The sequence below is a fragment of the Oncorhynchus mykiss genome, chromosome 18 (assembly GCF_013265735.2).
Source record: "Oncorhynchus mykiss isolate Arlee chromosome 18, USDA_OmykA_1.1, whole genome shotgun sequence".
In the NCBI taxonomy this organism is placed as follows: Eukaryota; Metazoa; Chordata; class Actinopteri; order Salmoniformes; family Salmonidae; genus Oncorhynchus; species Oncorhynchus mykiss.
The window spans coordinates 48072794-48144882 of record NC_048582.1 but is presented as its reverse complement, the minus strand read 5'-3'; the positions used below and the strand labels follow the sequence as shown (position 1 = coordinate 48144882).

Here is a 72089-nt window from a genome sequence, read left to right as displayed (position 1 = left end):
CCCACATAGCCTGGTTCCTCTCTAGGTTTCTTCCTAGGTTTTGGCCTTTCTAGGGAGTTTTTCCTAGCCACCGTGCTTCTACACCTGCATTGCTTGCTGTTTGGGGTTTTAGGCTGGGTTTCTGTACAGCACTTTGAGATATCAGCTGATGTACGAAGGGCTATATAAATAAATTTGATTTGATTTGATTCTTGTTTTTCTCTGACTAGTAAACCTCTACCCTTACCCAACAGCACCTCCAATCCTACTTAATGATATTCTATCTATAGTGTATGCACATACCTCTCCCAACCCTTTTTTTACCTTCTTTTTCCTCCACCCACAGGGTGTTATCTGAATTTAGCTCCGTGCCTTACATAAAGATGTCTCCACAGCACCAGCACCTGACCTATGGAATCAATATTACAGCTTTTTCTACATGATCTGAGTGACGTTTCAGGCACAGCTTTAAATACATGAATTCTCCACCTGGGTGTGCACCTGCTGCATACGGCCAACTAACCTCTGGACCAGGTGACCTTTGCTTTGAGTTAACAACCGCAGTGGTCGAATGGAACATGCACTTCTTGGAACTTATTGGAAACACCAACACATCGGACCACCAGGTTCACATAGCCCATAGCTATTAGATTAATATTGCCTACAATCTTCCAGTTTACCATGGGGTTGAAACGAAAAAGCATGGGTGGAATAAATTCCTATAGAAACACCTACACATAAGGCCTTATCAAGTCATATTATTGATATTAGATCAATATTAGCTAGAATCTTGTCAGCCATCCAGGGATTAATTATATTTTCCATTTCACTTCATGAAAGTTCTCATAAAAAGTGGGTAACCGTTTTATCCAACAGTGCTATCAGAAAGTATTCATACCCCTCGATTTAGTCCACATATTGCTGTCTTACAGCCTGCATTCAAAATTGATTAAATCGTTTTTTTTCTCGCCCACCTACACACAATATTCCATGAAGTGAAAACAGGTTTTTTGAAATTTATGCAAATCTTTGAAAATGAAATACACAAATATCGAATTTACATAAATATTCAAACCCCTGAGTCAATACTTTGTAGAAGTACCTTTAGCAGTGATTACAGCTGTAAGTACACAAAAGTTTTAGAACACCTACTCATTCAAGTGTTTTTATTTTTTACTATTTTCTACATTGTAGAATAATAGTGAAGACATCAAAACTATGAAATAACACATATGGAATTTTGTAGTAACCAAAAAAGTGTTAAACAAATCAAAATATATTTTACATTTGAGGTTCTTCAAATAGCCACCCTTTGCCTTGATGACAGCTTTGCACACTCAAATCAAATCGTATTTGTCACATACACATGGTTAGCAGATGTTAATGCGAGAGTAGCGAAATGATTGTGCTTCTAGTTCCGACAATGCAATGCTGTAAAAACCAATGAATAATCTAACCTAACAATTTCACAACAACTACCTTATACACACAAGTGTAAAGGGATAAAGAATATGTACATAAAAAATATATGAATGAGTGATGGTACAGAACGGAATAGGCAAGATGCAGCAGATAGTATCAAGTACAGTATATACATATGAGATGAGTAATGTAGGGTATGTAAACATTATATTAAGTGGCATTGTTTAAAGTTTTCCATTATTAAAGTGGCTGGAGTTACAGTAACAGTCTGATGGCCTTGAGATAGAAGCTGTTTTTCAGTCTCTCAGTCCCTGCTTTGATGTACCTGTACTGACCTCTTGGCATTCTCTCAACCAGCTTCATCTGGAATGCTTTTCCAACAGTCTTAAAGGAGTTCCCATATATGCTGAGCACTTGTTGGCTGCTTTTCCTTCACTCTGCGGTCCAACTCATCCCAAACCATCTCAATTCGGTTGAGGTCGGGGGATTGTGGAGGCCATGTCATCTGATGCAGCACTCCATCACTCTCCTTCTTGGTAAAATAGCCCTTACACAGCCTGGAGGTGTGTTGGGTCATTGTCCTGTTGAAAAACAAATGATAGTCCCACTAAGCCCAAACTAGATGAGATGGCATATTGCTGCAGAATGCTGTGGTAGCCATGCTGGTAAAGTGTGCCTTGAATTCTAAGTAAATCACAGTGTCACAAGCAAAGCACCCCCACACCATTACAACTCCTCCTCCATGCTTTACGGTGTGAAATACACATGTGGAGATCATCCGTTCACTCACACCGCGTCTCACAATGACATGGCGTTTGGAACCAAAAATATCCAATTTGGTCCAGTCTAATGTCCATTACTTGTGTTTCGGCCCAAACAAGTCTCTTCTTCCTGGCTTCTTTTAGTAGTGGTTTCTTTGCAGCAATTTGACCATGAAGGCCTGATTCACACAGTCTCCTCTGAACTGTTGATATTGAGAAGTGTCTGTTACTTGAACTCTGTGACGCATTTATTGGGCTGCAATTTCTGAGGCTGGTAACTAATGAGGCTGGCAACTCTGGGTCTTCCATTCCTTTGGCGGTCCTCATGAGAGCCAGTTTCATCAGCCCTTCATGGTTTTTGCGACTGCACTTGAAGAATATAATTTTCCAGATTGACTGACCAGGTCTTAAAGTAATGATGGACTGTCATTTCTCTTTGCTTATTTGAGCTGTTCTTGCCTTAATATGGACTTTCACCAAATAGGACTTAAACGCATTAAAGAAATTCCACAAATTAACTTTTAATAAGGCAAACCTGTTAATTGAAATGCATTCCAGGTGACTACCTCATGAAGTTGATTGAGAGAATGCCAAGAGTGTGCAAAGCTGTCTTTATAATGACTGGGTGTATTGATACACCATCCAAAGCTTGATAGTATGGGGTATTGTCTATAGGCCACTGACAACAAATCTCAATTTAATACATTTTAAATTCAGGCTGTAACACAAATAAGGGGAGATGGATGTCTAAAGAAAAAATGGATTAATATGAAAGGTGAATATTTTAGATATCCTGACAGAATGGAGTGAGAAAAAGATGACTAACCATTGCTGTTTCTTGAATTAAAGTGCAACATTGCCACCTAGTGGTCTTACTATGCTAATTCCATGCTCAATATTCAAATAAAATTGTCTTTGTCACATACGCCGAATACACCAGGTGTACACCTTACAGTGAAATGCTTACGTACAAGCCCTTAACCAACAATGCAGTTTAGAAAAATAAGTGTTAAGAAAAAATAGATAAGGAAAAAGTGTAAGAGCAGCAGTAAAATAACAGCGAGGGATACTGGTACAGAGTCAATGTGTGGGTGCACAGATTAGTCAAGGTAATTGAGGTAGTAAGTACATGTAGGTAGAGTTAAAGTGGCTAAGCGTAGATAGAGTAGCAGCAGTGTAACGGGTGGGTGGGGGGGGGGGGGGGGGGGGGGGTGCGACCACTTGCAGTGCAGTAGCAGAGAACAGTCTGACTAAGGTGGCTGGAGTCTGACAATTTTTAGGGCCTTCCTTGGACACCGCCTGGTATACAGGTCCTAGATAGCAGGAAGCTTGGCCAGTGATGTACTGAGCTGTACACACTACCCTCTTGTGCCATGCGGTTGCCATACCAGGCAGTGATGCAACCAGGATGCCATCGATAGTACAGCTGTAGAACTTGTGGATCCATGCCAAATCATTTGTATTTTGCAGCTCACTGTTTTTAGTCTGCCCTCTCACCATGACAGCCTCCAGACAATTTGTGTGACTTGATGCATGCTTATGTCTGCCATCCTAGCACCCTTGCAGGTGAAAAATGACTGAAGGGGACAGATAAGGGAACAAAGACAGTCAAATGAAGCCAGGGCAGTATGCATTTCAGCTTGATCCCATTCACAGCAAATGTTTCCCCCCCCCTCCCGTCTGAACCAGACTAAACACAGTAGTTTGAATACTGTCCCTGATCAGCACTTCGGTCCCAAACCCCACTAGATGGCACCAGGAGTTGAAAACCCTAACCCATTGGAAAGCTTGTGACGTCTTCCCAAGCTTAATGCTAGGCTCATTGGTTAGTCCCAGTGTAACATTATGTTCATTTACAATGTGCAAGATTAAGCCCAACATACTCACAACCTTTGGGGGATGGGAAAATACTGGCTGCTAAATCTTAGAATGGAATCCAGAACAAAACTGAGCATCAGTTTGGATTTCAGGCTAACTCATCCTCACATCTTTAACCTGTTCTAGCTAGGTGTTAAAGGATAGTCTTCAAAGAGTTGCAGAAAACTGAAGCGTCAAAGGAATCAATAAAGCATGAATGAATGGCGTTAAACAATTTTATTTTTTAGTACAACAGTTAAGTCAACTAGTAACATCTATTAAGAATCCAAAGTGTGTTCCTCTTTTGCATTCCATGTGTAGACCCACTTCCAGTAACATCCTAGATGATTCAAAAGTCTGGCAAAGTTACTTCATTGCCCTACAAAAGCACTAAGTCATGTGCTTTGAGACAAAACTCCACTTTACAAATGCATAAAATCTGCAGTGGCACAAAGATTAGATTTAGGGTGTCTGAAATGGCACCCTATTCCATATAGTGCACTACTTTTGGGTAGTGTAATAGGATCAGGATGCCATATCAGCCCTAGCTCTTTAAAGAACAAGACTAGCAGATCTCTGAACAGCAAAAGCTGCACTACGACACCTGATGCTGTGAAAAAAGGTGAAACCAATCAATATGTTAACAAACAGTGATCAATAAGTGCTATGAACAGTCAGGTGTGAGATACACGGGGACACTGTTCCAAGGCGGCACTATGGAATAGAGAGATCATGTCGAGGGCCTATGCACAGCACATGCTTCCTTAAAGGACAACTACATACACTGCTATTTTTCATTAGGTCAGAAGCTGCAATGACAAAAGCTACATATCCAAATAAATGGGCTGTGTATGAAACAGTTACTAGAGGTCAAATCCTTGCTTCCTCTTTTCATTAATCTCTCAAAGCGTCATTGGGGGTATAAGGATATTACCTTGGATCCTATCCTCCAATGCCATTTGAAAGGAATTGAGGATTTGAAGGCTAGTAACATTTAGACAGCCGTGGAATAGAAGCAACAAGGAGACTAATATCCACATGTAAAACTATAGCAAGTACACTTATAGCAAAGAAGCTAAATTCACAAACGGGGAGAACTTAATTTCCTTCATAAAGTGGGTGGCAGTGAACAAAAATACTGGCCATCAACTAAATATAAATCAATCTTTGGATACGTAAAAAACCCTATAGTATACAATTCCCCCATAGACTGAACTTTTCAGTTTTCTGATGTCTCGGCACCGCCCTCTTTGGTTTCCTTCTTAGCACGCACCTCTTCCAGTTTCTTGTCCTGGGAAGAAAGAGAAGTGACATCTTTCAAAAGTGAACAGACAACACATGCATACATTCCTTTGCCAATTTGTCACAAGCTTGACCAGAGATGTGAAGTCAATTAAAAACAATGATCATAAAACACTTAACTTCTTCCTGCAAGTCTCCCAAATTCATGTACAAATTACCTCAAACTACTGTAATTTCCGGACTATAAGCCGCTACTTTTTAACCCACGCTTTGAACCTTGCTGTTTATACAATGACGCGGCTAATTTATGGATTTTTCCTAACGAACGTGCTTCTGCATCTGAGGTGCTTGCAGTTTGGGGTTTTAGGCTGGGATTCTGAATAAGCACTGACTAGAGGTCGACCGATTAAATCGGAATGGCCGATTAATTAGGGCCGATTTCAAGTTTTCATAACAATCGGATATCAACATTTTTGGGCGCCATTTTTTTTATACCTTCATTTTACTGGGCAAGTCAGATAAGAACACATTCTTATTTTCAATGACGGCCTAGGGTTGGGTTAACTGCCTTGATCAGTGGCAGAACGACAGATGTTCACCTTGTCAGCTGGGGGGGGGGGGGGGGGGGAATCTAATCTTGCACCCTTACAGTTAACTAGTCCAACTCAATAACGACCTGCCTCTCTCATTGCACTTCACAAGGAGACTGCCTGTTACGTGAATGCAGTAAGCCAAGGTAATTTGCTAGCTAGCATTAAACTTATAAATAACAAAATCATAATCACTAGTTAACTACACATGGTTGATGATATTACTAGATATTATCTAGCGTGTCCTGCGTTGCATATCTGACTGAGCATACAAGCATTTAAGTATCTGACTGAGCGGTGGTAGGCAGAAGCAGGCGCATAAACAATCATTCAAACAGCACATTCATGCGTTTGCCAGCAGTTCTTCGTTGTGCATCAAGCACTGCGCTGACTTCAAGCCTATCAACTCCCGAGATGAGGCTGGTGTAACCGATGTGAAATGGCTAGCTAGTTAGCGGGGTGCACACTAATAGCGTTTCAAACGTCACTCGCTCTGAGACTTGGAGTAGTTGTTCCACTTGCTCTGCATGGGTAACGCTGCGTCAAGGGTGGCTGTTGTCGTTGTGTTCCTGGTTCGAGCCCAGGTAGGAGCGAGGAGAGGGACGGAAGCTATACTGTTACACTGGCAATACTAAAGTGCCTATAAGAACAGGGAAAGGAAATAGTCCTATAATAACTACCTAAAACTTTTAACCTGGGAATATTGAAGACTCATGTTGAAAGGAACCACCAACTTTCATATGTTCTCATGTTCTGAGCAAGGAACTGAAACGTTAGCTTTCTTACATAGCACATATTGCACTTTTACTTTCTTCTCCAACACTTTGTTTTTGCATTATTTAAACCAAATTGAACAAGTTTCATTATTTATTTGAGGCTAAATTGATTTTATTGATGTATTAAGTTAAGTGTTCATTCAGTATTGTCATCATTACAAATAAATAGGCCGATTAATCTGCCATTTTGGTCCTCTAATAATCGGCATTGGCATTAAAATCATAATCGGTCGACCTCCAACTATGACATCTGCCAATGTAAAAAGGGCTTTATAAATACATTTGATAACCTATGGCAGCAATAAGTTTAACTAGCACAAAAATATTATTCTAATAACAAAATCCCTAATGTCCTACAAACAGCATGAATAACAGCAGTTGTTTTTAGCCAAGTTCAAAAGCTCGCTAGCAAGAACCGCACCCTCCTGAATGGGTGTCGGCCGTGTCAAAATTTGTACAAACTTTGGAAACATTACTGTGGTCGCTATCTAGGCGCAGGCCATTAAGTCACTGATCACGTTCCAGAGCGTCAACACCATGATGCATCATGGGTAAATTGTGACTGATCTACAAATAGTCATTATTTATGATGCAAGGTGATTTGGAGTCAGCAGTCACCTGCAATATTGAACAACCCCACAGTCTTGTCCTTCATTGAAAATGACTGGTAGCCAAGTCAGATCTGCAGGTAAAAAAATGTTAGTCCAACATACCTTCTCCTTGAACTTCTCACTCATGGCTGCCTGAAGGGCCTCCTTGTTTTCTTTGTTAGCCTCCATCTTCTGGTTAAGCTTCTCCTCCGCTATCTTGCTGAAGTTGTTGTTCTCCTCCATGGCTTTCCTTTGCACCTCCTTCTCATGCTCCCGCTTCTCAGCGAGGTGTTTCAGAACCTCCGCTTCATGGGACTGGAGGATGGCACAAGAGAGGAGTGTGATTCAGACATCCAACTACAAAACATTTTAATAATACAGAGCAGGGTTCCCCAACTGGCTGCAGCCACAGGTGATTTGCCCACACCAAGTTCTGGAGGGCAGGACATAAGACCATCAGCGCCAAAGAGTTTAAACATTTGGCAAATCTGTCCCGAAGTTTTCCCCACACAGAGATACACAAATGTAAGCAATGAATGAAAGGATTAGGTTTCAGTCGATCACAGCCATTTGAGCTTCTATCAATTTCCAGCCTATCAAAACAAAAACACTGAATCTAGTTGATCACTATCATAGAAGCTTGTCAGGGCAACAAGGCAAAATATTTGAATGAATACTAGTGATGGTGGGAATATATATATATATTTTTTTAATCTAGTTACGTCAGGATATTGTAGTCGTATATGTGATCCTGCATCTTTGTGGGTCCAAAAAGGATCAAATTGATAAAGCAATTAATAAAGTAACACTACTCATAATTTGACGATAAAGCATATCGTAGACAATACAATATTTTTGCACTAGCTGGCTGTACCAAAACGCCAGTATTTTTTATTCATAGTGTCCTCTCTTTAAAATAGGGAGGCATTTGTTGCACTTTTAGTTCCCTGGCTGATCAAAACCCATTATCAAAGCTTGGTCTTGTCCCTCTGCAGAAATGTTTAGATCAAATCTCATTAAAATTGGTATCAAATCATAAGAGTGGCAATAAATATTGTATCAGCATCTAAGCAGGGTGGGAAATTAACTTTAGTCCACCTGCCAGTGGCAGGTAGATGGAAAAACAGTCAATCATAAATGTTTCACCCAAGTTCTGTGATAACCTTTTGTTTTTACCTAACAATATACACTACTATTCATGGGTGAGGATAGATGACCCTTTGTCAAAAAATGTCATTTCTGGACAATATATTTCCCTTTAGGGGACCCCTTTTGGCTCAAGGGCATCTCCATAAGCATAGAGTTCAGTGTAGCATCTAACTGGAGCACAATCTACCTTCCTCCTCTCCTCTGCAGCCTCTAGTTTCCTCTGGATCTCCTCCAGGGACAGGTCCTTCTTCTTGGGGGGAGAAAGGGGGAACTCTCCCTTGGCGTCTGGAGCTGGAGCTCCTAGGATCACCTCGAACGCCTGGCCAGACGCACGTTTGTCAATCTCCTTAACCAGAATATCTGGATGGGACAAATGATGCATTTCAGTTACTGAAACAAGTACACCAACATGGCGGTTTCTATGGTAATGGGGAACTTGTCTGTGTGCAAACAGAAATACTAAGCCTTCCAAACAAGGGAAGAGGACTCAGGACAGGGATACAAACAATTCAGAGAAGGGGGGGTACAGACTAGAGGTCGACCGATTAATCGGAATGGCCGATTACAAGTTCATAACAATCGGAAATCGGTATTTTTGGACACCGATTTTTTAAATATATATATTTTTTTACACCTTTATTGTAACTAGGCAAGTCAGTTAACACATTCTTATTTTCAATGATGGCCTAGGAACGGTGGGTTAACTGCCTCGTTCAGGTGCAGAACGACAGATTTTTACCTTGTCAGCTCGGGGATCCAATCTTGCAACATTACAGTTAACTAGTCCAACGCAATAACAACCTGCCTCTCTCATTGCACTCCACAAGGAGCCTGTTACGTGAATGCAGTAAGCCAAGGTAAGTTGCTAGCTAGTTAAACTTATATTATAAAAACCAAATCAATCATAATCACTAGTTAACTACACGTGGTTGATGATATTACCTAGTGTCCTGCGTTGCATATAATCTGACTGAGCATACATACTGAGCATCTGACTGAGCGGTGGTAGGCAGAAGCTGGCACGTAAATATTCATTCAAACAGCACATTTATGCATTTTGCCAGCAGCTCTTCGTTGTGCGTCAGAGCATTGCGCTGTATATGACTTCAAGCCTATCAACTCCCGAGATGAGGATGGTGTAACCGAAGTGAAATTGCTAGCTAATTAGCGCGCGCTAATAGCGTTTCAAACGTCACTCGCGCTGAGCCTTCTAGTAGTTGTTCCCCTTGCTCTGCATGGGTAACGCGGCTGCGATGGTGGCTGTTGTCGTTGTGTTCCTGGTTCGAGCCCAGGGAGGAGCGAGGAGAGGGACAGAAGCTATACTGTTACACTGGCAAAACTAGAGTGCCTATAAGAAAAGTCAATAGTCAAAGGTTAATGAAATACAAATGGTAGAGGGAAATAGTCCTATAATAACTACATAAAACTTTACCTGGGAATATTGAAGACTCATGTGAAAAGGAACCACCAGCTTTCATATGTTCTCATGTTCTGAGCAAGGAACTGAAACGTTAGCTTTCTTACATAGCACATATTGCAGGGCCAAAACTTTTTTGCATTATTTAAACTAAATTGAAAACGTTTCATTTATTGGAGGCTAAATTGATTTTATTGATGTATTATATTAAGTTAAAATAAGTGTTCATTCAGTATAGTTGTAATTGTCATTATTACAAATAAATAATTTTACAAAAATGTGCCAATTAATCAGTATCTGCTTTTTTGCTCCTCCAATAATTGTTGAAAAATCATAATCGGTTGACCTCTAGTACAGACAGAATTGGGCCACTAGACATTTAATTAAGGCTCCCTGTAAATATAAATATATATTTATCTCTCTCTCTCTCTCATATCTGGACTGATGGGACGACATGACTGGTGAAAACCATATGTTAGAAGCTCATTAGACCGGCTTCCACCTGGTCCCTTTAAGATAAGAGTGGACCGATTATTTTCAGCTTTTAAAACAATCACAACTTACCTCCGCAGGAAGAGGCCATTTCAGCAGTGGACAGAGTCAATGTACCTGTAAGGAAGAAAATGTATTTAATAAAGCCCTTTTGAAATCAGTTGTCAGAGTGCTTTTACAGTAACCCGGCCTAGACACCAACAAGTACACGTAATAAACCTTTAAAAATGCATTAGTATGTCCTTGAACATGAAGAACCAGCTACACCCACTCCCTGCAGACTGAAGATTGAGATTTCATCCAAGGTGCCTAAATCAACAGAGCACTAGCACCCTCTAGTGTGATAGAGACCGCTGTGTTCAGGTGGAACACCAACTAAACAGAGCTGCGAAAAGCAAAACAAGACCCACTCAGTGGGGACATCCTTCGGTCATGTTCAACACTGCAACCAACCACCGCCCTATTAAAAAAAAACCTGTGTGGCATTCATTCACAGCTAACTAACTATATGGCACATTGAAACAGTAGTAGGGCCAGGACGATACCAGTATCAATATTCATTAGTATCGTGGCAAGGAAACGAAACAATGAATCAAACATTATGTTGTCATCCAGACATTTTTCCAACTGAAGCACAATATTTTACATATGTTTTTTTTAAAAGACCAAATAGTTCGATTTCGCGTTCTTATTTTTGCCATGAAAATATAGCAATATGGGTATTTTGCCGACACTACCGTCTAGCATGTACACTAGATTTAACGAAATCAAGAATACCCTACTGTAGATGGGCGAGGCCCTTTCAATGCCAGGCTACAGCCTCAGTTGCAGGGATACATGTTGATGAATAAACAGGCTGTGTCTTAGAACAAAAGGCTAAAGCGTATCAACATTTCAGGGGGTTGAAAATGTCATTGGGGAGCTACAAGAGATATTTGGCAGCTATAATATACAACGGAAGCCAACAAGACTAATCTCTGAATATAGACGCAGTCAGAACACAAGCTGCAAAAACGGTGCACCTGTTTGTGCGTGTAGGGGGGGGGCAAAAGTTCGAGAGCACGTAGTTATAATAATACTTGAACCATTCAAAAGCAAAAATAATCCTAATCACCGTTATCCGCTAAATACATGAGCATGTACTGGAATTTGACTGGTAAAGTGGTGCTGCCAAAGTCAGACAAAGATGCGGAGGTTTGTCAAGAGCTCAATGATAAATATCAATTTACGTATTATATTGGTTTTAAAAAAGGGGGGGACACCTGGAGCAATCAAAAAATGACAAATTCTAAATACAGACTAGATAACGTTTCAGGGTCACAAAACTTGTTTTGGTTCCAAAATATTAGGACACGGCACAAGAAAGCCGCTTTTGTTTGGTTGCAATGAACGTCAACGTGAGCAGCTGCAAACAAAGAGGGGCGCGTGCTCCAACAGCTCAGCCCGCTTTGCGACTTGCACGATGCCCCTCTATCAAGTTCAACGTGTTTGAATGACTGGTAAACTGATTTAACCTGAACGTTCAGCGAACAATCATTGAAACGTCAATTACCTTAAATTGTTAGTGGCGACGGAAAACTTCAAATATGGATGGCAACAGCGTTTGTTTTTCAAAATACCCTGCAAACAAAATACTTACATCGAAATGCATCAATGAATGGCTCAAAGTAAGCCAAATTAGCTCGTTTAAAATTCCAATGACCTGTGCATATTATAGTAAATGCAGAATGACTTGTTACTAGCTAGTTACGTCGTGTAATCAATATAAAGTAATTTGCCCCACGCACTATCAAGTGTGCATCCCTACCCAATAAGTAATGTCAAGAAAAAACAACTTGTCACTGGCTGAAGGAAACAGAACAATCAAAAGATGACTAACGTTGCAGTACCACGGCACTATAGCAGCTAACCAGCCATCCATCCACTTGTTACAATTACATTCCATTTTCACTAGAGCAGTCAAACCATTTTGAAAGACATGAAATTAGCTAGGTTGGTTGATATAACGAACAACAAAAAAAAGACAACCGTGGCGTTTAGCCAATATTGAAGCTGAGGTAACCCATTTTATCACCACTCGACCAACTCGTTTTTAAAAAATACATATCAGGCAAGATTAGCTAGAACATTCCAATCTTTAAATCATATATTTTGTACGGATAACGTTAACTACGCAACAGAGTAACGTGCCACCCACCTTCACAAACAGTGAAACCAACTCCTCCTCAGCAGCCAGACTTTAGCCGCGAATTTTCTGCTCGAGCATGGCCAGTTCGCGCATAAAAAGCCCCAGATGTGTCGTCAATGCCAATTCTGCAATTCTATTGGCTGTTTACTACTCTCTCCGCACTCTTGGTAGTTGTAGTTTTTGGGATTTCTAGACATCAGCACAGACAAGACGAGCGTCTCCATAACATTTAATTACTTTGGTAATGAATAATGAACGTTGAATGTATTTAGTGGAATATATACATTTATTGTTTTCATTTTATTCATCGAAAATATGTGTATTTTGGGGATCAAATGTCAAACGTGTGTCCTTGACCTGCATTTAAGGGCTTACATTCCTTGAATAAAGTGTGTGATGATTACATAAGTCTTCAATGTATCGCTCCAACTAACCAGATGCACGTTCTTGACCGTGAACTATCGAGGACTGCCTTTGCCTTCATCTGTGTATTGGCCATAGTAGACTGACTGAAGGGTAGCTACGATTTATTGGATGAAATAGCGTTTTTATCACGTTGTCTGTGCTATTTGGGCTCCCGAGTGGCACAGGAGTCTAAGGCACTGCATCTCAATGCTAGAGGCGGCACTACAGACCTGGTTAGATTCCAGGCTGTATCACAACCGGCCGTGATTGGGAGTCACATAGGGCGACGCACAATTGGCCCAGGGTTGTCCGGGTTAGGGTTTGGCTGGGGTATTTGTTCTTAACTGACTTGCCTAGTTAAATAAAGGATACATAAATACATTTTTAATATATATATATATTGTTTTTAATCACACAGAGAGCCATGACTGCAGAGGATCCATGGAATGACCCATGTTTCCTCCAGAGCCAGAAAGCTGCAGTTATACATCATTTATCAACATAATTGATTGTGTTGTTATTAGAGGAATTGAGAGGGCTACATCCCCAATCCTGAAGGAAGTCAGCTTCTGCCTGTCTATTTGTTAGGTAATGTCACACCCCAGGACTCCAACACTGAGACTATAAGAAATCTCTAAAGGCTTTATGTTTGTTCTCTATAACTAGGCTAGCACACCATAGACTTCACAGTCTACAAACTCTTATTTCTTAAGAAAAGTGTTTTTTCAGGAAGAGAGAAAGGGAAGATAAAGAGAGGAAGAAAATAGCTGTCACATGATAAGTCCCGTGCTGAAAAAAGACTGAAAATAAATAAAAGGTAGCACACTCGAGCTGCATAGCCTATAACCTACATTGTAGGTTTTCTTTCTTTACTGTCACATACGTCTCTTACTTATCCCATATTCTGTAGTTGGAGGATTTACTACAGTCTCATTTCTGCTTGGCACCATGTTTGCCATCCTTTCATGTCACCATATGGTGGTCCACTTCAGGCAAGATGAGTTACATCCCCCTTCCTCATTGTCTACCCACAGCTACCATCATCCATCATCAAACCAAATCACATTTTATTGGTCACATACAAATATTTAGCAGATGTTCTTGAGGGTGTAGGAAAATGCTTGTGTTCCTAACTCCAGCAGTGCAGTAGTAACTAACAATTCACAACAATACACACAAATCTAAAAGTAAAATAATGGAATTAAGAAATACATAAATATTAGGACGAGCGATGTCTGAGTGGCATTGACTAAAATACAGTAGAATACAGTACTGTATATACATATGAAATGAGGACACCAGTATGTAAACATTATTAAAAGTGACAAGTGTTCCATGTAAAGTGACTAGTGATTCCATGTCTATGTACATAGGGCAGCAGCCTCGAAGGTGCAGGGTTCAGTAACCCTGTGGTAGACGGCTATTGATGGCTATTTAACATTCTGATGGCCTTGAGATAGAAGCTGTTTTTCAGTCTCTCGGTCCCAGCTTTGATGCAACTCGGGTGGTTGATATCCTTGATGATTTGGCCTTCCTGTGACATCGGATGTTGTAGGTGTCCTGGAGGGCAGGCAGTGTGCCCCCGGTGATGTGTTGGGCAGACCGCACCATCCTCTGGAGAGCTGTGTGGTTGCGGGCGGTGCAGTTGCCATACCAGGCGGTGATACAGCCCGACAGGATACTTTCAATTGTACATCTGTAAAAGTTTGTGAGGGTCTTAGGGGCCCAGCCAAATTTCTTCAGCCTCCTGAGGTTGAAGAGGCGCAGTTGCGCCTTCTTAACCACACTGGCTGTGTGGGTGGACCATTTCAAATTGTCAGTGATGTGTACACAGAGGAACTTGAAGCTTTTCACCTTCTCCACTGTGGTCCCGTAGATGTGAATAGGGACGTGCTCTCTCTGCCTCTTGAATTCCACGATCAGCTCCTTCGTTTAAACCTGATGATTGATTTGGAGGCGTGCTTGGTCACACAGTCGTGGGTGAACAGGGAGTACAGGAGGGGGCAAAGCATGCACCCTTGTGAGGCCCCTGTGTTGAGGATCAGTGTAGTGGAGGTGTTGTTTCCTACCGTCAACACCTGGGGGAGGGGGGTGGGGCCCATCAGGAAGTCCAGGACCCAGTTGCACAGGGCGGGGTTCAGATCCAGGGCCCCAAGCTTAATGATGAGCTTGAAGGGTGCGATGCTGTTGAAGGCTGAGCTATAGTCAATGAACATAATTCTTACATAGGTATTCCTCTTGTCCAGATGCGATAGGGCAGTGTGGAGTGCAATGGCGATTGCATCATCTGTGGATCTACTGGGGCGGTATGCAAATTGAAGTGGGTCTGGGGTGTCAGGTAAGGTAGAAGTGATATGATCCTTAACTAGCCTCTCAAAACCCTTCATGATGACAGAAGTGAGTGCTACGGGGCGATAGTAATTTAGTTCAGTTACCTTTGCTTTCTTGGGTATAGGAACAATGATGGACATCTTGAAGCACTTGGGGACAGCAGATTGGGATAGGGACAGATTGAATTTTTCCGTAAACACTCCAGCCAGCTGGTCTGCGCATGTTCTGAGGACGCTGCTACATATGTGCCCTGTGGACGCGGCTAGGTGCAAACATGCTTGAGTTCATTAGGATTGAACGATGGGGACTAATTCTTAATAATGGTGGTCAGTGGAACAATGTCTTCTGTCTCCCATTATGTCAGTTGTCCGTTTAGTATGTATCTGACCTCTGCAGAAATTGAACCTATGACCTTGCCATTGCCAGCACCATGCATGCTCTTACTAACTAAGCCACATACAGTATCAGTCTTTGGACAGTCCTTCCTACATGCACCAGTAGCTAGCTATACAATTCATGGGAAAGATCCACTCAATTCCCCTGTATTTGACATACAGAAGGGGGTTATGTAAACGCTAGTGTTGGGATTGAGGAAAAATGTAACTTCAATCAATGTGAAATGACAAACCATGTCATTTCATGGTATTTTTAGCTTGATTCTCTCCTGATGGCAAAGAAAAACAATAGCACAGACATTAAAGAGGCATTGCTTTTGTTCAGGCTGTGTGATATCGAGCTCTCTGAATATTTTAAACTTTCCTTGGTTTATATTTAGTTTGCTTTTTCTTCGTTTGTGTCACTTCGGTTCTAGCTCACAATTTAACCAATTAAGTTCTATATCAGTTTTACATACTTTAGTTGAATGCACTGATTGTAATTTGGTCAGGATAAAATGAACTATAGATATATAACAACAAAAAATAACTAAAACATACATCAATTAGGCATTTTTAACACAAAGCTTTTGGTATTGTCGTAGCACTGTGTGAAATGTTTCCAGAGTTTGTGGGACTGTACAGAGATTATGGATCCTGCTCTCCCTTTCCAGGCCAGTGAAGTCAGTGTTCATTGATTGCTGTAGTTCAGCCTGCTACCCATTTATATTGTCTATCTATAATCGCTGAGTCACCTAAACCTCTCTGATATGCCCTCATCATTTGAACTGGATATACCCATGGATAATGTATATTTGTCCCCTGTCTGTGACAAAGCAAGAGCTTACATTATCAGGCACAATCTGTTGATCGATTTCACATTGCCATCCATCAAAACAAATCACCATGCCATGTTATTTGTAAAATTAACAAGCATAGAATGAGAATAGATGAGTCTATTTTGCACCTCAATCAACAAGAGATTTCAATCACAATGTGAGTTCCCTGGTTTAATAAAGCATACATAAAATAATTAAGGACCTGCTGCATTGTGCTCCTGTTGATATGGTTTAGGATTGGGGTGCCACGTCTGTGCCCTGGAGAACAGAATGAGCAGATGGTGCAGACCGCCTGCCTGCCTGCCATTCTCCCCCTCCCAACCTGCCAGCTCTGGTCTCCCCCACTGATTGGTCTGGTCCTCTATTCCGCCACAGGACAAAGACAGACCAAGTCACATCAGTGTCTAGCTGACATCAGTATGTGCAGATGTGACAGGGGATTTGGGGACTGGATGAGGCAGTGAGTCTATCTCTCTCCATAAAGCCCCATGTGTTTTTTTTGAGGGGTCAAGTGTTTACCAGATTAAAGCAGTTTATGGTTGTTGCTCATCTACGTACCAAAACAACAAAAATGTAACTTTGTGGGTCAACCAAAAATATCAGATTAATCCATGTTTCAAATAATCCCAATAATCTATGTTAGAGGCCCAATTCTTTTTACAAATACGATAAAAACATTATGCTTACCATGGAAATTCTTTAACCAGGTTAGGTCCACTATGCAGACGGTAATTTGCAAAACAAATTCTGTACAACAGGACTTTGTTGCTGTCTGGCAACATAAGGGTTCCTCTAGTCTCCTCGACAGTGTGAGTGCTGGTAATTTTTCATGAGCTGAAATTAAAGTTCCCATGAATGTTCCATGCGCACAAAAAGCTTATTTCTCAAAAATGTTGTGCACAAATTTGTTCACATCCCTGTTAGTGAGAATTTCTCCTTTTCCAAGATAATAGCAACTGCTCAGCCTCCGACCGCAAGGCACTACAGAGGGTAGTGCAGACGGCCCAGTACATCACTGGGGCCAAGCTTCCTGCCATCCAGGACCTCTATACCAGGCGGTGTCAGAGGAAGGCCCTAAAAATTGTCAAAGACTCCAGCCACGCTAGCCATGGACTGTTCTCACTGCCACCACACGGTAAGCGGTACCGGAGCGCCAAGTCTAGGTCCAAGAGGCTTCTACCCCCAAGCCATAAGGCTCTTGAACATCCAATCAAATGGCTACCCAGACAATTTGCATTGCCCCCCCCTTCCCCCTCTTCACATCACTGCTACTCTCTGTTGTCATTTATGCATAGTCACTTCAATAACTCTACCTACATGTACATACTTCCTCAACTAACCATGCCCCCGCATTGACTCTGTATCGGTACCCCCCTGTATATAGTCTCGCTATTGTTATTTTACTGCTGCTCTTGAATTACTTGTTACTTTTATCTCTTATTCTTATTTTTTTCAAACTGCATTGTTGGTTAGGGGCTCATAAGTAAGTATTTCACTGTAAGGTATTGTTGTATTCGGCGAATGTGATGAATAAAATTTGATTTAATTTGATAATCCATCCACCTGATAGGTGTGGCATATCAAAAAGCTATGGGCAATAAAAGGCCACTGGAAAATGTGTGCAGTTTTGTCACACAACACAATACCACAGATGTCTCAAGTTTTGAGGGCGCGTGCAATTGGCATTCTGACTGCAGGAATGTCCACCAGAGCTGTTGCCAGAGAATTTAATGCTAATTTCGCTACCTTCAGCTGCCTCAACATAATTTAAGAGAATTTGGCAGTACATCCAAGTGGCGTCACAACCACAGACCATGTGTAACCATGCCAGTCAAGGACTTCCTCATCCGGCTACTTCACCTGCGAGATCGTCTGCGGAGGGGGAGGGGGTTGCTGAGGAGTCTGTCTGTAATAAAGCCCTTTTGCTCACCAGTGGGTGGATCTGGCTCCCAAGTGGATGGGCCTATGCGCCCCTGCCCAGTCATGTGAAATTCATAGATTAGTGCCTAATAAATGTATTTCAATTGACTGATTTCCTTCTATGAAGTGTAACTCTGTAACATCTTTGAAATTGTTGCATGTTGCATTTATATTTTTGTTCAGTATAAATCCCATTGGCACAATAAAATAGAGGTTATCTGACTTCATGTTCTGAGACACTAACTGCATGGTGGCTCTGTAGCCTAGAGATGAAACAGAGGCACACACACGCACACGCACACACACACACACAGACACAGACACACACACACACACACACACACACACACACACACACACACACACACACACACAAAATAAGTGTTAACTGCATGGTGGCTCTGGGGTTCTCCTATGGGGATGGCCAAATAACCCTTATTTCTAAGCGTGTATAGTGATAAACAGAGGCCAACTGGTAGCATGAAGGAGAACACAAGGGGTGGTTATTGGTCTGTGGTTCCCCTGCAGGGCTACCACCGTGAAGAGGTATTCTCTAGTATCACTACACAGGCAAGAACACACACACAGCAGCTGATCTACAAGAAGCATATCCCTGCGAGACGAGAGAGAAAGATTCCCCTTTCAGGATCACTCAAGCATGGCTATATGTGCTGTGGCTGGAGATGACCCATTTTCATTGGCTCTTCACACTCGCGCACACAGCATGGTTTGTCAGAGTCAGTAGGACCAAGTAAAATGTCCCACTGCCTCTAAGAACTGGGGATGAGGTAGTCCCAGTTCCCAGTTTGTCCAAATATTGGCTAAAGGTGTGGTAAAGGACCACGGCTGACATGATGTTTGGCTCAGTGCTTAGAGAGAGGTGGCTATGACATGTGTAGGTAGCTTGAAACATCTATGAACTCAGTTGTTGCCTATTGGATTTCTGTGACTGCAGTGACGTTGTATTTCTTTGCACAGCATAACAATAGCATTTTTGTAAATATTGTTTGAAGAGGATAGAGGCACAGTACAACTATGTCATGAAAGCTAGCCCTCTAGCAGAGATGTGAACCCCCCCCCACCCCCCACCCCAGTTTTACGACTTTAACAACCACGTCATCAATTCCGTGCAGAGACTCCTCTCTCCCTGGCCATGCAGTATGGGAGAGAGAGGGTCACAGTAGAACAAAGGAACTCCCCCGCCAAATCCTCCTACCTCCCCGAATTGGGGAATTAAACATTCTTCCTAATTTAGAGAATGTGTAAACGGTCGGTGGAGAAGCCAGCTACGACCCGGTCCGTTTTGTTTCATGTTTGTGACCTCATGAAAGACAATACAGCCACATTACCCTAACTCTGTTTATACAGGTTCCTCAGTAATGAGCCTTGCGTTTGAATGTGGGATAAAATGTCTAACGAAGTATAAGAATACTTTTGAAAAGATAACAATCGTTGTCTCTGATTGGGGATCATATATAAGTTGTCATTTTCCATTTGGGTTTTGTGGGGTGTTGTTTTCCGTTTAGTATCTGTGCCTGACGAAACTGTTCGCTTTCGTTTTTGTATTCGTTATTTTTGTTTGAATGATTCTTGACAATAAAGATCATGAACACTTTCCACGTTGCGCTTTGGTCCACTCTTCCTTACGACGACGAGCGTTACAGTGAGAGCTTGCTCCACACGTGAAATGGTGTGAACTATTGATCACCTAAGGAAGAAGTGCATACTAAACTAGCATATATCAGACTGCAGCTGAACATATGCGCAAATCTAGTACGGGAACACTGACCGACGCGGAAGCATCTCCAGAGTGAGGTGAACCTCTCAGACCACGTGAACCTCTCACACGATGACCCAAAATATTCCACAAAGGACGATGGCGACATCGACTGGGCAAACCAGAGCCTCACATCACCAGCTCAACTATCGAAGCCAGCTTCACGAAAATACAATGCACTGTTTTTCTGAATGAGCGTTCGTTAGCGGCATATGTATTTATGTGAGAATAGTTTCCCAGGTCCTTAGTCTTCCTTCCAAAACCCCCTTCTCTTCTCTCTGAATCTATTGTGTAATAACCAAACTGTTTTTGTTTAGTCCGCTAGGGACGGTATTTACTGTATAATGTTATTATGTATTCGTTATTCTGTAATTGTTTAATTAGTTAGTAAATAAATATTTGAGCCAATATGTGTATGGATGATTCATAGTAAAGGCTGGGTTTGTGCAGACTAGGATTTTACAACTTTTCAGAATGAGACTGATATTAGGTAAAGAATAATTCATGATTGACTGCTATTGATATAAAAGATCTTCAGATCTTTAAGAGTGGATTTGGGAGATAGCCGCTCTTTATAATCTAACTCTTCCGTGGTGCCCCAGGTTATTAATGGTCTATTTGTTGCATGGTTTAATTCAATCACGTAATCAATTCAACGTTAGGTAATCAAATTGAAAATAGCATGTCATCTCATCTCATAACCATAATAGAGACACGACATCTATATGATCATATTTCTCCAGTGCTAGCCTTTCTACACTGGCTTCCACCTCACTTGGGAGGACAGACGGCTCCTGGTCAGATCTGTTTGGGGGCTGGCTAGGGAGGCAATGTGAGGAATAAATCTCCGGTAGTAACTAATCAACCCCACAAACGTGCATACCTGCTTCTTGGTGAGGGGGCGGGCCAGTCCGAATCACCTCCACTTTCCTCACCTGGGTTTTTGACACATCCCCTCCCGATCGTATACTCCAGGTACGCAGCCTTCCACAGGCTGGAGCCGACATTTCCTTGGGTTAACTGTCAGCCCCACCCCCCACAAGGTCTGCAATACCGCGCTCACCGGGTTTAGATGTGTCTCCCACGGATCACAATATCATCTAGGTAGGACGCCATGTAAAATCCAGTCCATCAACCTCTGGAAGGTGGCCCCATGCAACCCAAAGGGCAGCTTCTTGTAGTGGAACAGCCTGTCAGGGGTGGCAAAAGCAGTATTCTCCCTTCGCAACAGGAGCTAAGGGCATCTGCCAATAACCCTTCGTCAGGTCGAGAAATCATTACAGAAGCGAATGGTTCCGTCCGGCACCAATACTATGGGGCTGCACCACTCGCTATTCAACTCTTTGATAATATCAGCTCCCAACATCATATTTACCTCGGTCCTGACGGCCTCTCTCTTTGCTTCTGCTTCTGGTTTTCACGGGTTCTGTTATGATGCTGTGCTGTACCAGATCGGTGTGTTCTGGTTCACTGGAGAACACATCCTGGTTCCGGCCAACCAACTCCGTCAGCTCCTGCTTCTGTGCTTGACTCAGCTGCTCCCCCAGCGGCACCTCTGCCGGCTTGGTCTCTGTGGTAGCCTTCTTCGGGGAAATAGAATATAGTACATCATGCTCATTACATTTCTTTAACATATTCACATGGTAAATCTGGGTCAGATGCCTACGTCCCGGCTATCTGACCATATAGTTAACTTCACCCACCTTCTCAATGACTTCGTATGACCCGTTCCTTCGAGCCAAAAATGAACATTCTGAGGAAGGGACAAACAACATTTTGTCTCCTGGCTGGAAGTCTCTTCGTTGTGCCCCTCTGTTGCACACCCGCGCTTGAGTCTCCTGGGCCTCCAGCATGTGCTCCCGTACCAGGGTCCACAGGGTTGCCATCCGGTCTCTCATGTCTTCCATGTGTTCCATCATGGTTCGATGGGGCAATGGTTGCTGTTCCCAGGATTCTTTAGCCACGTCCAGCAGTCCTCAGGGTTGTCTCCCATATAGGAGTTCAAAGGGAGAGAACCCTGTTGAAGCTTGGGGCACTTCTCACATCGAAAACATCAGGTAGGGTAGCAGCTGGTCCCAATTCTTTCTGTTTGCCTCCATCACCCTCTTTAGCATCTGCTTCAGGGTTTGATTGAATCTTTCCACCAACCCATCGGTCTGAGGGTGATACACTGAGGTGTACAACTGGGTTATTTTAATTATTTGCAGAGATCCTTCATTATTCACGACATGAATGGGGTTCCCTGGTCGGTTAATTTCTCGTTGGGAATGCCCACTCGGGATAACAGCATGTGCGATTCCATTGGTGGCCATGGTGCGCGGGGGAATGGCTTCCGGGTACCTGGTGGCATAGTCCAGAATCAGCCGGATCTATTGGTGCCATCAGTTGCTCTTGGGTAGAGGTCCTACCAGGTCCATTGCGAGCCTGCTGAAAGGGACTGAAATAATTGGAAGGGAATTAAGGGGCTGTGAAAGTGTGGTTTTGGCACCACCTGCTGGTACTACGGGGAACTGCAACAGTAATCCTCCACTGCTCTCTTCACACTCGGCCAGGAAAATCGTGCCTTGATCCGGTCTAAGGTCTTCTCCCCCCCTAGGTGAGCCCCAAGAAGGAGGGAGTGCGCCAACTGCAGGACAGGTTGTTCAAAGGGACGGGACACCAACAACAACTCCATCATTCGTCATTCGTCTTTATAGAAAAATGGGGGTTGGTGAAATGACTTACTCCCTCTATGGGCTTTCCATCCACCATGGTCACCTGCTGGAGAGTGCTAGCCAGGCTGGGATCCTTCAATTGGGACGTGCCGAACTTGCCCGCTAAAGAGGTGGGTTCTGGCGCCACCTCATGGTCCATCAGGAACATGTCTTCCAGACTCGCCACACCTTCCTCCAGTCTTGCTTCACCCGAGTCACCCTCCGAGAGGGGTTCGGGCATCCCTCCTTCCGGCGTCTCTCCCACCTCTCTGGCTTACTCCACCCTTCTGGTTCCCTTGGTTCCCCACGTCTCCGGACATACTTGTCCACAGTTGGTGGAACATCGGGAAATCCCTCCCAATAAGGACCGGCACAAGCAGTTTCAGGACAACTCCCACAGGCCCGTGTGTTGTCCCTTTGTGGTCTATAGGTGGAGGAGTGTGGTAGGATAGTCCTTGGTCTCACTGTGTATGCATGTGATGGCCATGGTGTCAGTCAGGTTCAGGGAGTGGGCGAAGTCAGGTCAGATCAGGGTCACCATTTTCCCGGAGTCCAAAAGTGTTGTGGTGTTCTTTCCATTGGCTCTTACCGGGGTAACAGGGGAAGGACCACTCTCCTCAGCCCAGGATGCCATCAGCAAGCCGCAGGGATGACCGGTGGTTACCTCACTGGCTGAGGGGGAAGGTATCGGGACATCGAGGTTTGGACAGTTCCAGCGATGTGTCCCGGCTCGCCACGCTCGTAGTACTTCCTGCTGTCCAGGTTCAGGATGGGGCATCGTCTCGGGGAGCTGGCTGTTGGTGTCCCCCCATCCTTGTCTGGGGTCCCAGTGTGGTCCTCCACCCTTTTGGAGGGTTCAGCCTTCTGTGGTTGTCCACTGTGCAGGACCTCCAAAGCCACCTGTTAACCTTCCACCAGTTCCAACAGCTGATCTGCGCTCTGCAGGTTAGCTTGGCTTGCTATCTTTTTAGCTTAGAACGGGAGAGGGGGTAGAAATGTTTCTATGACCACGTTTTCAATGGGCGTAAGCGTCAGTGGTTAAGCAGTTAGCCAGCTCTTGGCCAGCCTAATTAGATCATGTATTTTGGGATCGGGGGGATGCTGTAGCATGCTGTAGCATGATACGCCCAATCATGGAATCTTTGTGCCCTGCAAATCATGGTGTAACCATACCGGTGCAGGATTTCCTTTTTCAGCCCCTGGTAATGAGTCACCTGGTCAGCCGTCAGATCCTAATAGGTCTTCTGTGCCATGCCTGACAGGAAGGGTTCTAGCAGGCTGGCCCATTGCTCATGGGGCCATTTCTCCCTAGCCACCATCCTCTCGAAAGTTTGGAGGTAAGCCTCGATGTCGTCAGCCTCTGTCAGCTTCAGTATAAAACTACTGGGTTTGGGAGGAGAGACTGCTGCGCCTGGGCGGCTGTCAGCTGGCTGAGTTCAGCTCGCAGGAGAGTGGTCTGCTGACACCGTTCCTCCAGCAGCTCCCAATGCATATCCTGCTGCGCTATGTTTGCCTCCACCAGCTGTTTCACCAATGCGCCTCGTCTTCACCAATGCTCCTCGTCTCCTCGCCATTGTGCTCCTCGTCTGTTTAGTTATTGAGCTTGGTTTGCTTTGCCTGCATTCTCCACCAGATGTAGCATGCACAAGGGGGTGGGGTTTCCACGTCAAGAAGTTCAATAACCAAACACGCACACGAAGCACAACTAGAATACAATTGGATAATTTATAACAGAGATTTACACACTGTGGGAAAGGGGGGAATTCAGCAACCAGTTCACAGTCCACAATCCGTTCTCATTGTCCGTTCCGTTCTCCAGTGATAATCCTAAAACTCGGGACCTCTACCAAACTGGTTCGAAACACAGTGGGGGTAATCCGACAGTCCAGGTCACAACAGGTAATCACACAGATAAGTCTCTGTCTTCTCACACTGCATAACACACGTTTCCCTCTCAGTCCTCTTCCTGTTTGTGCAGCCCGTTTCCTCTTTTATCCCCAAGCACTACATGGCTTAATGAACCACAGGCTTGCCTCGTTGGGGCAGGAAGTCCATATAAGGCTCAGGGGTGGCGCCAGAAGGCTGCAAGATATCTCCTTTCAATCACCCCTCCCCTCACCTCTCCCTGCCAACTGCCATAATACCTACACGTACGCTACAGTCACATGACACAGACCTCCTTATTGTCCCTAGAATTTCTAAGAAAACATCTGGAGGTAGGGCTTTCTCCTATAGAGCTCAATCTTTATGGAATGGTCTGCCTATCCATGTGAGAGACGTAGACTCGTTCTCAACCTTTAAGTCTTTACTGAAAACTCATCTCTTCAGTAGGTCCTATGCTTGAGTGTAGTCTGGCCCAGGGGTGCGAAGGTGAACAGCAAGGCACAGGAGCGACGGACCCCTCTTGCAGTCTCTGCCTGGACGGTTCCCCTCTCTCCACCGGGATTCTCTGCCTCAGACCCTATTACGGGGGCTGAGTCACTGGCTTACTATTGCTCTTCCATGCCGTACCTAGGAGGGGTGTGTCACTTGAGTGGGTTGAGTCACTGATGTGATCTTCCTGTCCTGTTTTTCTCCCAATTTGAGCTCGTGCAGTGGAGGAGATCTTCATGGGCTTTCTTCAGCCTTGTCTCAGGGTAGTAAATTGATGGTCTGTTGATTTCCCTCTAGTGGTGTTTGGGGCTGTGCTTTGGAAAAGTAGGTGGGGTATATCCTGCCTGGTTGGCCCTGTGCGGGGGTATCATTGGACAGGGCCACATTGTCCCCCGACCACCCCATCTCAGCCTCCAGTATCAATGCTGCAATAGTGTATGTGTCTGGTAAGGTCAGTCTGCCATATCTGGTGTAATTATCATGTCTTATCTGGTGTTCTGTGTAATTCTACGTATGCTCCCTCTAATTCTCTCTCCCTTCCTCCCTCCCGGAGTTCCTGAGCCATAGGACCATGCCTCAGGACTACCTAGCCTGATGACTCATAGCTGTCCACAGTCCACCTGGTCATGCTGCTGCTCCAGTTTCAACAGTCTTCCCTGCGGCTATGGAAACCTGACCTGTGCACTGGACGTGCTACCTTATCCTGGACCTGCTGTTTTCGACAAAACAATAAAGACATTACAAATGTCATATTATATATATCCTTCCCTCCCTCCCTCCCCTCTCTCTCTCTCTCTCTCCCTCACTCCCTCCCTGCCCCTCTCTCTCTCTCTACCGCACCTGCTGTCTCAACCTCTGAATGATCAGCTATGAAAAGACAACTGACTTTTACTTCTGAGGTACTGACCTGTTGTACCCTCTACAACCACTGTGATTATTATTTGACCCTGCTGGTCATCTACAGTGTGAACTTTTGAACATCTTGAAGAACAAACTGGCTATGTATTCTTATAATCTCCACCCAGCACAGCCAGAAGAGGACTGGCCACCCCTCAGTGCCTGGTTCCTGTCTAGGTTTCTTCCTAGACTACCTTTCTAGGGAGTTTTTCCTAGCCACCGTGCTTCTACATTCTCATTGCTTGCTTTTTAGGGTTTTAGGCTGGGTTTCTGTACAAGCACTTTGTGACATCCGCTGATGTCAAAGGGCTTCATAAATACATTTGATTTGATATACAACCATAACTTACATAACATGAGTGTTACATAATATCTTTCTCCGCTTCTCCTTTCTCTCCCTAGGAGAGGAGCTTCTCAGCCCCCCCCCCCCCCCCCCTTTCTATGACATGGCAGGGCTGATGGTCTCTGTGTGGAATAGGGTGGTGATAACCAACTGTAGTGTTTTTCCATTGAGAGGGCTATTCCTAAACCACATTGTGTTCCTGAATTATGTCTACCTCCACCTTCTAGGAGATTAGACTTTAAAGAATAAGTAAACACATCTATTGATCAGAGGTTAATCGCTTAAATGAGTTTATGAATAATTTACTAAGCAAAGCATTAATGATAATTGCATTGGACATAGACATTGAAATATCTATTGTGCTCCGTCAGCATTTCTAGATATGCATAAGGCCTTGGCAGAATATACTTCTTCTTTTAAGTATCACCATTTTACAACCTATCTGAATAACAGTCTGACCTGTGTCTCTGTTATTGTAGATGTAGCAGGATGTTAAGCTATGTTGTGCATCTTGCTCTTTGATGATGTTTGGCATTTTGCAATAAAGTCGAAAAATGCAACTCTAGAAATGCCTAGCATTTAACTGAGGTAATCAAAACCATTTAAAAAATGTGGATAGTGCTCAAATGACACACAACATGGATACATATTCATTTTAGTACACTGCAGTACACTGCAGCATTGGTACCAAACATACATCAGTGAAATGAGAGCCTGGCCCACTTGGGAAACGCTTGTTTTCAGATTCATGTTGGGAGAAGTCTGAGCCCTGGAGCCAGCTGGAGGCAGGGGAGCTTTCAGCAGAGAGAGAGCAGGGGGGGGGGGGGGGGGGGGGGTAGAAAGGTAGAAGGAAGAAAAATAAATAAAGAAAAGAGGGAGGGAGGGGGAGGGAGGGAGGGAGGGAGAGCAGTTGGAACTTGTAAGGCTGGCACTGGGGCCATGGAGAGTGAGAAGTTGACTCAATGGGGGGGTGGGCAGGGGTACAGGGTGCAGAGAGGGAGACAAAGAGAAAGAAAGAACACTTGAGGGAGAGAGAGGCTGACTAAATGATAGTGCAGAAGGGGTGGGGTGGGGTTGGAGTCGTGTTGCTGAATCAAGGCTCGCTACCATCACAGCGTTCCTCTGGGACCATGATGTCAGGGCAGAGATGGGGGGGGGGACGTGGATAGAGGAGGGAACCAAAGGGAGGTAAAGTTATGATGAGGGAGGAGGTAGACGGCAATGAGAGGTCAATTAAGGAGGAGGAGGAGGAGGAGGGAGGAGCAAAGGAGGTGGTAACAACAAGGGTATTGACAGAGGACCACTAAAGTATTTAGTGGGGAATGGAGACTCATGGCAGAGAGCCTCTATGATATCACTTTTATCTTTGGATATTACTCCCAGAATGACTTTAGCTTATATCAGTATCTGATAAAGAAATAGTTTGCTCGTATCAGTTTAATCATTTTTACACAGGGTTGTAGAGATAAAAAATACAATGTCCATTAGTTTAGCTACCAACATTGGGTGGTTGAAATCGTAATTCCAATCTGGACGCTTTACTCTGATCCTGACATTATTACACCAACATCCACTTTAATATTACAGCAAGAGACAAGTCAGCTGCCATTTTGAACTTCTGGCATGGCGAGGTCCAGATGCCATGTTAACTCCTGGCATTATGGGCTCTAATCTGGACACATCACCAGGGCTTTTGGGTGGCACTAAATTCAGCTCAATCACAACATGACAGGTCTCTTTAGTGGTCCGGAATAGAATCTGCATTTAATAGCAGGTACATTATCTGAAAGGAATGTCTCTCAACTGTTACAACCCAAAGGAAGAGACAAACACAGTGATTACAGGGATTTAGGAACACATTTGTACCCCACCTGTCCCCTGTGGTTGATTAGCTCATGATTTTATTAGGCAGAGCAGTCTCTCCCCACCCCGAAAGACTGGCAGGAACTCTCCCTTCCTCCTCCCTACTCTTTCTCATTCACGAGAGGCATTGAATGCAGGTTTGGTGGTAGAAGGGAGGAACTGTGTTTACATAGGGAAGGAACCATTGTGCTCTGGTTCATTCATTCCAATTCCCAAATGGGGGACAGCTGTTAACGTTGCACAAAGCATGAATGGAGTCAATCAATATTCTAGAGCTACAAATGGTCACCATGTAGACCAGCAGGACAGTCACAATGGAAGGGCATAATCACCATGGCAGCAGGTGTCTATCCCATCTAGAGCAGGCTAAGTGGTATAGAGTAGCAGGACTCTGTCAGTCTCAATAATCTAAGGTAAGAGGTACCGGAGCGGTACTGGAGCAAGCAGTACTGGAGCAAGCGGTACCGGAGCGGTACCGGAACAAGCGGTACTAGAGCAAGCGGTACCGGAGCAAGCGGTACCGGAACAAGCGGTACTGGAGCAAGCGGTACCGGAGCAAGCGGTACTGGAGCAAGCGGTACCGAAGCGGTACTAGAGCAAGCGGTACTGGAGCAAGTGGTACTGGAGCAAGTGGTACCGGAACAAGGGGTACTAGAGCAAGCGGTACTGGAGCAAGTGGTACCGGAACAAGCGGTACTAGAGCAAGCGGTACTGGAGCAAGCGGTACCGGAGCAAGCGGTACTGGAGCAAGCGGTACCGGAACAAGCGGTACTGGAGCAAGCGGTACCGGAGCAAGCGGTACTGGAGCAAGCAGTACCGAAGCGGTACTAGAGCAAGCGGTACTGGAGCAAGTGGTATCGGAACAAGCGGTACTGGAGCAAGCGGTACTGGAGCAAGTGGTACTGGAGCAAGTGGTACCGGAACAAGGGGTACTAGAGCAAGCGGTACTGGAGCAAGTGGTACCGGAACAAGCGGTACTAGAGCAAGCGGTACTGGAGCAAGCGGTACCGGAGCAAGCGGTAAAGGAGCAAGCGGTACCGAAGCGGTACTGGAGCAAGTGGTACCGGAACAAGAGGTACCGGAACAAGCGGTACCGGAGCGGTACCGGAGCAAGCGGTACGGGAAAACAAGCGGTACCCGGAGCGGTACTGGAGCAAGCGGTACCGGAACAAGCGGTACCGGAAAGGTACTGGAGCAAGCAGTACCGGAACAAGTGGTACCCGGAGCGGTACTGGAGCAAGCGGTACTGGAGCAAGCGGTACTGGAGCAAGTGGTACCGGAACAAGAGGTACCGGAACAAGCGGTACCGGAGCGGTACCGGAGCAAGCGGTACCGAAGCGGTACTGGAGCAAGTGGTACCGGAACAAGCGGTACTAGAGCAAGCGGTACTGGAGCAAGCGGTACCGGAGCAAGCGGTAAAGGAGCAAGCGGTACCGAAGCGGTACTGGAGCAAGTGGTACCGGAACAAGAGGTACCGGAACAAGCGGTACCGGAGCGGTACCGGAGCAAGCGGTACGGGAAAAACAAGCGGTACCCGGAGCGGTACTGGAGCAAGCGGTACCGGAACAAGCGGTACCGGAAAGGTACTGGAGCAAGCAGTACCGGAACAAGTGGTACCCGGAGCGGTACTGGAGCAAGCGGTACTGGAGCAAGCGGTACTGGAGCAAGTGGTACCGGAACAAGAGGTACCGGAACAAGCGGTACCGGAGCGGTACCGGAGCAAGCGGTACGGGAAAAAACAAGCGGTGCCCGGATCGGTACTGGAGCAAGCGGTACCGGAACAAGCGGTACCGGAAAGGTACTGGAGCAAGCAGTACCGGAACAAGTGGTACCCGGAGCGGTACTGGAGCAAGCGGTACTGGAGCAAGCGGTACTGGAGCAAGTGGTACCGGAACAAGAGGTACCGGAACAAGCGGTACCGGAGCGGTACCGGAGCAAGCGGTACGGGAAAAAAAAGCGGTACCCGGAGCGGTACTGGAGCAAGCGGTACCGGAACAAGCGGTACCGGAAAGGTACTGGAGCAAGCAGTACCGGAACAAGTGGTACCCGGAGCGGTACTGGAGCAAGCGGTACCGGAGCGGTACTGGAGCAAGCGGTACTGGAGCAAGCGGTACTAGAGCAAGCGGTACTGGAGCAAGCGGTACCAAAACAAGCGGTACTGGAGCAAGCGGTACTGGAGCGGTACTGGAGCAAGAGGTACTGGAACAAGCGGTACCAAAACAAGCGGTACTGGAGCAAGCAGTACTAGAGCAAGCGGTACTGGAGCAAGCGGTACCAAAACAAGCAGTACTGGAGCAAGCGGTACTGGAGCAAGCGGTACCAAAACAAGCGGTACTGGAGCAAGCGGTACTGGAGCAAGCGGTACCGGAACAAGCGGTACCAGAACAAGCGGTACTGGAACAAGCGGTACTGGAACGGTACTAGAACAAGCGGTACTAGAGCAAGCGGTACCGGAACAAGCGGTACTGGAGCAAGCGGTACCAAAACAAGCGGTACTGGAGCAAGCGGTACTGGAGCAAGCGGTACTGGAGCAAGCGGTACTGGAGCAAGCGGTACTGGAGCGGTACTGGAGCAAGCGGACCTGGAACAAGCGGTACTGGAACAAGCGGTACTGGAGCGGTACTGGAGCAAGCGGTACTGGAGCAAGCGGTACTGGAGCGGTACTGGAGCAAGCGGTACTGGAGCGGTACTAGAGCAAGCGGTACCGGAACAAGCGGTACCGGAACAAGCGGTACTGGAACAAGCGGTACTGGAACGGTACTAGAGCAAGCGGTACTACAGCAAGTGGTACCGGAACAAGCGGTACCGGAACAAGCGGTACTGGAACAAGCGGTACTGGAACGGTACTAGAGCAAGCGGTACCGGAGCGGTACTAGAGCAAGCGGTACTGGAGCAAGCGGTACTGGAGCGGTACTAGAGCAAACGGTACCGGAACAAGCGGTACCAAAACAAGCGGTACTGGAGCAAGCGGTACTGGAACAAGCGGTACTGGAGCAAGCGGTACTGGAACAAGCGGTACTGGAGCAAGCGGTACTGGAGCAAGCGGTACTGGAGCGGTACTAGAGCAAGTGGTACTGGAGCAAGCGGTACTGGAGCGGTACTAGAGCAAGCGGTACCGGAACAAGCGGTACCAAAACAAGCGGTACTGGAACAAGCGGTACTGGAGCAAGCGGTACCAAAACAAGCGGTACTGGAACAAGCGGTACTGGAGCAAGCGGTACTGGAGCAAGCGGTACTGGAACAAGCGGTACTGGAGCGGTACTGGAGCAAGCGGTACTGGAACAAGCGGTACTGGAACAAGCGGTACTGGAGCAAGCGGTACTGGAGCAGTACTAGAGCAAGCGGTACCGGAACAAGCGGTACCAGAACAAGCGGTACTGGAACAAGCGGTACTGGAACGGTACTAGAACAAGCGGTACTAGAGCAAGCGGTACCGGAACAAGCGGTACTGGAGCAAGCGGTACCAAAACAAGCGGTACTGGAGCAAGCGGTACCAAAACAAGCGGTACTGGAGCAAGCGGTACTGGAACAAGCGGTACTGGAACGGTACTAGAGCAAGCGGTACTGGAGCAAGCGGTACCGGAGCGGTACTAGAGCAAGCGGTACTGGAGCAAGCGGTACTGGAGCAAGCGGTACCAAAACAAGCGGTACTGGAGCAAGCGGTACTGGAGCAAGCGGTACCAAAACAAGCGGTACTGGAGCAAGCGGTACTGGAACAAGCGGTACTGGAACGGTACTAGAGCAAGCGGTACTGGAGCAAGCGGTACCGGAGCGGTACTAGAGCAAGCGGTATTGGAGCAAGCGGTACTGGAGCAAGCGGTACCAAAACAAGCTGTACTGGAGCAAGCGGTACTGGAGCAAGCGGTACTGGAGCAAGCGGTACTGGAGCGGTACTAGAGCAAGTGGTACCGGAACAAGCGGTACCGGAACAAGCGGTACTGGAACAAGCGGTACTGGAACGGTACTAGAGCAAGCGGTACTGGAGCGGTATCTCCGTATATAGCCTCCACATTGACTCTGTATATAGCCTCCACATTGACTCTGTATATAGCCTCCACATTGACTCTGTATATAGCCTCCACATTGACTCTGTGTATAGCCTCCACATTGACTCTGTGTATAGCCTCCACATTGACTCTGTATATAGCCTCCACATTGACTCTGTGTATAGCCTCCACATTAACTCTGTATATAGCCTCCACATTGACTCTGTGTATAGCCTCCACATTGACTCTGTATATAACCTCCACATTGACTCTGTATATAGCCTCCACATTGACTCTGTATATAGCCTCCACATTGACTCTGTATATAGCCCGCTATTGTTATTTTCTGCTGCTCTTTAATTATTTGTTATCCTTATCTCTTACTTTTTCAGGTCTTTTCTTAAAACTGCATTGTTGGTTAAGGGCTTGTAAGTAAGCATCTCACTGTAAGGTACCTGTTGTATTCAGGCGCATGTGATAAATAACATTTGATTTGATTTAATAATTTAATGTATCGATGTAACTTGGTTCAAGATGTTGTTATTGGTAGACCTCTCATTTCATTCATGTCAGAGACAATTCCCAATGTTTTTACTAAGATTTGTGCCAGACATTGATCATTGGCATCTCACGCATAAGGCATGTTAAATATTTTAGCAAATAATGATTTGAGGCCATGTGAAAATAGTCTCTGGAGCCTGACTGCTTACTTCCCCCCTGCTTCATAGGCTTTACGTTTCTCCAAGATGACCTGTATTTTGTTTTGCTGTGTGAGAGTGAGGCTGTCTGACACAAAGCTTATGTGGAGTGAGCGACACACACACACACACACACACACACACACACACACACACACACAGTGTGATGCCAAGCTGACGCTGCCAGTCTCCGCCCCATCAGCGGAGGAATGATGTCATTTGTCTGCCTCCTCGGTTCTGTGTGTTTGTGCGTGTGTGTGTGTATGTGTGTGTGGATGCGGGCCGTGTTCACAGCCTTGTGATTTGTCTCTGGACAAAGGATGAAGTCACTTTCAAGCATGGCTCTGGTGGAGAAGAGGAGGAGGAAGAGGGGAGGACGGGTGGAGGAGGACGGGGAGGAGGAGGAAGAGAGGGGGAGGAGGGGAGCGCAAATAATCAAACCTGCAGATATTTCATGAATGCCTTTTTGATAAGAATACCTTCCCCTGCTGAGCCTCCTTTTCAGGTCAAAAGAAAACACATCCTAACAACAACCTTGTTTTTAGTGGTATGATCCTGTTTTTGACTTGTCTTGTACCCACCCCCCTATTATCTTCCCAGTTGGAATCTTCCAGACACTTGTATGAGAGGATTAGGGCCTACGCATCAGCCATCATTCAGAACTATGTTTTGGTGACGCTCACCCAAGCACAGGATTGGCTGAGGAGTGAGCAACAGTCTCTAATTTGTTTTGAAAAGGGCACCGAACACAAGTCTGACCAATAAATACGGCTGTCAGTTACTAGGTGGACTCTATGAGAGGTTACATGGACATCCCATCCACTGGTGTTCTGGTGCATGAAGTGATCAATTGCCTGTGTCTCTAGTATTAACTGTGAATAGTCCTGCTACTGGACTATTCACGTCATATTCACAAAATGTAACCACAAAGAAACCTCTCTCTCTCTCTCTCTCGGTCTTCTGCTGCTTCCCTTTACCTTCTCTATCCTCTCTATGTTCCCCTCTCTCTCTCTCTCTCTCTTTCTTTCCCTCCCCCACCCTCTCTCTCGCTCCCCCTCTCTCTCTCCTCCCTCTCTTTTTCCTTCTTCCTCCCGAGGCAGTGCTGGGTATGGATGGCACGTTGAGCTACACGTGATAAGGCTGCTCCACTCTACTTTGCTCTGAACAGGCTGGCATACACACACTCTCTGACCTTCTCATCGTCTCCATGGCCCCAGTGCCAGCCTGATCAACTGTTCTAGATCTCCTTCTTTCTCTCACTCTCTGCCTGTCTGTCTGTGTCTCTCTCTGTCGCCATCTCTCTTAGCCCCTCTGTCTGTCTGAATTCTAGATCATCCTCTCATACAATCTTATCAGACATGCCCTGGTAATGAAGAGTGGCGATGCAGCAATCCTGGTTCTACCCCATAGACTTAGGGATGGAAGGGAGGGAGGGAGGGAGGGAGGGAGGGAGGGAGGGAGGGAGGGAGGGAGGGAGGGAGGGAGGGAGGGAGGGAGGGAGGGAGGGAGGGAGGGAGGGGAAAACATTGAGTTTATATCAAATAGTATTGGAAAGCTTGACTAAAATCTGTTAGTTACATTACTTTAATCTGATAGTAATTGAACCACAATGCATTTCAGAAAATCCATTAGTCAATTTCCTCAATCTGCCTCTGTATTTGTTTATGGTTTAATCACATCTATTAGTTCCATTACTGCAACTTAATGTAGACAGAGTGCCTTCTCTTCCCTCTTCTCATGTTGTGTGTAGACTGGCTGACATTTTCTATGATGTAGTCGTTTCGAGTTAGCCCTGGTGTAGTCATAGATTCTTGGACATCTGATAACTGATCAACTCTTATTTGGAGAAGTGTCAGTGCCCTAGTAATCGTACATTCACATGACCATTACATCTCTCCTCTACACAGCATATCTATCATGCCCATTCCATCCCTTCCTCTCTCAGTCTTGGTACTGATAGTCTCCATCCCAGGCTGCTTATCTTGCCCGCACACACAACATGGATATCCTGGGAGTTAAAAATGGGACAATGCTTTGCTCCACTCTTCACTGCAGAAAGACACAGGAAACTCCTCAAATATGAATGTGTCCCTTTGGCTTGGGAGGATCAATACAATACACTGGGGCAAGGCTTCACCCTGGTTACCTAGCAACAAGTTACATGGCAACGGCACAGGCGAGGGACTTAGGTGGTGTGGCAGAGAGAGGAGGACCTAGTATGGCACTAGCTGTTATTATAGGTGATAGATGGGTGATGTTTTAATTGTTGTCTGTATTGGCGCAGGCAGGCAGGCAGGCAGAAATAGAGGTGTTAGATCCTAGCAGAACATATTCACTTTCTATACTAGAGCAATCATCAGGTCAACACAGGGTGTGTCAGCAACTCAACACTCAGCATCTAACCATTTTCATTGGTTGTGATGAAAAATATATTTGATGGATTGGGGGCGAACCATGCATGTGCAGTAGTAGTCTAACATGCTCTAGGTCTTTGACAGTCAATGAGTTAAGACAGAAAATATTTGTGTTCGATCTGGTTACGCCTATTATTCCAGACAATGTCTTTTTGTGCCCCAGACATAACAAAGAGACTCTCACATCAAGCCGACATGCTGAAGTCTGGATGGTTAGTGAGGAAATGGTTCCCCCTGGTGGACATACAGTACTATATTATATTACACAACCACACAGCATCACTGACAAGCTGCTTGTAATGTCTTTGGAACCAGTTAGGTCCAGTGGGTGTTTTACTAAAATAATGACATTTTCCAACTAGGTATCTAGGTGATCCAATAAACCTTCCAATATGCTCAACAGAATGTTACTCCTGGGTTTGCAGCAGGACTGAAGTTGTAGAACCACCGCTGGCGTCAAAGAAAAACACCCAACACCAATAATCTAGGGAAAGCTTTGTGGATTTATTATGGCATGTTGCCTACCCACCCGACAGAATCGACATGTGGAATTCTGCTAACGAAAATGTACTGCACATACCACCACTGAGAACAGATGACACTACGAGACACACCTCAGATTTTCCCTCCCCATAGAATAAACATTTACCTTGAGTTATCACATGAACGATTCCAGTAATCAGTGCATTACGAATTAGAGCCTCAGCTGCTTGCGTTTGAGACAAAACCACACATAGATACCCACAGCCCAAACATTTCATAGAAAGACGATTGATAATACAGAATGTTCATTCTCTTGTGTTGTATAGTGAATGTTTATTCACCATATGAACATGTACATATAGTAAATAAACTATTCCATGTGTAATAGCACAATATATACAACAGCAGTGTAATAACTGGTATTATGTACTGTGTTAAACAGTATAAATATATATTGGCATTACTAAGTACTGTATATGTCTGTCCTTCTGTTCACCGTGCATCTGGTCCTCAGTGTTCATATTCAAACTGTATCATCAGTCAGTTGCGACCATGCATTTCTAGCTCTATTGTTTTGATGAGTAAGAGATAGAAGTCCTCTCAGACCGGCAGCGTAGTGCAGGCACGGACTGGCCATAGGGCAGTTCGGGAAAATGCCAGATGGTCCATCTTTAGCCAAGTGGGCTTGTCTAAATTGTTGTTATTTTTTTTATTGTTTAACGCAGAATGACCATTATTTGGCTAACAATAGGGGCCTCCAGGAAAAAAAAGGGCCTGTGTGTTACAAATGCCGGGGCTGATTTATGGTCCCAGTCCGTCCGTGGCTGAGTGGAGCAGAAGGAGGCAGAAAGGATGCTGCCATCTCCAGACGTGATGCAACACTTTGGTGGCGGTGTTGCTTGGTGCTTGCTCCCATGCCCAGACCACAGGCATATGCCGACCACACTGGGAAACATGTGCACAAGCGTTCCATCTCCAAGGCCTTGCTGTGGGCGTGGGTGGTATTCGTCTTTGAGCGTATACATCGGTAGCATTGCATTTAGTAGTGTTCTGGTTATAAATGTGACATTTCTCTGTGCTGTACACACCTGGTCGGCACATCTTCTACTAAACAAAAACAAATAAGTGTTTACATGTATGTGTCAATGGCCCAAATACTGTTGAACAACACTTCACACAGAGCTATAGAACACAACAAAACAGGTTTCCATGTAAACGGCTACCAGGCACATTTCAGAGGAGTCTGGGAAAACAGAAAGCCTTTTAACGAAAGACAGCCTTGAGCTGAATAGATTAACACAACAGCAGTTGTCACATGCTGTTTTTTTCAACCATGACACCAACGTTACAAGAGTGTATACACCCTTATGTTATTCTTGCCAGTGTGTTTCCATAGCTAGCGCTGACACTGAGGACTTGTGAAGAGCAGAATTCAACAACCGCTGCACAATCCAAAACAGCAGCTTTGTGAGAAGGTGTTAAAGTTCACAGTGAGCCATTGTTATGTAAATGCCATCTGAGAAGTACCAGCGGCCTGGCTCCGGCTCCAAGTGAGTGCAGGTCCACTGGAGCCATGGTCCAGTGAGACACGGGTGCCGGCCCACGTAGATGGAAACAGAAATGTCTGAGCTGGGATGAATCCGGGATAAAAATACACCAACAGCAGAGGAGTGTTTTAACAGTACATGGTTGGCAGTGAGAAACCATTTTAGGTTGATGTCAGGAATGTTTAAAAGACAGGGATTGGATTGTCCAACCTACTCACAACATTAGCATCAGCTTCTAGCTAGCATTTGCAAACAAGCACATCAACACTTCAGGTCACAAACACATCAGTCATCGTCTTCATCGCAACCCATTAGCATGATAGCCCCATTGGTTGTCATCAAAACCACTAACAACGTTTATAAACCCATATCTGCTGTACACACCACGCTGCCATCCGTATTAAAGTCTCAGATCGGAATTCATACTTACATCAAATGTCTGTGTGAAAGAGGAAGCCAGCTGCCCCTTGTTATACAGTTAACCCACTCGCCCCTCGTTCTTCAAACATTTCTAGTACATTATAATACATTATCCCCTTATATGTTCCAGAACAATCAGAAAGCTCAGAACCCCTAGAGGTCACTAGGCTCCGCCCATCGTCCGACCTGTTATAGACGTCAGCAGGACATTTGACATTTTTTTCAATTGAGAGTTCTCCGTTTTGCACAGCAGTATATAATCAGCGCATGTCCTTTGTTTCTCATGGCAGTGTGTGTGGGAGTAGAGGTGATCTGTCCACCCACACACACACACACCCACACACACCAACGCTCTTCTTAAGTCTTTTCAGATTGTGTGATAGAGACGGTTCTCTGTCCATCCTTCTAACCTTCTCTCCCACCCTTTCTCTGCTCATCACTGTCTGCAGCTCAGCTGCTGTTCAAACAGGCCCACCACTCCTTCATGGGTCCTTTTGTATCGTCCTACCCATCCATTCCTCTCCTACAGTTATCTCATCAGCCTCACAAGAGGTAAACATTGGGGCTAGTTAGACCCCCACCAGGCAGCCTTATGATCCTTCATTCCCCTCAGAGCTCTCTGGAGGGGGTGGGGCCTCCTCCGCCGTGGGAGACTGGGCTTCTCCCTGAACATCTAGACACAGAGAGATAGACACATAAGACTGCAGTTAGTTATCATTTTTCACCTCATTTCATCTTTATTTAACCAGGAAAGACCCGTGAGGTTAAAAGGCTCTTTGCGAAAACAACCTGGAACCTGGCCACGAGACAGTGGTTGTGTGGTGGAGCTTCATGGATTTGAGTCAGGCTGTCAGGCTGAGCTAACCCACCTGTGAGGTTGAGCTCGGCCAGTTTGAGTGGAAGGTCAGTGGGGTTGACCCCAGCCGGTGACCCCAGGATGTCAGGTAGGGCGTTCCTTCTCCCCGAGCGACCCGAGGATGCAAAGTCCAGCTTGGGCTCTACCACTTCCGTCATCTCCTCAGGATCAGAGACCCTGCAACTGCTGCCTGGGAGAGGGGGGAAGAGAGAGACAGTAAATCAATTATATATTCACACCCAAAAGTTCTACTGCTCAGATCACATGGTCAGGATCAACTATTTTCTAGTGCCGCTTTTGTCCACTGGAGGGAGTCCTTGTACTATCGTTACAACAGATTTCTCACTTGTTTTTTGCACAGCTAAAGTATTTACTTATATTTGTGTCAACAACTAAAAACAGATAAAATCTCATGGGCCATTTACTTTGTAATGTTCCACCTCAGAAAGCACAGGGCTGTTTTCATCAGACATCATGCAGTTCAGATGGCCCTGATCCATTTGCTAGTTTCATCTGGAGCATGGCTGGACACAAGAATAGCTTTCTCTCTGTACATACTGGCTGCCTGTGTGCCTGTCTTTTATCATGGTGACTGCTGTAGTTCTGTTTTGCATGCTCTGGGCTACACAAGTGACAGGCAGAATGACATCCCATGTCTCACACTCTTATAGCACACAAGACACACCTGGGTTGGGCTCAATTCAGAATTTTGGAATTGACTCCCATTCAACTCATGAGTTGAAATTCAAATTAAATTGGCCACACCCCGCAGGATGCAGAATTTGAATATGAGTGGCTGGAATAATTATTTAATTCAGTGCAATTCAAATAAATTACACTCTGTCACATATACTCCCTCTCTGGCCTCTAGGTCATCAGGCTGCTGATTATCCCACACACCTGTCACCATCGTCTCGCGCAGCTGTGACTCATGACACTCACCTGGACTCCATCACCTCCTTGATTATCTTCCCTACATCTGTCACTCCCCTTGGTTCTAACCTCAGGTGTTATTGACTCTGTTTTCATGTTGGTGCGTTGTGTTTCGTGTTCATTGTATTCTATTTCTTAAAAACACTCACTCCCTGAATTTGCTTCCTGACGCACGCACACACACACACACACACACACACACACACACACACACACACACACTCTTTTAACCTTAGAATAACTAATTATATTTCCACCAACCATTTAATTTGTTTGGCTTATTTTTGAAGGCCTCAGGGTCAACTTCAAGATTAAACAAATGGAAAATGTAGTATCTTCCCCATATTGAACAAAATGTAAGTGATTCATGAAATATAATAACGTAGAATATTCGCATACAGGTTCTGTTTTCCTTGATCATTTATTTTAACAGTTTGACCTGAAAATCAATTGATTCAACAATATTGTATGTTCGTGTATACAACAACCTGTCTGATGTTTTATGTACAAGATTTATTAGGTTCACGAAAATGGGTTGCTCTTTTTAGCAATCCATTTCACGCTGTATAAAGCAGGCATGGAGTCATTCTGTTAATGTTTGACTGAACGTTAGAATGGGCCAAACAAGTGATCTAAGCGACTTTGAGCATGGTATGGTATGGTATGGTATGATATGGTATGGTATGATATATGGTATGGCATGGTATGATATGGTATGATATGGTATGATATGGCATGGCATGGTATGATATGGTATGGTATGATATGGTATGGCATGGTATGATATGGTATGATATGGTATGGTATGATATGGTATGATATGGTATGGCATGGTATGGTATGATATGGTATGGCATGGTATGATCGTTGGTGCCAGGCGCGCCAGTTCCAGTATCTAGGGTTGATTGAGAATGGTGTGACAAACAAAAACTACCAGTCGGCGGCAGTCCTGTGGATGAAAACAGCTCCTTGATGAGAGGTCAAAGGAGAATGGCAAAAAATCGTGCAAGCTAACAGGTGGGCCACAAACATGCAAATAACGGTGCAGTACAACAGTGGGTTGCAGAACGGCATCTCGGAACGCGTCACGGATGGGCTATGGCAGCAGACGACCACACCGCGTTCCACTCCTATCAGCTAAAAACAAGAAGAATCAGCTCCAGAGGGCACACCATCACCAACACTGGATAATAAGGAGTAGAAAAACATCCCCTGGTCTGACGAATCCCGGTTCTTGTTACATCATGCTGATGGCAGAGTCAGGATTTGGCGTAAGCAGCATGAGCCCATGGCCCCATCCTGCCTGGTGTCAATGGTACAGGCTGGTGGCGGTGGTGTAACGGTGTGGGGAATGTTAAGTCCTTTGATACCAATTGAGCAACCTTTACATTCCCAAATAATTCAGGCTGTTCTGGAGGCAAAGGGGTGGGGGGGGGGGGGTCTGACCCGGTACTAGTAAACTGGCCACGGGGTGTATACAGTTGTGGCCAAAAGTTGAGAATGACACAAATATTAATTTTCACAAAGTCTGCTGTCTCAGTTTGTATGATGGCAATTTGCATATACTCCAGAAGGTTATGAAGAGTGATCAGATGAATTGCAATTGATTGCAAAGTCCCTCTTTGCCATGCAAATGAACTGAATCCCCCAAAAAACACTTCCACTGCATTTCAGCCCTGCCACAAAAGGACCAGCTGACATCATGTCAGTGATTCTCTTGTTAACACGTGTGAATGTTGACGAGGACCAGGCTGGAGGTCACTCTGTCATGCTGACTGAGTTCAAATAACAGACTGGAAGCTTCAAAAGGAGGGTGGTGCTTGGAATCATTGTTCTTCCTCTGTCAACCATGGTTACCTGCAAGGAAACACGTGCAGTCATCATTGATTTGCACAAAAAGAGCTTCACAGGCAAGGATATTGTTGCCAGTAAGATTGCACCTAAATCAACCATTTCTAGGATCATCAAGAACTTCAAAGAGAGCGGTTCAATTGTTGTGAAGAAGGCTTCAGGGCGCCCAAGAAAGTCCAGCAAGCGCCAGGACCGTCTCCTAAAGTTGATTCAGCTGCGGGATCGGGGCACCACCAGTACAGAGCTTACTTAGGAATGTCAGCAGGCAGGTGTGAGTGCACCTGCACACACAGTGAGGCGAATACTTTAGGAGGATGGCCTGGTGTCAAGAAGGGCAGCAAAGAAGCCACTTCTCTCCAGGAAAAACATCAGGGACAGACTGATATTCTGCAAAAGGTACAGGGATTGGACTGCTGAGGACTGGGGTAAAGTCATTTTCTCTGATGAATCCCCTTTCCGATTGTTTGGGGCATCCGGAAAAAAGCTTGTCCAGAGAAGACAAGGTGAGCACTACCATCAGTCCTGTGTCATGCCAACAGTAAAGCATCCTGAGACCATTCATGTGTGGGGTTGCTTCTCAGCCAAGGGAGTGGGCTCACTCACAATTTTGCCTAAGAACACAGTCATGAATAAAGAATGGTACCAACACATCCTCCGAGCGCAACTTCTCCTAACCATCCAGGAACAGTCTGGTGACGAACAATGCCTTGTCCAGCATGATGGAGCACCTTGTCATAAGGCAAAAGGGATAACTAAGTGGCTCGGGGAACATAACATCGATATTTTCGGTCCATGGCCAGGAAACTCTCCAGACCTTAATCCCATTGAGAACTTGTGGTCAATCCTAAAGAGGTGGGTGGACAAACAAAAACCCACAAATTCTGACAAACTCCAAGCATTGATTATGCAAGAATGGGCTGCCATCAGTCAGGATGTGGCCCAGAAGTTAATTGACAGCATGCCAGGGGGGATTGCAGAGGTCTTGAAAAAGAAGGGTCAACACTGCAAATATTGACTCTCTGCATCAACTTCATGTAATTGTCAATAAAAGCCTTTCACACTTATGAAATGCTTGTGATTATACTTCAGTATTCCATAGTAACATCTGACAAAAATATCTAAAGACACTGAAGCAGCAAACTTTGTGGATATAAATATTTGTGTCATTCTCAAAACTTTTGGCCACGGCTGTAGACTACACCTAATATAGAATAGCGGCATTTTATTTTCATTGAATTTCACTGAATTCAATTTCCTTTCATCCAAATTTTGTATCCTGTTTACTACTACAAAGTTAAATTCAAATTCAAGAATTTAATTTATGAGGCATTCTCAATTAAATTTTGAATTGAGCCCAACCCTGACACACACATGGAAAAAAAACAGCACAATGTGCACATTCATTTCTACACACATTTCTAACAAATATATGCACACACAAACGCACACATCGAGCTGCTGTTTCTATGGCAACGGATGAAAAAACACCTCTGGTAAGCAAACATGAGTCCAAACGACCCATTCCCTCTTCTATCTCTCCCTCTATGTCTCCGTCAGTATTCAGTTCTCTTGAAATAACCCACTGCCTTTAGTAGAATCCCAGTCTCCGTCTCAACAACCATATTGAGGGGCCACACACACACACCTCTCTTCCATATCACCGGTCACATGTTGACTGGTGTCAGGTAAACACTGCCATAGGGTGGGAGGATTGGTAAGTCCTCATACCATGTCAACATAACGACACAGCAGTTATGATTGTTCTGACGTGGGTAAGGAGACGTGTGCATGCACAAGACGGTTCTTTGTCAACAGTTATCGCTCTCACTTCACACTGCTTGCCTTCTTCTATCTTTCTCTCTCCCTGCTCCTCCACTTGTAGATCACTCCCACTCACCCTGTCTTTGTCTCCCTACACAATTTTATTTAACCTTTATTTAACTAGGCAAGTCAGTTAAGAATTTGTTCTTATTTACAATGACGACCATTATCTCATGTTGAATCTCTCCCTCTTGTACTTAACCCCTGTAACTCAGTGTTCATACTCTTATTTCAACTGAACACTCAATAACAAAACTCACAAAGAGAATGAATGAAAACCGAAACAGTCCTGTCAGGTGCAGAAACACAAAACAGAAAATAACTACCCACAAAAACCCTGTGGGAAAAAGCTACATAAGTATGGTTCCCAATCAGAGACAACAATAGACAGCTGTCCCTGATTGAGAACCATACCCGGTCAAAACATAGAAATACAAAAACATAGAAAAAGGAACATAGAATGCCCACCCAAATCACACCCTGACCAAACCAAAATAGAGACATAAAAAGCTCTAAGGTCAGGGCGTAACAACCCCGGCCTATTTCATAACAAAAATAACAATAATTAGTTCCATATGGAGTTTTTCTCCAACTGAAATTGCTTTACATTCAATAGGATACTAGAAAACTCACCCTAGGCACTTCAGTAGGGTACTACAACACATCACATTCCCAGGCTTTTCAATTGGCACCCACTACAGAGAGACAGTAGGGGGTCGATGTGAATGTGTGTCTATATTGTGTGTGTGTGTGTGTGTGTGTGTGTGTATGTTAAGCTCTGTCCTCTGTCTCCAGCATGTTAAGAGTGTGTGTAGGTGTCCAGGGAGGCAGGACAATTTCTTCCTCTTCCCCTCTCAGGCCTCCGCATGTTACAGCTGCTCTTTGTGTGGCCCTTCGAGCCTCCAGAAGGAGGGAAGACAAGCTGCAATTAGCATTGACATGTCTACAGCTGCCTTCATGGCTGTGTTGATTACAGGAGAGGCCTGTCTCGGTCTGCCTGCTGAACACATAAGACACATTACAGGAGAGGCCTGTCTCGGTCTGCCTGCTGACCACATTACAGGCAGGAGATAACAGGACTGAGAGGAGGGCCAAGCAGTACCATCATTCATGCAGACAAGACCAGACCAGACCGCGATGTTTGTGTTATCCAGAGCTGGCTGGCAGACAGACAGGAAATAGGTCTGTTCTGCAGAGATGTTTGTCTTAGCCAGAGATGGCTGCTTCAGATGTGTGTCAGACCAAAATCTAGGGCAATCAATGACAGTTGAAAAGGAATATCTTATGTTACTGTATACATCAGGAATATCGTTTTTTTCCCTAACCTATTCTAACCATAGGTCACTTTTGAACCAAACCTGACTAATGCACAACATCTGCAGTGGAGGCTTAGGATAATGACCCCACTAGGTCTTGGTTGGGAAGGATCATTCTGTATAGAAATGGTGACCTATAGAATACATAGGCTTGTTTCATCAGACAACCTCTGTGGTGTGTACTGTGTATTAGACACAATACTAATGCCAGGTAATGTAAAAAGCCCTCGATCGAATGACAAGTAGATCAAGGGTTGTTTACAACACTGCTATTAAAGCATAGAGAGTTGAATAGGCTTCTGACAGGGAATATCTTCAAAGACCAGGATACACTAACACTAGAATTAAAGGAATAAATCATACATTGTGAAAAATACTCACAGGGACTTTAACTACCTGCATTTCCCTCTATAATCAAGTTCAAAATATTTATTTTGAAACATGATCGCTATCCAACAGCTGTGTTAAATTACCACACAGATAAAATGGTTCCTTGTAGACACTTTCTACTTGCTTTAATGACCCTGTCATTCACATGCTTTCTTTATTTACCTGGTTAATATGCTGGAGAAAAATCATTCAGGATCTATCATCAGATCTCCTGAGCTTCAACACCTTTCATTGAGACACTCTCAGTCACAAGTCATTTTGAGTCACAAAATAGAACCCAAAATGAACGGCATCATGCATTTCTGGTCCGAGATAGAGACTGAAAGATTGCCTATTCAATATGGGACCTTAGTGACTGAATGTAAAAGGCTCTGGATGAGAGTCAGTGTACCGTTTTAAATGCAAATGCAAGGGCCTTGTATATGGGAGGTCAGTGCTCTTTCCAGCAGAGTGTCTTTCCAGCACCATGGACAGAGATATAGAGATGTGGCCTGGGCAGCTGCTAGTCAGTCAGTCAGAGTGTGTCCTATGCATACAGTCAGTCGGACAGTCTCATGCATATAGTCAGACAGCCAGTCAGTCACTAAGCCAGCCAGTCAGACAGCCAGCCAGCCAGCCAGTGTCCCATGCATACAAGTTCTACAGGGCCTGGTCAGTCTGTTTCAATCCAACACTTGGAGTGTGTGAGAGAAAGAGAGAGAATGAAAGAGAGAGCGGTAGAGATAGAAAGAGGGAGAGATAGAGAGAGAAAGAAAGAGAGCGATAGAGAGAGAGAGTAGTGCTGGTAAGGTCACGATCCGAGCAGAGACCTAGCTATTCACCCAACACCAGAGCAACGTGTAAATGAGATGAGGGGGGAAACCTCACCTCCACGTAGAGGTGTGGAGACAGGAGGTATTTTCAGCATCTCACCTCAGTAAAATACAATTTTCAGTTTCTTACCTCACTTTTTTTCTATCCTCTATCAGTTTTTTTTATCAGTCATTCAGTACTCACCCTTTTTACTTTCCCATTGTTTTGTGCTTTAGTCATTTCTCTTGTCTCTTAAACTCTCTTTATTACCACCAAGGCACAACGCATAATTACAAATAATTTGAATACTGCAAATTGACCGCAAGAAGCCCAAACAGATATACAGTGCCTTGCGAAAGTATTCGGCCCCCTTGAACTTTGCGACCTTTTGCCACATTTCAGGCTTCAAACATAAAGATATAAAACTGTATTTTTTTGTGAAGAATCAACAACAAGTGGGACACAATCATGAAGTGGAACGACATTTATTGGATATTTCAAACTTTTTTAACAAATCAAAAACTGAAAAATTGGGCGTGCAAAATTATTCAGCCCCTTAACTTTCAGTGCAGCAAACTCTCTCCAGAAGTTCAGTGAGGATCTCTGAATGATCCAATGTTGACCTAAATGACTAATGATGATAAATACAATCCACCTGTGTGTAATCAAGTCTCCGTATAAATGCACCTGCACTGTGATAGTCTCAGAGGTCCGTTAAAAGCGCAGAGAGCATCATGAAGAACAAGGAACACACCAGGCAGGTCCGAGATACTGTTGTGAAGAAGTTTAAAGCTGGATTTGGATACAAAAATATTTCCCAAGCTTTAAACATCCCAAGGAGCACTGTGCAAGCGATAATATTGAAATGGAAGGAGTATCAGACCACTGCAAATCTACCAAGACCTGGCCGTCCCTCTAAACTTTCAGCTCATACAAGGAGAAGACTGATCAGAGATGCAGCCAAGAGGCCCATGATCACTCTGGATGAACTGCAGAGATCTACAGCTGAGGTGGGAGACTCTGTCCATAGGACAACAATCAGTCGTATATTGCACAAATCTGGAATTTATGGAAGAGTGGCAAGAAGAAAGCCATTTCTTAAAGATATCCATAAAAAGTGTTGTTTAAAGTTTGCCACAAGCCACCTGGGAGACACACCAAACATGTGGAAGAAGGTGCTCTGGTCAGATGAAACCAAAATTGAACTTTTTGGCAACAATGCAAAACGTTATGTTTGGCGTAAAAGCAACACAGCTGAACACACCATCCCCACTGTCAAACATGGTGGTGGCAGCATCATGGTTTGGGCCTGCTTTTCTTCAGCAGGGACAGGGAAGATGGTTAAAATTGATGGGAAGATGGATGGAGCCAAATACAGGACCATTCTGGAAGAAAACCTGATGGAGTCTGCAAAAGACCTGAGACTGGGACGGAGATTTGTCTTCCAACAAGACAATGATCCAAAACATAAAGCAAAATCTACAATGGAATGGTTCAAAAATAAACATATCCAGGTGTTAGAATGGCCAAGTCAAAGTCCAGACCTGAATCCAATCGAGAATCTGTGGAAAGAACTGAAAACTGCTGTTCACAAATGCTCTCCATCCAACCTCACTGAGCTCGAGCTGTTTTGCAAGGAGGAATGGGAAAAAAATTCAGTCTCTCGATGTGCAAAACTGATAGAGACTTCCCCCAGCGACTTACAGCTGTAATCGCAGCAAAAGGTGGCGCTACAAAAATTAACTTAAGGGGGCTGAATAATTTTGCACGCCCAATTTTTCAGTTTTTGATTTGTTAAAAAAGTTTGAAATATCCAATAAATGTCGTTCCACTTCATGATTGTGTCCCACTTGTTGTTGATTCTTCACAAAAAAATACAGTTTTATATATTTATGTTTGAAGCCTGAAATGTGGCAAAAGGTCGCAAAGTTCAAGGGGGCCGAATACTTTCGCAAGGCACTGTATTTGATTAAAACATAATCATTTCAAACCTTGCTTACATTTGTATATGATCACATACAGTACCAGTCAAAAGTTTGGACACACCTACTCATTCAAGGGTTTCTTTATTTGTACTATTTTCTACATTGTAGAATAATAGTGAAGACATCAAAACTATGAAATAACATATTGAATCATGTAGTAACCAACAAAGTGTTAACCTTTTGCGTGTAGGGGGCAGTATTTTCGTTTTTGGCAAAAAAACGTACCCATTTGAAACTGCCTACTTCTCAGCCCCAGAAACTAGAATATGCATATAATTGTCAGATTAGGATAGAAAACACTCTAAAGTTTCCAAAACTGTAAAAAATATTGTCTGTGAGTATAACAGAACTGATATTGCTGGCGAAAACCTGAGGAAAATCCAATCAGGAAGTGCCTGATTAATTTTCTATGGCTTCCCTAATGTGTCAGTCTTTAGACATAGTTTCAGGTTTTTATTTTGAAAAATTAGTGTGAAAGATCACATTGCGTAAGTGGATAGGTGGGGGCTCTGAGTGAGTTTTGCGCTACAGAGTAAAGCGGCCATTGTTTCTCCCGGTGTTTTTGAAAAACCTACACACACCCGGTTGATATATTATCGAATATATATTTTAAAAACAACCTGAGGATTGATTCTAAAAAACATTTGACATGTTTCTGTGGACATTATGGATATTATTTGGAATATACGTCTGCGTTGTCGTGACCGCTCTTTCCTGTGGATTTCTGAACATAACGCGACAAACAAACAGAGATATTTTGGGTATGAAAATAATATTTATGGAACAAAAGGAACATTTGTTGTGTAACTGGGAGTCTCGTGAGTGAAAACATCCAAAGATCAAAAGGTAAACGATTAATTTGATTGCTTTTCTGATTTTCGGGACCTAGCTATTTAATGCTTAGTGTACATAATGTTATGCTATGCTATCGATAAACTTACACAAATGATTGGATTGCTTTCGCTGTAAAGCATCATTTCAAAATCTGAGACAACAGGTGGATTAACAAAAGGCTAAGCTGTGTTTTGCAAAATTGCACTTGTGATTTCATGAATATGAATATTTTTTAGTAATATTGACTGTGGCGCTATGCTAAAATGATCCCGCTAACGGGATGGGTAGCGTCAAGAAGTTAAACAAATCAAAATATATTTTCTATTTGAGACTTTTCAAAGTAGCCACCCTTTGCCTTGATGACAGCATTGCACACTCTTGGCATTCTCTCAACCAACTTCATGAGGTAGTCACCTGGAATGCATATCAATTAACAGGTGTGCCTTGTTAAACGTTCATTTGTGGAATTTATTTCCTTTTTAAAGGTAGTAGGGGTGGTATACAGAAGATAGCCCTATTTGGTATAATACCAAGTCCATATTATGGCAAGAACAGCTCAAATAAGCAAAGAGAAAATGACACTCCATCATTACTTTAAGACATGAAGGTCAGTCAATGCGGTAAATTTCAAGAACTTTGAAAGTTTCTTCAAGTGCAGTCACAAAAACCATCAAGCGCTATGATGAAACTGGCTCTCAGGAGGACCGCCCCAGGAAAGGAAGACCCAGAGTTACCTCTGCTGCAGAGGATAAGTTCATTAGAGTTACCAGCCTCAGAAATTGCAGTCCAAATAAATGCTTCAGAGTTCAAGTAACAGATACATCTCAACATCAACTGTTTAGAGGAGACTGCGTGAATCGGGCCTTCAAGGTCGAATTCTGCAAAGAAACCATTACTAAAGTACACCAATAATAAGAAGAGACTTGCTTGGGCCAAGTAACACGAGCAATGGACATTAGACCGGTGGAAATCTGTCCTTTGGTCTGATGAGTCCAAATGTGATATTTTTGGTTCAAACGTTGTGTCTTTGTGAGATGCAGAGTAGGTGAACGGATGGTCTCTTTATTTAGAATTCAAGGCACACTTAACCAGCATGGCAACACTGTCACACCCTGATCTGTTTCACCTGTTTTGTGCTGGTCTCCCCTCCCCACCAGGTGTCTCGCATTTTCCCCATTATCCCGTGTTCTTATAACTGCGTTTTCTGTTGGTCTGTTGCCAGTTCGTCTTGTCTTGCCAAGTCTTACCAGCGTGTTTTTCCGTATCTCTAGTTTCTGTTTTCTAGACTTCCAGGTTCTGACCATTCTGCCTGCCCTGAGCCTGCCTGCCGTTCTGTCCCTGATTGACGCTGCCTTGGATTATTGACATCTGCCTGCCCTTGACCTGCCATTTTCCTGCCCCCTGTTTTCTCTGATCGCAGTCCTCAGTTCTCATCCCGGTTCTGGAAGGTATTTTGGACCATCATTGGGTCGTCGGCCAGCCTGTCCTCCGATTTTCACCCCCAGTCTAATGGCTGGTCGGAGTGGGCCAATCAGGACCTGGAGACGGCTCTTTGTTGCCTTGTCTTCAACAACCCCACCACCTGAAGCCAGCAACTCGTGTGAGTGGAATACACCTGCAACACCCTTCCCTGCGTGGCCACTGGTCTCTCGCCCTTTGAGTGTTCCATGGGATATCAGCCCCTGCTCTTCCTTGAGCAAGAGGTCAGCATACCCTCAGCCAAGATGTTTCTCTGCTGCTGTCGCCGTACCTGGAAGAGAGCCCGGTCTGCTCTTCTCAAGACCACCTCCAGGTATCTGTGACAGGCAGACCGCTACCGGACCCCTGCTCCCCGCAATCGTCTCGGGCAGAATTCTGCCCCTCCGGGTGGAATTCCCTAAACTTTCTCCCCACTATATTGGCCCTTTCCCCCTCTGCTGTTCATCTTCTGTTGCCCCGCAACCTCCGTATACATTCCACTTTTCTAGGTGTCTAGGATTAAACCTATGTTTCACAGCCCTTTGAATCCTGATTGTAACTGTCTGCCTCCTGTGTCTGCACCTGGGTCTTATCCTGAGTCGTGTTAACCACCGCATTTGGCAGCGATATCCCTGGTTTGTGCTTAGTGAGACTATCATTTGTTTTTCAACAGGACAATGACCCGACACACCTCCAGGCGGTGTAAGGGCTATTTGACCAAGAAGGAGAGTGATGGAGTGCTGCATCAGATGACCTGGCCTCCACAATCACCTGACCTCAACCCAATTGAGATGGTTTGGGATGAGTTGGACCGCAGAGTGAAGGCAAAGCAGCCAACAAGTGCTCAGCATATGTGGGAACTCCTTTAAGACTGTTGGAAAAGCATTCCAGGTGAATATGGTTGAGAGAATGCCAAGAGTGCAAAGCTGTGGACAAAGGGTGGGAACTTTGAAGAATTTGTTCAACACTTTTTTGGTTACTACATGATTCCATGTGTTATTTTATAGTTTTGATGTCTTCACTATTATTCTACAATGTAGAAAATAGTACAAATACAGTAAAACCCTTGAATGAGTAGGTGTGTCCAAACATTTGACTGGTACTGTATCTCTCTATTATGCGTAGGAATACTTTGGAACAGATTTCAGATCACTTGGAGCTGATTTTCTGGTGTTTTTACAGTCTTATGTCCAACAATTTTTAAAAAAGTGTGCACGTTTTTTTTTTTTACTCGGGTGGCCAAATTCGGCCGGTGGGCCGCTAGTTGAGGAACCCTGCCCTAGACCATCTCAGAGTCTGAGTGTCCCTAGATGACTGGGTGTGTGTCATCATCCATCCCTAAATAAGAGAGTGGAGCTCAGGATAGATGAATGAGGTCACAAACACAGTAGTAGCTATCCTACATTACTGGAATCAGCCCTCGTTGTCAAAAATGTCTGACAAGGGACTATGGGAAGGGACGGTGTATATACTGTGCTAGCTGCTAGGGGAAATGATGTGTACAAAACCAACACAGTCATCTGAAGTTACTGTTTAATAAATGATGCTAGGGATTACTGCTTTCTCTATTTATAGTTTCCTCCTCATGCTCTTGATTATTGTTCCAGTGCCTCTTTTTCTTCCCTTTCTCCTCTCTTCCTCTCTGTGACTTATTATAAAGCTTAATGTGTTCTACTGGCTGCCATGGTAACTGCAGCGTTGCAATCAGCCTCTCCATATGATGGGAAGGTGGAAACACTAAGAGAAACAAAGAGGGAGAGAATGAGAGAGAGCGAGGAAAGGAAGGAGAGCGGGGGGGGGGGGAGAATGAAAGAGAGAGGGAGAATGAGACATCGTCTGCTTGTTTACACTGACTGGTTGTCCTTTGATTCAGGGGATTCGTGCATGTCAGATTATTTTGACTGTCTGTTGGGTGGTCCAATCAATATAGCATCTTTAAAAAAAAAAACTTTTCTCCAGTGCATTCACAGAGAGAAAGACAGGGGGGCGAGAAGTAGACAGATCCAGCGAGACAGCTCAATCACCCCCCCCCCCCCCCCCCCCCCCCCCCCCGCGGACTCACAAGTCCCAGTATACCACTATCTCTCTCTCCACTGATCCCCAGAACCTTTACACAGCAGGTCCTCTCATGTTTCATAAGCTAAGCACTCAGACAAAGACACATCAGAGAAGACTTTCATTTGGTGGATCTCTCACCCGGGAGATCTTAAAAGCTGAACGTGACGGTTCTTCTAACTACTTGGTTGTGAGCCACCTCTAGCTACAAGTTAACAAGTCAAATCAAAGTTTATTTGTCACGTGCGATAAATACAACAGGTAGACCTTACAGTGAAATGCATACTTACAGGCTCTAACCAATAGTGCAAAAAAAAAAGGTATTAGGTGAACAATAGGTAAGTAAAGAAATAAAACAGCAAAAAAAAAAAAAAGTGACCATGCATATACAGTGGGTATTTAGTAAAAAAAAAAGTATTTAGTCAGCCACCAATTGTGCAAGTTCTCCAACTTAAAAATATGAGAGAGGCATGTAATTTTTCAAACCAAGCTGCTTACCTATTGCAGATTCAGTCTTCCCAGCCTGGTGCAGGTCTACAATTTTGTTTCTGGTGTCCTTTGACAGCTCTTTGGTCTTGGCCATAGTGGAGTTTGGAGTGTGACTGTTTGAGGTTGTGGACAGGTGTCTTTTATACTGATAACAAGTTCAAACAGGTGCCATTAATACAGGTAACGAGTGGAGGACAGAGGAGCCTCTTACAGAAGAAGTTACAGGTCTGTGAGAGCTGTTTTTTGCCCCACTGTATGATGAACAGAGAGTAGCAGTAGCATAAAAGAGAGGGGTTGGTGGGTGGCGGGTGGCGGGACACAATGCAGATAGCCCGGTTAGCCAATGTGCGGGAGCACTGGTTGGTCAGCCCAATTGAGGTAGTATGTACATGAATGTATAGTTAAAGTGACTATGCATATATGATGAACAGAGAGTAGCATCAGCAATGCAAATAGTCTGGTTAGCCATTGAATAACATGTTCAGGAGTCTTATGGCGTTGTGGGTAAAAACTTTTGAGAAGGATTTTTGTCCTAGACTTGGCACTACGGTACCGCTTGCCATGCAGTAGTAGAGAGAACAGTCTATGACTGGTGTGGCTGGGGTCTTTGACAATTTTTAGGACCTTCCTCTGACACCGCCTGGTGTAGAGATCCTGGATGGCAGGCAGCTTAGCCCCAGTGATGTACTGGGCCGTACGCACTACCCTCTGTAGTGCCTTGCGGTCAGAGGCCGAGCAATTTCCGTACCAGGCAGTGATGCTCTCGATGTTGCAGCTGTAGAACCTTTTGAGGATCTCAGGACCCATGCCAAATCTTTTAAGTTTCCTGAGGGGGAATAGGCTTTGTCATGCCCTCTTCACGACTGTCTTGGTGTGTTTGGACCATTCTAGTTTGTTGTTGATGTGGACACCAAGGAACTTGAAGCTCTCAACCTAGTCCACTTACAGCCCCGTCGATGAGAATGGGGGCTTGCTCGGTCCTCCTTTTCCTGTAGTCCACAATCATCTCCTTTGTCTTGTTTATGTTGAGGGATCGGTTGTTATTCTGGCACCACATGGTCAGGTCTCTGACTTCCTCCCTATAGGCTGTCTCATCATTGTTGGTGATTAGGCCTACCACTGTTGTGTCGTCTGCAAACTTAATGATGGTGTTGGAGTCACTCCTGGCCATGTAGTCGTGGGTGAACAGGGAGTACAAGAGGGAAAAGAGCACACACCCCTGAGGGGCCCCGTGTTGAGGATCAGCGTAGCAGATGTGTTGCTACCTACCCTCACCAACTGGGGGCGGCTCGTCAGGAAGTCCAAGATCCAGTTGCAGAGGGAGGTGTTTAGTCCCAGGATCCTTAGCTTAGTGATGAGCTTTGAGGGCACTATGGTGTTGAACGCTGAGCTGTAGTCAATGAATAGCATTCTCACATAAGTGTTCCTTTTGTCCAGGTGGGAAAGGGCAGTGTGGAGTGCAATAGAGATTGCATCATCTGTGGATCTGTTTGGGCAGTATGCAAATTGGAGTGGGTCTAGGGTTTCTGGGATAATGGTGTTGATGTGAGCCATTACCAATCTTTCAAAGCACTTCATGACGGCCTCCCGGGAGGCGCAGTGGTTAAGGGCGCTGTACTGCAGCGCCAGCTGTGCCATCAGAGTTCCTGGGTTCGCGCCCAGGCTCTGTCGTAACCGGCCGCGACCGGGAGGTCCGTGGGGCGACGCACAGTTGGCCTAGCGTCGTCCGGGTTAGGGAGGGCTTGGTCGGTAGGGATGTACTTGTCTCATCGTGCACCAGCGACTCCTGTGGCGGGCCGGGCGCAGTGCGCACTAACCAAGGTTGCCAGGTGCACATTGGTGCGGCTGGCTTCCGGGTTGGATGTGCGCTGTGTTAAGAAGCAGTGCGGCTGGTTGGGTTGTGTATCGGAGGACGCATGACCTTTAACCTTTGTCTCTCCCGAGCCTGTACGGGAGTTGTAGCGATGAGACAATATAGTAGCTACTACAACAATTGGATACCACGAAATTGAGGAGAAAAAGGGGTAAAAAAAAAGCAATTCATGGCTATGGATGTGAGTGTAGTCTGTAGTCATTTAGACAGGTTGCCTTTGTGTTATTGGCCACAGACTACGGTGGTCTGCTTTAAACATGTTGGTATTACAGAATCAAATCAGGGACATGTTGAAAATGTCAGTGAAGACACCTGCAAGTTGGTCAGCTCATGCCCGGAGCACACGTCATGGTAATCCGTCTGGCACCGCAGCCTTGTGTATGTTGACCTGTTTAAAAGGTCTTACTCACGTTGGCTACGGAGAGCGTGAGCACCCAGTCATCCGGAACAGCTGATGCTCTCATGCATGCCTCGGTGTTGCTTGCCTCGAAGCGAGCATAGAAGTGATTTAGCTCATCTGGTAGGCTCGTGTCACTGGGCAGCCCCCGCGGCTGTGCTTCCCTTTGTAGTCTGTAATAGTTTGCAAGCCCTGCCACATAAGACGAGCATCGGAGCCGTTGTAGTACGATTCAATCTTAGCCCTGTATCGACGCATTGCCTGTTTGACGGTTCGTCGCAGGGCATAGCAGGATTTCTTGTAAGCTTCCGGGTTAGAGTCCCGCACTTTGAAAGCGGCAGCTCTTCACTTTAGCTCAGTGCGGACCACTTTAGCTCTGACCACTTTTTTTTATAGACAGTCATTGGTGCTTCCTGCTTTAATTTTTGTTTTTAAGCAGGAATCAGGAGGATAGAGTTGTGGTCGGATTTACCAAATGGAGGGCGAGGGTGAGCTTTGTACGCGTCTCTGTGTGTGGAGTACAGGTGATCTAGAATTATTTTCCCTCTGGTTGCACATTTAACATGTTGATAGAAATTTGGTAGAACTGATTTAAGTTTCCCTGCATTAAAGTCTCCGGCCACTAGGATCGCCGCCTCTGGGTGAGTGGTTTCCTGTTTGCTCATTTCCTTATACAGCTGACTGAGTGCGGTCTTCTTGCCAGCATCTGTCTATGGTGGTAAATAAACAGCCTCGAAGACACCCCCCCCCCCCCCGTCTTACCAGAGTGTGCTGTTCTATCTTGCCGGTGCAGCGTAGCTGAATATCCATGTCATCATTCAGCCACGATTCCATGAAACATAGGATATTACAGTTGTTGATGTCCCGTTGGTAGGATATTCGTGATCGTACCTCGTCTATTTATTGTCCAATGATTGCACGTTGGCGAGCAGTATTGACGGTAACGGCAGCTTTCCCACTCGCCTTCTCCGGGTCCTGACGAGGCATCCGGCTTTTTGTCCTCTATACCTGCGTCCTTCCTCTTGCAAATAACGGTGATGTTGGCCCTGTGTGGTGTTTGGAGAATGTCCTGTGCATCTTCCTTGTTGTAGAAAACAATCTCTGTCTAATCCGAGGTGAGTGATTGCTGTCCTGATATCCAGAAGCTCTTCATCTAATCTGAGGTAGTGATCACTGTCCTGATATCCAGAAGCTCTTCATCTAATCCGAGGTAGTGATCACTGTCCTGATATCCAGAAGCTGTTTTTTGCCATTAGATACAGTTGCAGAAACATTATGTACAAAATAAGTTACAAATGACGCAAAAAAAACAACCATAATAGCACAATTGGTTGGGCGCCTGTAAAACTGCTGCCATTTCTTCCAGCACCATCTCAGTGTGCCCTCAGAAAGGCCCTAAACTCAGTAGTTTGGAGCGAGAGAATCAATCTGCTACTCCTGTTCTTTATCCCACAATATCCAGGAGGAGAAATTGGTCATGAAACGTCATAATGACATAATTGTCAGGTTGTAACCTAATTCAGACACCAGATAACAACCAGGTAAAGATGTAGTTTTGCATTGTACAGACCAGAGGTCAGATCTTGGTTGTTATCTGGCAATCATCCCATGAACAATAGATGGTCTTGTAAACTCTGGTGATCAGCTTCAAAGAGGCACTTCTCATCTGAAATCATAACTTCTGACAGCTCTAAGAAGAAAGACTTTAACAATGATTAACTCTGGGGTCCAAAGTGTGTTCTAACCCATAAAAATAAACTGTCAAAAACATGAGGAGTGAAGCAGAAAGAGAGAGGGTGTGTGTGCGCGTGGGAGCAGAGTGCCCTCTTGATCACCAAACCAGAGCTACATTGTGCTCCATTCCAGAGGGTCAATCACAATGATGCATCTATGGTCTTTCAGACTCATAAGCATATTTCCAGAGGGCTTTCGAGCCAGTCTGGTCCCGCTCAATAACATGGGGCCTATAGGTTCCAATTCTATTTGTTTTCTTTCGAATGCTTTAGCTGCGTTTCATTGAGCGGCTTCATTGACGATGTGGCGAAGGTTGACATGGCTCAAGCCTAATGAGATAGTTGAACTATTGCCCTAACGAGGAGTGGAGATAAGAGACAAGGGGACAAGCTAGTGTTTACAGAACTAGTGCAACACTTTCCTCTCTCAAAAACACCCGTTCTGTCAGCAAACTCACATTACACTCAATGCAATTGCAGTATCAGGTCTCCCGTTTATTGAAAACGTTACGGTGCATTTACTCATAGCGTGTGTGACTGCTAGAGTAAACAATGACGATGGCGACAGTGAGCTGAATTTGAGACTTGGATAGGAGATGACAGAGAGAGAAGAGGAGAATTGGAGGGTCGGAGTCCAAAACATGTGTGACAACAGTAGAGGGGCAGCCTGTGACATTATCAACAACCAACCATCACACATCAATATTTTAGCCCACAGCCTCTTGTAAGAGTGGGTACAAGACAAGGCTGTCCCCTCCTCCACATTCCCCCATCTAAACAGACATGTAAACAGCGCTGTGCCGTTGGTCACATCTCTTCCTCCCTGCCTAGCCTGCACGTGCTTCTCTCTCTCCTACTGGACAGGGCCACGCACACACACAGAGAGACATGGCCCGCAGGCAGTGTCTGGCAACAGCACTGGCAGAGGGACAGTGGCACAGAGACAAAAGAGCAGAACACACACACCTCTTCCCTCATCCTGATGGTATAACTACACTGTAGACACGCACACACACCCCTCTTCCCTCATCCTGATGGTATAACTACACTGTAGACACACACACACACACACACACACACACCTCTTACCTCATCCTGATGGTATAACTACACTGTAGACACACACACACCTCTTCCCTCATCCTGATGGTATAACCACACTGTAGACACACACACACACACACCTCTTCCCTCCTCCTGATGGTATAACTACACTGTAGACACACACACACCTCTTCCCTCGTCCTGATGGTATAACTACACTGTAGACACACACACACACACACACACACACACACACACACCTCTTCCCTCATCCTGATGGTATAACCACACTGTAGACACACACACACACACACACACAACCTCTTCCCTCATCCTTATGGTATAACTACACTGTAGACACACACACCTCTTACCTCATCCTGATGGTATAACCACACTGTAGACACACACACACACACCTCTTCCCTCATCCTGATGGTATAACTACACTGTAGACACACACACACCTCTTCCCTCATCCTGATGGTATAACTACACTGTAGACACACACACACACACACACACCTCTCCCCTCATCCTGATGGTATAACTACACTGTAGACACACTTCTCCCCTCATCATGATGGTATAACTACACTGGACACACACACACACACACACACACACCTCTTCCCTCATCCTGATGGTATAACTACACTGTAGACACACACACACACACACACCTCTCCCCTCATCCTGATGGTATAACTACACTGTAGACATACACACACACACACACACACACATACCTCTTCCCTCATCCTGATGGTATAACTACACTGTAGACACACACACACACACACACATACCTCTTCCCTCATCCTGATGGTATAACTACACTGTAGACACACACACACACACACACACACCTCTCCCCTCATCCTGATGGTATAACTACACTGTAGACATACACACACACACACACACACACATACCTCTTCCCTCATCCTGATGGTATAACTACACTGTAGACACACACACCTCTTCCCTCATCCTGATGGTATAACTACACTGTAGACACACACACACACACACACCTCTTCCCTCATCCTGATGGTATAACCACACTGTAGACACACACACACACACACACCTCTCCCCTCATCCTGATGGTATAACTACACTGTAGACACACACACACACACACACACACCTCTCCCCTCATCCTGATGGTATAACTACACTGTAGACATACACACACACACACACACACACACACACACATACCTCTTCCCTCATCCTGATGGTATAACTACACTGTAGACACACACACCTCTTCCCTCATCCTGATGGTATAACCACACTGTAGACACACACACACACACACACCTCTCCCCTCATCCTGATGGTATAACTACACTGTAGACACACACACACACACACACACACCTCTCCCCTCATCCTGATGGTATAACTACACTGTAGACACACACCTCTTCCCTCATCCTGATGGTATAACCACACTGTAGACACACACACCTCTTCCCTCATCCTGATGGTATAACTACACTGTAGACACACACACACCTCTTCCCTCATCCTGATGGTATAACTACACTGTAGACACACACACACACACACACAATATCGCCACACTCACCCTCTTACAGAACTATTAAAAACATCACAGATAATTATATTGTTGTCCTGTTTTTGTCAGAGATTCAAGAGGGATCTTCAGTTCACTCAACGCGAGCCCTTACGAATAAAAGCCTAATTCATAGGAGCAATTGAAATCCAACTGAACCCATCATTGTGCCAGAGACCCTCTTTTACAGACCCTCCATTAACCACTCTATGAAACGATCTCTTTAGAATAGATTATTGCTGCCTAGCAAACATAAACAATATGTCTGTCTGACAAACTGTTCAGGAGAGTTACAGTACAGGTCACCACTGATCTAATAAGACCAGCCGTGGAGTCTCCAAACTTATAATGATCCTGGGAGGTGGAGTACATGGGTTAGTTCCAAATGGCACCCTACTCCCTATATAGTGCGCTACTTTTATCAGAGCCCTATGGGCCCTGGTCAAAAGTAAAGGACTACATTGGGAATAGGGTGCCATTTGACATGCATGGGTCTGAACATGCATGGGTCTGAACATGCATGGGTCTGAATATGCATGGGTCTGTGGATCATAGTACTTAGTGAATAAAAAATAAAAACGTTGTCTTCCGAGGGAAGGACTCTCCTCTCATCCTGACGGTGTAACTACACTGTAGACACATACAGGAGACGGCTGCAGCAGGGGGATTGACATTGAGCAGTCGCAGAGTGACAGGTGAGTCTGGAAGCCCTTCATTTGGAATTCCACGTAGGGAGTAATGAGTGTGTGTGCTTGTGTTTGTGCAGCCTGCTGTAAGTGGCAGCCTAGCGAGTTACAGCTGTGTGTGCAGCTGCTGTCTGTGCCCATCATCAGAGGGCTCACACACACGCACACACACGCTGGGGAGTGAAGGTCAGGGTAGCCTACCACAGAGAGGAAAGCAGCCAACTCATCTTCTCCTCCGTGCAGTGGAGAGGCAGAGGACTCATGTTTTCTATAATCAGTGTGTCCTCTACAGTGTACCCATCAAATAGAGGATAAATATTGGTCTGATGTGCTTGTGTGTGTGTTAGGTTGTTATACTCTCAGTGAAATCACAGGTCTCCTGGGAGAACCTTGACTGACACATTTACCCGCGGGGAAATGAACATCCATTCTGAAACTCACCCTGCCATAGGTCACTGTAAAGGTCAACAACCTTCAGCTTCTGCCAATCACTGACTGGGTTGCCATTCTTAGGTCACTGGCCTGGTCAATACAATACAGAGGAGTAATAAAATACTAGCATTTATTTATCTGCTCACACACACACACACACACACACACACACACGACAGTGGTCTAGCAACCAAGCTGACAAGGCCGACGCCTCACGTCAATGTGAACTGAATTCACTGTACGGTGTTGAACTACATAGTGACATCTGACAAACAACATTTCATCTTGTTAAAAGGACACTCCCAAACCTGTCTGTCCCCTCCTTCCCATCACATAGGCCTACCTACAGTATCATCTTCCATACAGCAACTATTGGTCTTCATAACCACCTCATATCAGACAACAGGAGGAGTATGAGGCAGTAGGGATCATGTGGATGGAATGGTACCAAGAGCTACAGCTCTCTCCCTCCCTTTCTCCACACACACACACTTGAGTAACACACAAAGTATCTTCCTGGCTGGCGCTGCTGAGGCGAGGTAAGCAAACAGCTGAGGTAGAAAATAGGGAATCACAAAGCGTGGGCATCTGCCTCCCTACATCAGCCTCAATCACATTACACAGGAGCTCACTGAGTGGTGTGTGTGTGTGTGTGTGTGTGTGTGGCCTCCATCACATTTCAAAGCAGCTCACTTAGTGGTGTGTGTGTGTGGCCTCCATCACATTACACAGGAGCTCACTGAGTGGTGTGTGTCCTCCACCACATTACACAGGAGCTCACTTAGTGGTGGGTGTATGTGTGTGTGTGTGGCCTCCATCACATTACACAGGAGCTCACTTAGTGATGGAAACATCAGCTTGTTTTTTATAAAAACCAGTCGACCACCACCGCAATGAAATCAGTTAGAAGATCGAGAACCTTCGCTACCACTACCATTCTATCTACAGTGCAGTCGGAAAGTATTCACACCCCTCGACTTATCCACATTTTGTTATGTTACAGCTTCATTCAAAAATGTATTAAATGTTTTTCTTTTACCCCTCATCAATCTACACACAATACCCCATAATGACAAAGCAAAAACTGGTTTATACACATTTTTCCATCTCTCTCTACAGGACCACCCACCCAGGGTCTAGGCAGAGTGAGAGGGGGAGGTGGTAACCCATTGCCAGTCTGTTTTATAAGGGACACTCTCTGTTAAAGGCCCAGTGCAGTCACCATTTTGTATCATATTCTACAACAGCTGATGAAACTAACACTGTAAAAGTGTCAAAACATTTGATCAGTGTTATTTCCTGATAGTTGCTGGTTGAAAATAAAATCTACAGAGGACCGTCTAATCAGGAGTTTTGCATGGGCGTGAGTTTTGGCTTTCCATGGTGACATCAATATACAGTAAATTGGTTAATAGACCAATTTCAGTTGTCCCCTCCCCACTCAGACCACTCACAGACAGTCCTAGCAAAACTATTATTGCTTGAGAAATAGTTTGCCTAAAAGCTATTTTTGCTCATTTTAATGGAAATCTATTAGAGTAAGGTACTTAAATGTTACCCAGAAATGTTCAATATTGATAGAAAACCGGCAGCATCGGGCCTTTAAATGGAAGAAGACCTCCAGACGTCTTAAGAGGGCCAGATAGGCAGAAGGCTGGTGATACAGAGGAAGAAACAGGAGAGAAAGAGAGGAAGGAGGAGTTTAAGTGCTTGACAATAATAGTCTCTGTTCCGTTCTCTGAGATCCACAGAAGACAAAAGATATATCTCAAGCTTTATCTTGCAACTGAAATGTCACCTGAGCCTGGATTGTCCTGAGAGAAGTGAGTGAGTGGTACTGTAACTGGTCAGAGGTCACTGATGAAGTAAGACAGTCAATCAGCCACTTCACTGATAAAGAACCAGCCAGAGTCATTTCTCAAAGTGTGTCGCCTACTGTCCACACCTTTCATTCTATGTATATTAGTCCAGTTGACCAGCTGGCCGTAATCAAACTGTTTACCAGGTGAGACATAGTGGTTGTTGAAAGGGCTACACCTACAAAAAAAAAAGGATTTTCAATGTTAGTCACTTCACTTCCTGTACTACAGGAGAGAAGTCCTGTCACTAGGGGGGAGATGGGGCTCTCTGTCATTGTCTGACAAACCCACCCATTAGACTGACAGCAGACTATGCAGACACTGTGACGTTGGTCTCCTGGATCATTGTCCCTCTAGTTCCAAGATTTATTTTGTGATGATAGAAGAAAGAACAGATGATGAAAGCACTCCATTTACCCCCACATATGTAAACAGACTTAAAGAAGCGCACACACACACACACACACACAACAGAGGAACAGTTCAATCAATTGCTGTCTGGTCTCATTCCAAGCCAACGGCTTTACACAGAGCGTGCTTGTTTCCACCATTCATAAGTGGCATTTTTTATATTTTGTCACATGTTCATTTTCCCCTGCTGTCTGATGTTTGTCTGTCCCCAGCCTTGGGTATGTAGACCCCCTTTGCTTTTGTGTTTCTGTTGCAATTCCGTGTTACAATTTAGCCAACTGTTGTCAGACCATGTCTATGTTGTCTGCTTCATCCCAAGCCATTGGCTTCAGACAGAGCAGGCTTGTATACAGATTACGATTTTGATCCAGTTCTCTTTGTCAGACATCAAGACATCAATTTGTCCCTGTCTGGAGTTGTCTATCCCCAGACTGAACTTTATAAAACCCCTATTTGTATTCCTTTGCATTTCTGTGTTACAGACATTGTCTAGGCCTTCTGTCAGAGCTGTATGGGGAACTGAACTTGCTGAGCTGCTCAAATAAGACATCATGGTGCCCCAGGCTAACTTTTCCTATCTTGACATTTGTGTCTCCCAGGTTGACGCGATAAACAAACAAGAGAGATCTGAGGCAGGCTAAACTCTAATAATTATGGGGCCCGACTGCAAAAAAAAAAATCACTGCTCATAGCCCCCATGGAGATAGATGTCACAAAATATTTTACATTCTGCCTTCTTGCTCTGAAATCCCGACAGAAAACCATGGAGAAGCGGATGCAAACCCGTTTGGAGTGCCTGAGGGAGCAAGTATTTAAGAAAACCACCAACTGGGTCTAAATATGTACAATTCTGTTGGAGGATATCAACAATTGCCGCTTTTATAGAGCATTAGAATAGTCAGTTAGGCACAGTATGGTAGAACCCTGAGGCCAGTCCTGAGGTTGTTGGGACAAGCAGCCTGGCCTCATAAACTAGACATAACATAGTAAACGAAGATCTAGTACATTAAAATTATACTGAACAAAAATATAAACGCAACATGCAACAATTTCAATGATTTTACTGAGTTACAGTTCATATAATGGAAATCAGTCATTTGAAATCAATTCATTAGGCCCTAATCTATGGATTTCACATGATGGGCAGGTGCACAGCCATGGTTGGGCCTGGAAGGGCATAGGCCCAACCAATTAGGAGCCAGGCTCACCGACTTTGTTTTTCCCCACAAAAGGGCTTTAATAAAGACAGAAATACTACTCAGTTTCATTAGCTCTCCGGGTGGCTGGACTCAAACGATGATGAAGCCAGATGGTGATGAAGACAGATGTGTATGTCCTGGACTGGTGTGGTTACACCTGTCAGGTGGATGGATAATCTTGGCAAATGAGAAATGCTCACTAAAAGGGATGTAAACAAATTTGTGCACGAACTTTGAGGGAAATAAGGTTTGTATGCCAATGGAAATGTATCAGATCTTTTATTTTAGCTTATGAACATGGAACTAACATATTTTTGTTCAGTATAGTATGACATGTTACATTTGGTGTGGTTACATAACACAGAAGGTTACTTAAGGCAAAAACTAAAGGGGGTAGGGTGGATGGGCATATAACGCGAACGTCTAGCAACCCAAAGGTTCCGTGTTCGAATCTCATCACAGACAACATTAGCATTTTAGTAACTTTTCAACTACTTAGCTTGTTGGCTAACCCTTCCCCAAACCTTAATATTTTTAGCTAACCCTTCCCCTAACCTTACCCTTTAACCTAACCCCTAACTTCTACCCTAGCTAATGTTAGCAAGCTAGCTGACGTTAGCATTAGCCACCTAGCCAAAGTTAGCCACAACAAATTTAAATTCGTAGCATATTGTACTTTTTTCAAATTCAGTGTACATTTTGCCATTTGGTAACATATCATACAAAATGTAATCATAACATATCATACACAATGGATGATGGACATCCACAAATTAATACATACGATACAAAATGGCTGCCGCTTTACGATCCTGGAACAAATTGTGCTATTGTGTATGTTTTTTCGCATTATTTGTAACTTATTTTGTACATAATGTTTCTGCCACCATGTCTTATGACCGAAAAGAGCTTACTCACCACGTACTGGAGGAATACTTTTTCTTCAACGAGACGAACGGCAAGGATTTACTTCAGACGACCGACAAGGTCCTCATCCCCGCCATTCCCAGGAGAAAGAGAAGGAGGTATCAAGGAAGAAGGTCCAGGTGCCATCTGTTGCCGAGAGGGTAATCTACCTATTAGCCAACGTACAATCAATCAATAACAAAATAGACAAACTACGATCACATATATCCTACCAACGGGAAAGAAAAAAACTGTAATATCTTACTGTGCCTTGCAAAAGTATTCATCCCCCTTGGCGTTTTTCCTATTTTATTGCATTACAACCTGTAATTTAAATTGATTTTAATTTGGATTTCATGTAATGGACATACACAAAATAGTCCAAATTGGCAAAGTGAAATGAGAAAAATAACTTGTTTCAAGAATTCTCTAAAATAAAAACAGAAAAGTGGTGTATGCATATGTGTATATATGAAGCCCCTAAATAAGATCTGGTGCAACCTTCAGAAGTCACATAATTAGTTAAATAAAGTCCACCTGTGTGCGATCTAAGTGTCACATGATCTGTCACATGATCTCAGTATGTATACACCTTTTCTGAAAGGCCCCAGAGTCTGCAACACCCCTAAGTGACACCACCAAGCAAGTCGCACCATGAAGACCAAGGAGCTCTCCAAACAGGTCAGGGACAAAGTTGTGGAGAAGTACAGGTCAGGGTTGGGTTAAAAAAACATATCTGAAACTTTGAACATCCCACGGAGCACCATTAAATCCATTATTAAAACATGGAAACAATATGGCACCACAACAAACCTGCCAAGAGAGGGCTGCCCACCAAAACTCACGGACCAGGCAAGGAGGGCATTAATCAGAGAGGCAACAAGACAACAAAGATAACATAACCCTGAAGGAGCTGCAAAGCTCCACAGCGGAGATTGGAGTATCTGTCCATATGACCACTTTAAGCCATACACTCCACAGAGCTGGGCTTTATGGAAGAGTGGCCAGAAAAAAAGCCATTGCTTAAAGAAAAAAAGAAGCAAACACATTTGGTGTTCGCCAAAAGGCATGTGGGAGACTCCCCAAACATATGGAAGAAGGTAATCTGGTCAGATGGGACTAAAATGTTGCTATTTGGCCATCAAGGGAAACACTATGTCTGGCGCAAACCCAACACCTATCATCACCCAGAGAACAACATCCTAAGCATACTGCTAAAGCGACACTCGAGTGGTTTAAGGGGAAACATTTAAATGTCTTAGAATGGCCTAGTCAAAGCCCAGACCTTAATCAAATTGAGAATCTGTATGACTTAAAGATTGCTGTACACCAGCGGAACCCAACCAACTTGAAGGAGCTGGAGCAGTTTTGCCTTGAAGAATGGGGAAAGAAATCCCAGTGTCTAGATGTGCCAAGCTTATAGAGACATACCCCAAGAGACTTGAAGCTGTAGTTCTGTTTTTTAGTCTTATTTCTTGTTTGTTTCACAATAAAAAAATATTTGAAGTGGTAGGCATGTGGTGTAAATCAAATGATACAAACTCCCCATGAATCTATTTTAATTCCAGGTTGTAAGGCAACAAAATAGGGGGTTTTAAGGGTTTTAAGCTTTCCTCCTGATTCCTGCTTAGAAGCAAAAACTAAAGCAGGAAGCACCAGTGACTCAGGACTGTTTTGCTAGCACAGACTGGAATATGTTCTGGGATTCTTCCGATGACATTGAGGAGTACACCACATCAGTCACATTTCTTCATCAATAAGTGCATTGATGACGTCGTCCCCACAGTGATCGTACGTACATACTAGAGGTCGACCGATTAATCAGAATGGACGATTAATTAGGGCCGATTTCAATCGGAAATCTGTATTTTTGGACACCGATTTGGCCGATTTATATATATATATTTTTTTTACACCTTTATTTAACTAGGCAAGTCAGTTAAGAACACATTCTTATTTTCAATGACGGCCTAGGAACGGTGGGTTAACTGCCTTGTTCAGGGGCAGAACGACAGATTTTTACCTTGTCAGCTCGGGGATTCAATCTTGCAACCTTACAGTTAACTAGTCCAACACTCTAACCACCTGCTTCACATTGCACTCCACGAGGAGACTGCCTGTTACGCGAATGCAGTAAGATGCCAAGGTGAGTTGCTAGCTAGCATTAAACTTATCTTATAAAAAATAATCAATCAATCAATCATAATCACTAGTTAACTACACATGTTTGATGATATTACTAGTTTATCTAGCGTGTCCTGCGTTGCATATAATCGATGCAGTGCGCATTCGCAAAAAAGGACTGTCGTTGGTCCAACGCGTACCTAACCATAAACATCAATGCCTTTCTTAAAATCAATACACAAGTATATACATTTAAACCTGCATATTTAGTTAATATTGCCTGCTAACATGAATTTCTTTTAACTAGGGAAATGGTGTCACTTCTCTTGCAACAGAGTCAAGGTATATGCAGCAGTTTGGGCCACCTGGCTCATTGCTAACTGTGTGAAGACTACTTCTTCCTAACAAAAACAGCCAACTTCGCCAAACGGGGGATGATTTAACAAAAGCGTATTTGCGAAAAAAGCACAATCGTTGCACGACTGTACCTAACCATAAGCATCAATGCCTTTCTTAAACTCAATACACAGAAGTATATATTTTTAAACCTGCATATTTAGCTAAAATAAATCCAGGTTAGCAGACAATATTAACCAGGTGAAATTGTGTCACTTCTCTTGCGTTCATTGCATGCAGAGTCAGGGTATATGCAACAGTTTGGGCCGCTTGGCTCGTTGCGAACTAATTTGCCAGAATTTTACGGAATTTTGACATAACATTGACGGTTGTGCAATGTAACAGGAATATTTAGACTTATGGATGCCACCCATTAGATAAAATACAGAATGGTTCCGTATTTCACTGAAAGAATAAACGTCTTGTTTTCGAGATGATAGTTTTTGGATTCGACCATATTACTGACCTAAGGCTCGTATTTCTGTGTGTTATTATGTTATAATTAAGTCTATAATTTGATAGAGCAGTCTGACTGAGCGGTGGTAGGCAGCAGCAGGCTCGTAAGCATTCATTCAAACAGCACTTTTGTGCGTTTTGCCAGCAGCTCTTCGCTTTGCTTCAAGCATTGCGCTGTTTATGACTTCAAGCCTATCAACTCCCGAGATTAGGCTGGTGTAACCGATGTGAAATGGCTAGCTAGTTAGCGGGGTGCGCACTAATAGCATTTCAAACGTCACTCGCTCTGAGACTTGGAGTAGTTGTTCCACTTGCTCTGCATGGGTAACGCTGCTTCAAGGGACGGAAGCTATACTGTTACACTGGCAATACTAAAGTGCCTATAAGAACATCCAATAGTCAAAGGTATATGAAATAAAAATCGTATAGAGAGAAATAGTCCTATAATTCCTATAATAACTACAACCTAAAACTTCTTACCTGGGAATATTGAAGACTCATGTTAAAAGACTCACTTGCTCTGCATGGGTAACGCATGGGTAACGCTGCTTCAAGGGTGGCTGTTGTCGATGTGTTCCTGGTTCGAGCCCAGGTAGGGGCGAGGATAGGGACGGAAGCTATACTGTTACACTGGCAATACTAAAGTGCCTATAAGAACATCCAATAGTCAAAGGTATATGAAATAAAAATCGTATAGCGAGAAATAGTCCTATAATTCCTATAATAACTACAACCTAAAACTTCTTACCTGGGAATATTGAAGACTCATGTTAAAAGGAACCACCAGCTTTCATATGTTCTCATGTTCTGAGAAAGGAACTTAAACGTTAGCTTTCTTACATGGCACATATTGCACTTTTTACTTTCTTCTCCAACACTTTGTTTTTGCATTATTTAAACCAAATTGAACATGTTTCATTATTTATTTGAGGCTAAATTGATTTTATTGATGTATTATATTAAGTTAAAGTAAGTGTTCCTTCAGTACTGTTGTAATGGGCAACGGCTTTTTTTGGTCCTCCAATAATCGGTATCGGTATCGGCGTTGAAAAATCCTAATCGGTCGACCTCTAGTACATACCCCAACCAGGAGCCATGGATTACAGTCAACATCCGCAATGAGCTATAGGCTAGAGCTGCTGCTTTCAAGGAGTGGGATTCTAGCCCGGAAGCTTGTAAGAAATCCCGCTATGTCCTCCGACGTACCATTAAACAGGCAAAGCTTCAACACAGGACTAAGATTGAATTGTACTACAACGGCTCCGACGCTCGTCGGATGTGGCAGGGCTTGCAAACTATTACAGACTACAATGGGAAGCACAGTCGCAAGCTGCCCAGTCACACGAGCCTACCAGACAAGCTAAATTACTTCTATGCTCACCTCGAGGCAAATAACACTGAAGTATGCATGTTCTGGACAACTGTGTGATTATGCTCTCCCTAGCCAATGTGAGTAAGACCTTTAAACAGGTGAACATTCACAAGGCCGCAGGGCCAGACGGATTCTCAGGACGTGTACTTCAAGCATGTGCTGACCAACTGGCAAGTGTCTTCACTGACATTTTCAACCTGTCCGTCTGTAATACCAACATGTTTCAAGCAGACCACCATAGTCCCTGTGCCCAAGAACACTAAGGTAACCTGCCTAAATGACTACTGACCCGTAGCACTCACGTCTTTAGCCATGAAGTGCTTTGAAAGGCTGGTTATGGCTCACATCAACACCATTATCCCAGAAACCCTAGACCCACATCAATTTGCATACCACCCCAACAGATCCACAGATGATGCAATCTCTATTGCACACAACACTGACCTTTCCCACCAGGACAAAAGGAACACTTATGTGAGAATGCTATTCATTGACTACAGCTCGTGTTCAACACCATAGTGCCCTCAAAGCTCATCAATAAGCTAAGGACACTGGGACTGAACACCTTCCTCTGCAACTGGATCCTGGACTTCCTGAGGAGCCGCCCCTAGGGGGTAAGGGTAGGTAATAACACATCCACCATGCTCATCCTCAACACGGGGCCCCTCTGGGGTGCGTGCTCAGTCCCCTCCTGTACTCCCTGTTCACACACGACTGCATGGCCAGGCATGACTCCAACACCATCATCAAGTTTGCCGATGACACAACAGTGCTAGGCCTGATCACCAACAACGATGAGACAGCCTACAGGGAGGAGGTCAGTGACCTGACCGTGTGGTGCCAGAACAACAACCTGTCCCTCAACGTGATCAAGACAAAGGAGATGATTGTACCGGTACCCCCTGAATATAGCCTCTCTACTGTTATTTTACTGCTGCTGTTTAATTATTAGTTCATTTCATTTTTCTATTTTTTACTTATCTATTTTTTTCTTAACTTTTTAAAGCATTGTTAGTTAAGGGCTTGTAAGTAAGCATTTCACTGTTGTATTCTGCGCATGTGACAAATAAAATTTGATTTGAAAAAAAAAATCGGACTTACATACGTAAAATGACAAAATGCTCTGAGACCAGGTTGTATACATTGGAAAAGCGCTGAAAGCTTTGCTTCATCAGCCCTAACGAAGGCTCTCCATGTGCTCATCTAAAAGTGATAGACTTGTAGGCCACTATATCAAACAATAAAAATATATATATTTAATGATTATTTAAACGATAGGCCTAATCTACCTGCACATTCTCAGTCATTCCATTCTAAATGATTGTATTGCCATAGAAAGACCACGGTAGAAACCACTGCTGGCTCGGCCTTTAGGTGTCCAATGGGCTTATTATTGCGCATATATTTGACAATTGCTGTTTAGGAACGAATCAATTTTGCCGATATCTGACCTAGGCTAATTCAGAGCTACAATTTCTAGATAAAAAGCATGTTGACGCATTACTCCATAGCCTATATTGGATTTCCATTTTTTTTTTTTTTACGTATGACTGTGTGACATTGCAGCCTATAACTATTCCTCCCACATCCCATACAGGTGGTTATGATGTGCAACAATATAACAACAATGTAGCCTATCTTTCTCCATCTCCAGTAGGCTACTAGAAGCACTCACCCTCACCAACTGGATCAGTGCGCGTGTCAAGGAAAAGCAGCGAGTCCAAAGTTATGACAACCCACACACCATCCTCCTCTCCGCGGGGCAAAAATGAAATTATACCGCAGTGTGGTGTTTCCTTTTCTTACAACAGAATAACCAGATCAATTAACACCGACATCGGTCAACGGCATCTTCTTTGGAGCGGGTTTCACGTTCTTCTTGTGGCTCACTGTACGCTTGCAGCTCAATTTAAAAGACCGTACCAATATTTCTGAAAGCAGGGGCGCACAATGCGTACAGGTTTTCTAAACGTTAACAAAGGTGATATCCTAATTATTTTGTGCATTAGATAAAACATATTGAAAATATTATGTATTATTTTGATTATACAAAGTTATGGCCAATAATAAACATTATCATCCACCCAAAATGGTACTGGCGCAATTTTGTCCAATAGCGGAAATGAGAGAATGTGGTTTGTGTTTCGGGAACTATCTGGGGTCCTTATCGGATGGTGCTTGACCATGATAACCAACAGGTCTGATAATGGCGTACTAAACTACCTGTTTACGCAGGTCTTCAAGTTTTGTTGATAAGGGGGGTAATGAATGGGCTAATAATCATATAATTAATAAAGGATGAATTAGGCCTAATGAGAACCTTCTTTAGAGGGCATAGTGTGAGATGTTATTATGTCAGCATTACATTCTTAACTTACATGCTATTCATTATGTCACTCAGACTGTGCATTCTACTTACTTCAATAAATGATTTATATTATCAAGCAAGCCAACACGTCTTAGGCTAGTATGAATTTGCTACTTTGATTAGCCAACCAAAATGCCCAAGGGGAAATCCCACCCATGTCATATATGTTTTACATATTATCTGTCTGATAACCTTGCAACCCAGAACCAATGATAACAATCTTTCACCAGAGACTAGATCTGCATCCCAAATTGCACCTCATTCATTAGTGTACTACTTTTGACCAGAGCCCTGTGGGCCCTGATCAGAAGTAGTGGACTATATAGGGAATCAAATCAAATCAGATTGTATTAGTCACATGCGCTGAATACAACAGTGAACAGTGAAATGCTTACTTATAAGCCCCTAACCAACAATGCAGTTTAAAAAATATAAATAAGATTAAGAAAAAAGTAGTTAAAGAGCAGCATTAAAATAACAATAGTGAGACTACATACAGGGGGTACCGGTACAGAGTCAATGTGCGGGGGCACCGGTTAGTCAAGGTAATTGAGGTAATATGTACATGTACAGTTGAAGTGGGAAGTTTACATACACCTGAGCCAAATACATTTAAACTCAGTTTTTTGACAATTCCTG

The 72089-nt window shown here is 44.4% G+C and overlaps 2 protein-coding genes across 3 annotated transcripts; both read right to left on the bottom strand.

Moving 5' to 3' along the window:
* Nucleotides 1-4237: 4237 nt before the first annotated feature.
* Nucleotides 4238-12573, bottom strand: LOC110496405 (stathmin). Its single transcript, XM_021572283.2, has 5 exons — nucleotides 12473-12573; nucleotides 10348-10392; nucleotides 8554-8726; nucleotides 7341-7532; nucleotides 4238-5310 (listed from the first exon to the last, which is right to left on the bottom strand). Exons 2-5 carry the CDS (start codon nucleotides 10364-10366, stop codon nucleotides 5239-5241), a joined length of 456 nt encoding a protein of 151 aa, XP_021427958.1. The 5' UTR covers nucleotides 10367-10392; nucleotides 12473-12573; the 3' UTR covers nucleotides 4238-5238.
* Nucleotides 12574-35865: 23292 nt separating this feature from the next.
* On the bottom strand, nucleotides 35866-70990 carry LOC110496404 (cAMP-dependent protein kinase inhibitor alpha-like). 2 transcript variants are annotated; one of them, XR_002469549.2, is made up of 4 exons: nucleotides 70758-70990; nucleotides 64747-64904; nucleotides 38696-38872; nucleotides 35866-38499 (listed from the first exon to the last, which is right to left on the bottom strand). XR_002469549.2 is itself a non-coding variant. In XM_036952970.1 (3 exons), exons 2-3 carry the CDS (start codon nucleotides 38838-38840, stop codon nucleotides 38417-38419), a joined length of 228 nt encoding a protein of 75 aa, XP_036808865.1. In that variant the 5' UTR covers nucleotides 38841-38872; nucleotides 70758-70989; the 3' UTR covers nucleotides 35866-38416. The 2 variants fall into 2 exon arrangements, 1 of the variants encoding a protein (XP_036808865.1); XM_036952970.1 differs by lacking the exon at nucleotides 64747-64904 and having other exon boundaries at nucleotides 70758-70989.
* Nucleotides 70991-72089: the final 1099 nt, after the last annotated feature.

What these genes read in the sequence shown, in the direction of transcription:
- LOC110496405 (XM_021572283.2), bottom strand. An exon ending in CTGCAGAGGAGAGGAGGAAG is followed by an intron (nt 7,533 to 8,553) that starts GTAGATTGTGCT and finishes GCCATCCTCCAG; the next exon opens with TCCCATGAAGCGGAGGTTCT. An exon ending in GTGAGAAGTTCAAGGAGAAG is followed by an intron (nt 5,311 to 7,340) that starts GTATGTTGGACT and finishes CTTTCTTCCCAG; the next exon opens with GACAAGAAACTGGAAGAGGT.
- LOC110496404 (XM_036952970.1), bottom strand. Translation starts at nt 38,840, where the DNA reads ATGACGGAAGTGGTAGAGCCCAAGCTGGACTTTGCATCCTCGGGTCGC. An exon ending in GGCCGAGCTCAACCTCACAG is followed by an intron (nt 38,500 to 38,695) that starts GTGGGTTAGCTC and finishes CTCTGTGTCTAG; the next exon opens with ATGTTCAGGGAGAAGCCCAG.